Source organism: Mercurialis annua, linkage group LG4, assembly GCF_937616625.2.
Source record: "Mercurialis annua linkage group LG4, ddMerAnnu1.2, whole genome shotgun sequence".
Taxonomy (NCBI): domain Eukaryota; kingdom Viridiplantae; phylum Streptophyta; class Magnoliopsida; order Malpighiales; family Euphorbiaceae; genus Mercurialis; species Mercurialis annua.
Genome location: NC_065573.1, coordinates 19790870 through 19862958, shown reverse-complemented (window position 1 = coordinate 19862958; position 72089 = coordinate 19790870). Strand labels below are relative to the sequence as shown.

At 34.6% G+C, this 72089-nt stretch overlaps 3 protein-coding genes and 1 long non-coding RNA gene across 10 annotated transcripts in view; 3 read left to right on the top strand and 1 right to left on the bottom strand.

Annotated features, from left to right (window-relative positions):
• LOC126677831 (tyrosine-protein phosphatase RLPH2-like) overlaps window positions 1-2 on the top strand; it is a 2826-nt gene extending 2824 nt beyond the window's left edge. Inside the window, exon 4 of the mRNA XM_050372628.2 lies at window positions 1-2. This exon is cut by the window's left edge and continues 377 nt beyond it. The gene's annotated coding sequence lies outside the window, so the exon portion shown is untranslated.
• Window positions 3-16085: 16083 nt separating this feature from the next.
• LOC126676941 (1,4-alpha-glucan-branching enzyme 2-2, chloroplastic/amyloplastic-like) lies at window positions 16086-31548 on the top strand. The gene is made up of 22 exons (XM_050371315.2): window positions 16086-16524; window positions 16914-17104; window positions 19095-19300; window positions 20021-20119; window positions 20556-20598; window positions 20976-21035; window positions 21329-21409; window positions 22543-22659; window positions 23379-23462; window positions 25280-25401; window positions 25504-25623; window positions 26275-26404; window positions 26494-26604; window positions 26854-26982; window positions 27077-27180; window positions 27310-27454; window positions 28848-28995; window positions 29131-29231; window positions 29813-29890; window positions 30181-30336; window positions 30663-30737; window positions 30831-31548. The coding sequence occupies exons 1-22, from the start codon at window positions 16386-16388 to the stop codon at window positions 30951-30953; spliced, it is 2562 nt and encodes an 853-aa protein (XP_050227272.1). The 5' UTR covers window positions 16086-16385; the 3' UTR covers window positions 30954-31548.
• A 276-nt stretch (window positions 31549-31824) lies between these two features.
• Window positions 31825-34428, bottom strand: LOC126679557 (growth-regulating factor 3-like). The gene is made up of 4 exons (XM_050374608.2): window positions 33976-34428; window positions 33693-33884; window positions 33182-33524; window positions 31825-32466 (listed from the first exon to the last, which is right to left on the bottom strand). Exons 1-4 carry the CDS (start codon window positions 34232-34234, stop codon window positions 32013-32015), a joined length of 1248 nt encoding a protein of 415 aa, XP_050230565.1. The 5' UTR covers window positions 34235-34428; the 3' UTR covers window positions 31825-32012.
• A 2536-nt stretch (window positions 34429-36964) lies between these two features.
• On the top strand, window positions 36965-56550 carry LOC126677742 (uncharacterized). Of its 7 annotated transcripts, XR_008790590.1 has the most exons (10): window positions 36965-37893; window positions 38128-38206; window positions 39117-39201; window positions 40465-43710; window positions 43945-44023; window positions 44934-45018; window positions 46295-49581; window positions 49816-49894; window positions 50805-50889; window positions 52166-52433. It is a non-coding gene; the product is annotated as an uncharacterized LOC126677742 (long non-coding RNA). The 7 variants fall into 7 exon arrangements; XR_008790587.1 differs by lacking the exon at window positions 44934-45018; XR_008790592.1 differs by lacking the exon at window positions 44934-45018 and having other exon boundaries at window positions 50786-50889.
• The last annotated feature ends 15539 nt before the right edge of the window (window positions 56551-72089 follow it).

Here is a 72089-nt window from a genome sequence, read left to right as displayed (position 1 = left end):
AATGCCTAGTTTTTTTTTCCTTTTCAGAATATGCTGTTAGTAGTGCTTAAGCATCCATTGATCACTAAATAACCCCTATATTTGTGTATTAATTTTATTTTATGTCGCATCCCGTCATGGAAATAAAATCTAAATTGTCTTTAATGAATGTGTTAGGCTTCAATGTTTTTCTCATTATATAACAGGTTTGCAGCATATCAATTTAAATAACAAGTTTGCAGAATATCAAAATTAGCTATAAATAAGTGTAGGGGAGCCTGCGAATGTTGAAACAGAAAATACCGAAATTATATTTTTACGATATAGATTATATAAATTTTAAAATTTCAGAAGCATTTACGAAAATAAAAAAGAAACTCTTGACAGAATTTGGGGTTGAAAGCCGAATCTGCAAAATTTTCGCATTTTTTTTTCAGATAGTGATGAAAATTTGCAATTTTCATTACATTTTTGGAGTATGAGATGGAATATTTGCCACATTGAATTTGGGAGAATGGTATATTCCCCCCCTTTTATATAGCATCATTCTTTTCTAGTCAAGATCCCATCTTAGGATATTTTTATTGTTTCTGCCTTGTATTGCAAGTTGATTCTCAGAATTTAGTCAAACAAATTTGTTTTTCAAATAATTGTTAACCCATACATAAATATACAGAATGGAAATGATTCCCTTTAGAATTATGCGGCAAAAAAAGTATGGGACTCACTTTGCTCCTACTGAACCTAAATGATTTAAATATAGTATTTGTTTCTGTTCGCTAGATTTTCACCTTGCTCAAACCTTTGAATTTGTTAATGGGTAACTTTAGGTACTGATGCTTTAACCGGTATGATTCTAGATGAGGTAAACAGGATTTGAATAACGTAACCCTAATTCAAGTGACGTAACTCGAATTCAAGTAACGTTGTTCAAATTGTGAATGACGTCGCCGTCATTCGATTAAACTAACAGTATTAATCTGGGAATCCTGAGATCCAAGCGAGATTAATGTCAATTCTACTCCTAAACTAAAATTCAATCCGGAGATTGGGATAAAAAGCCTGAGCTTTGGTTTTTGATTAATGATTTGTTGATACCGAAAATAATACAATACTACTGACTATTTATAGGGAACAAACCCTAATAAAGAATCCTAATTCTAATGAGATTCTATCTCTTATTTAATGAAGAAAAACTAAGTAAAAGGCTAAAAATAAATATAGCTCCTGTTGGGCTAAAATCCCTTAATGAGCCCATTCAAAACACCTTTTCTGGTCATGGGCCAAAATGTCACCCAGCTTTATATTGATTCCACTGGACCGGTGCAAACAATGCCCCCAACAAGCCTAAGGTTTAAACTTTGGGCTTGTTATTGTCGGCCTCAATACCAAAGTGAGCTGCGCTGTCACTATTTCGGCCCATGTGGTAAAACTTTTCAAGTAACCGCCCTTTTTTCCCAAGGTATAAAATATCTTTCACTTTCCTTTTTCGGATTTACCTGAATCTTTGACTCCCGAAACTCTCTCAAATCCGTTGACTCCTAGCCGATTCTTTAGACCCTAATCGCCTACTCTTCAACTCAGATCGTCCCATCATCATGGCTCAACAAGAACAAGCCGCTCTTCAAGCAACTGAGAAACTCGCCGTAGTTCGCTCTACCGCTCCGTCGACTGCATTTGAGGTAATTACAGAATTAGAAGATAGCCGATACTCCGTAGGTCCGATTCTCACCACTCCTTCAGAACTCTGTGAAACCGCCGTCCCCTTTCCAGATCATGCTCCCCCTCGCTTCTCTGAACTCCACTATTCGTCTGTGTGGACCGGGGAAACCTTCAGAAACTGGCCCAGTACCAACGCCGATTACAAGAATTGGATCTTGCGACTCCATGGTTACTATGGCGATGTTTGGAAAGCAATAGGTCTATATGACCTCATTGGAATCAGCCAAAACACCTTTCCAATCGCCAAGCACTACTGCTTCGGAGCTTCCCTCTTCTGGTCCGATACCACCAACACTTTCTGCTTCCGGCGAGGGCCGATGTCCATAACTTTGTTAGACCTGGCGTTTATGTTCAATGTAAATATTACTGGCATTAGAATATCGCCTCTCAATTGCCAGACATCCCCAAATCTTCACCTAGGTCCTGAGAAATCTGCCAAAAGCTTCAAACATTTCTTGGACAAAAACATCGGTCAAAACAATCAACCTCCAACCGCCAACGAACACATCGCCTTCCTGGCATATTTCCTCGCCAAATTCATCATTTGCCCAGCTTCTTTCAGAGTCACGCAAGAATGCCTCCGTATCGCCGTTGCCCTAGCCGAAGGTCATCCCCTGAACATGGGAGAGTTCATTCTTGGATCAGTCTACAGATGTCTCCATAGCATGATCAAAAACGCCAAGGTAAAGACGCATCGCTGTCCTAGCGGGCCGATGTGGATAATCCAAGCGTGGATGTTCATGTACTTTCCTGACATCGTCAGACTCCCAGAACGAACCTCAGACGAATGCTTCGGTTATACAGTATTCCAAGGAGTTGCAATCTTACCGCACCTCAAAGAAGTAATCGGCTACTTCCTAGAGACTCGTGAGCAATCGCCAAATCCATGGTGCCCTGTTCTAAACATCAAATATCCTCCCAAGTGGATATCTTATGGCTGGGAAATAACCGAAGACTCTGATATAGACGAAGAACTCCACTCTAAGTGGTGGGACAACTGGAGCAATTCACTGATCAGCCGCAACCTCATGATCGGCAATAGCTTCAAACACAGTGGGTCAGAGGCTTACTGCCCCAATTATCTATCAAGACAGTTCGGCTACACACAGGCGATTCCCTGCCCTTTTCTGATAGACCGCAACGAGTATGGTTCTGATCGCCCCGCACTGCCCACATTGCGTCACATAGCATTCCTTGGACAACTCCACGAGGGTTATTTGCCATCGCCCGACGAGCTACCTATACCAGATGGAAACCCATCCTCTACATATGAGTTCGAAGAGTGGTGGGAAATCGTGATCGGCATCAATTTCGGACTATCGGCAGAGGATATCCTTAAATTGAATCTTTTTCAGTTGCCTGAAACAAAGCGAAAACGTACTCACGCCGATGTTTTTCTTTTACAGGTTCCGCAGCCGAAGAAAAGGAAAGGTCACTACGAGCATCGCCTTGAACTTATTAAATTTGAACGCTTTTACAAATTCAAATACGAACCCAACAATCGCCCCCTTCTTAGTTTAAAAATGGAAAACCATAGAAGAGAAGCTTGGCGAAAATACATACTCAAATGGAGGAAAGTATGGGAGAAAAAATATCGGCATCGTCCTTACCCCATCTTCCAACAGTATATTCGCCCTTCCTTCTCATATAAAGCACCCTTAGTCCCAGACTCTGAATATATGTTAGCCAATAAAAAGCCAAAGTCTCGCCCTAAAAAGGTAACATTTACTGGTTATTTTGTGCCAGGTAACTGTAAGGACGTCGCCTCTCTTGTTGAGGAACTGAAGATTCCCGCAGGTAAGCACTAGAAAAATTTACAACTGCCACTTCAATATAATTTTATCTTAAAATCGCCTTTCTATATCGCAGAAGTAGAGGCGGAGATAGACGGGGCGATCTTCATGGATGAGGAGGAAGAAGAAGATGAGCAGCCTCCGAAGAGGAAGAGAGCTGGAAAGAAACCTGTTACAACAAAATCGGCCGCCAATCAAGAAACGAAATCGGTCAGCACCAAACTGCCGAAAAAGACAGAGGTCTCTGCTCCGAAACCAATCAAGGCCGATACTTCCAAGAAAGCCAATACCACCAAGATTTCCATCAAAATGAGTGGGAGTTCGGCTGACCGCTCTGCTCCTCTGGTATCGCCTGCTTCCACTTCGGCGACGGCGACCGTCTCAGTTTCTCGCCCTTCCAGCTCCAAGCCAGATATGACTCGTACCGAAGCTTTGAAGGTATTTTTCCTTTTTATCACATTCGTTTAAGTGTAATAATGACATGTACTAATTCTCTCTTCGGCAGACGAAACTCCTGGCTTTTGATTCTGACTCGGAGAGTGATGCTGAAGGCTCTACCGAGAGTTCTTCTAGTTCAGAGGAGTCCGAGACTGGTGGTTCTGAAGCCGATGTGGATGTGCACCTCAACAATCTGGCTGCGATGAAGGCAAAAGGAGTGCAATTGTTGGGCGATGAAGATGAGGCGAAGTCCCTGAAGGCGTCCCTGGAAGCGCTTCTCTTGGTGAAGGATGAGAGTAAGGTTACCGAGAGAACGAAGGAAACCATCGCCAATGTCGTCAAGGATCTTCCAAACTTGACCAAGACCGATGCCGAGGCTGCTCCCGCCAGATCTTCTTATGAGCAATCGCTGGAGACCAAGCGTAAGCTTGATGATGAATTTGGTTCCCTCAGGTCAAAGGCGAAGAAGACCTCAGACCAACTCGCTCCTCACACTTCCAAGATGGATGAGCTGAAGTCTAAGATTGAGGCGCTTCAAGGGGAGCTCAAAGCTGAAGAGGACATCGCTGCCCCTTTAGAGCAACAACTTGATGACCTCATTTCTCAAGGTGCTGACCTGAAGGATCGCCGTAATCAGCTGAAGAAGAAATTGGCGAGTGCCGAAAAAAGATATTCGGAAGCTGTCAAAAAGCTTTCTGAGATTCGCAGCACCATGGGCGATTTGTTCAGCCATTTTGGCTAATTTTGTAACTCCTGAACAATTTTCCATATTTTTGGCATCGTGTGTATATTTCGTTGAGACATTTTTCTTTAATGGGCATTTTTAAATCGGTTTTATTTCCGAATCGCACATATTACCAGCACATTTTATTCTCGTAAGTATAATAATCGGCTATCGTTCCGATTGGTCATACTATTTTTAAGTGTAACGATAATCGGTTTGAGGAAAATCGGCTGTAATTTCCGAAATTTTATTCAATGCAAGTATAAATTACACGGTCCCAACACTAATGATTGGCAACTTTATATATTCTGATCGGCTATATTTCCGATTGTTATACACAAAGGTGCCAGTGCTAATTGACAAAATAGAATCGGCTGGTGTTCCGAAGTTCATATATGTCTAATGCAAGTACGAATTACAAGGTAAGCCTAAATAATGTGAATCGGCTCTGCTTCCGATTATCAATTCCGTACCGTCAACCCATCGGTCAAGAGTCCGATTTCGTAAAAATTACCTTTCCTATTTCTCGAAGATGCGTCTGTCAACTCCTTCCCAGCAGCTCGGGACGTACTTCTTCAAATACTGTGCGTTAATGGATCGGTCATGGACTCGACCATCTATGTCAGCAAGTATATATGCACCGTTACCCAATATTCGGACAACTTTATATGGTCCTTCCCAGTTCGGAGACCATTTTCCTAGTCCTTCCTTTTTTGCTCCAATGGGTAAAATGACTTTCCAAACGAGCTGGTCTATTTGAAAACTCTTACTTTTGACACGCTTGTTGTAAACTCGTTCTACTCTTCTCTTCTGAGCTTCTAAGTGGTCGAGTGCCAATAATCGCTCCTCATCTAAGTCCAAAGCTTCAAGAACCATTTTATCATGATAGTCGGCCTTCGTCAAGACGTGCTGCATCTTTCGCCTCGTAGACGCTACCGTCAACTCCATAGGTAGCATCGCATCGTGCCCATACACAAGTTTGAAAGGTGTAGTGCCCGTGGCCGATTTTTGGCTTGTGCGGTTTGCCCAAACAGCTTCAATTAATAACTGATGCCATTGTTTTGGGTTGTCTTCTATCATCTTCTGAATGATGCCCTTAATCGCCTTGTTAGTCGCCTCGGCTTGGCCATTTGCTTGTGCGTAGTACGGGGTGGAACGTATCAACTTGAAGCCCATCTCCTTTGCATAATCGGTTATCTCACTTCCAGTGAACATAGTTCCCTGGTCCGTAGTAATAGTTTCTGGTAACCCATGCCTCAGGATAATGTATTCTCTGAAAAACTTTATGACCGATTCTTGACTCGGTGATTTCAAAGGTATGGCTTCAACCCATTTAGAGTAGTAATCGGTCGCGACAATCACAAACGTGTGTCCTTTTGACGATGACGGGTATATTTTGCCAATTAAATCAACAGCCCATCCTCGGAATGGCCAAGGCTTAACTATCGAGTGCAGCATCTCGGCAGGAACGTGCTGAACAGGACCGCACTTTTGGCATGCCTCACATCCTTGGGAGTATCGGATACAATCTTGCTCCATTTTAGGCCAATAAAACCCGTATTTATGGATCAGCCATCGCATTCTCGGACCAGCCTGATGTGCACCGGCGATTCCCTCGTGTACTTCGGCCATGACCAACATTGCCTCTTTCGGGCCGATGCATCTAAATAGCAAACCGTCGCTCCCTTTTTTGTACAATTCATCGGCTAGAACTATATAGTTGAAAGCCAGAGTTCGTAACCTTCTGTTGGACATATCTGGCGATTCAAACCATTTAGTTATCTCTTTCCTCCAATCTGTCGAAAAATCCAAATGGTACACGGAATGGATTGCTTTGTACACCGCATCGTCTCCTGTTACCAAGTTTGGCGTATCTCGCCGGATCGCTTCATACTCGTAACAAGGTTTGTAACCACTACCGTGTTGGGCGAGATCATTTGCCTCCATATTGTCGCTTCTCTCCGTGTATTCTAACCATGTATCCGAGAAACCGCCAATAAGATGCTTAGCCTTGTTGCAATATCGGATCAAAAGTTCCGACTCGCACTTGTATTCTCCGGAGACTTGTTTTATCACTAGCAGCGAATCACCCCAGACTTGGATCGATTTTGCCCCCAGCTCCATCAAGATTTCTAAGCCTAAAATGAGAGCTTCGTACTCGGCTTGGTTGTTGGTACACTTGAATGCCAAAGAACAAGACATTGTAAACCGTGCCCCCGAGGGCGAGATAATGACGATTCCTGCTCCGGCACCCTTTTCTGTTCTTGACCCGTCAAACCACAATTTCCAAGGATGTAGTTCCATGCAGCCGATTCCCTCTTTTATGTTGACTCCTGGGTGATCCGACAGAAAATCGGCAAGGACTTGTCCCTTAACTGCTTTCTGAGGCACATACACGAGCGTGAATTCTGACATCGCCACCGCCCACTTTCCCATCCGATTCCTAAGATACGGTCGGGATAGAATGTATTTTATGACGTCGGTTTGTGCTAGGACATAAACCACCACTGGCAACATGTAATATCTCAACTTGCAGCAAGTGAAATATAAGCAAAGGCACAGTTTCTCGATGTCCGAGTATCGTGTTTCAGTATCGGTCAAGGCTCTACTGAGATAGTAGACCGATCTTTCCACGCCTTGGTCTTCCTGTGCAAGCATACATCCCAAAGATTGGGGAGCTGCCGATATATACAGTAACAAAGGCTGATTTGGCTTTGGCGGCATCATAATCGGCGGTTTTACTAAGTATGCTTTCAGCTCGTCAAACACTTGTTGTTGTTCAGGGGTCCATACAAACTTCTCATTATCATTCCCCTTCAACAATACGCTCCAACTGCGTAATCGGCCTGCTGTGTTTGAAATGAAGCGCCTTAGGAAGTTTATCTGTCCGACCAACCGCTGTAGCTGTTTCTTGGTTTTTGGTGGTTCAGCATAGATTATCGCTTTTGCTTTATTTTTGTCTACCTCTACCCCCCGCTGGTGAACCAAGAAACCCAAGAAATTTCCAGCCGATACACCAAAAGCGCATTTTAACGGATTCATCTTCAAACCGTTGCTTCGGATCCGCTCAAAGCCCTGTTTCAGATCGGCCAGGTGAGCCGCGTCGCTCGGCGATTTTACGACGACGTCATCGATATACACCTCCAGACATGCTAAACCTTCGAACATTTTGTTCATGGTCCGTTGGTAAGTTGCTCCGGCGTTCTTCAAACCAAAGGGCATCACAATCCATTCATAAGCACCAATCGGCCCTGGGCATCGAAAAGCGGTTTTTGAGATATCAGCTTCGTGAATCGGCACTTGATTATATCCAGAATGAGCGTCTAGAAAACTAAGGATGTTGTGTCCGGCAGCACCGTCAATCAGCATATCAGCTACCGGCATCGGATATTCGTCTTTTGGTGTCGCTAGGTTCAAATTCCGGAAGTCGACGCATACTCGCAGCTTGCCGTTCTTTTTCATGACGGGCACTATGTTGGATAACCATTCTGTGTATTTAGCCTCCCGTATGAAGTGCGCCTCTTTAAGCCGATTGATCTCTTCTCTGATCAACTCCTCGACCTCTTTTGACATTCGTCTAGGAGGCTGCCTGAACGGTCGGAAGCCATCTTTCAGAGGCAACTTATGTTCGGCGATTGATTTGTCGAGACCCGGCATGTCTGCATACGACCAAGCGAAACAATCCTTATATTCCCGAAGGAGCGCAATCAGCTCGTCTCTAAACGTGGCGCCGAGGTTTGCGCTGATGAATATCGGTTTTGGTGACGATTCCGAGCCTAAATTAACTTCCAAGAGCGTATCTTGAACCTGGGCTGGATCGTCCCCCAATTTTCCGGTGGCTATTTTGAGATCTTCTATTCTCAAGGTACCAGTTGGGTCTTGATTTTGATCCTCGTATATGCATTCCGCGGATAACACTCCGAAACTGAGTGCTAAGTCAAGAACCTTTCTTCGCAACTCTGTATGTCGTCTATCCATCAGAATGTTGCAAGATCGTAGATCGGCCGTTGCCCCCGAGGGTAACGTCTGCAGGCCGATCCGCGTTGATAAGGATCCTGGGACTTTTGATATCTCGATGACTTAGAGATTGGATGTTCCTTACTTGCTCGTCATACATCATGGCTTCTAGAACGTTGCTATCCTCGCCGAAAGGGCTCGAATCACCCTGCACTATCTCGGCCTCTCCAGCCTCTCGCCATAGTATCAGCATCTGATGCATGGTTGATGGGATGCACATATTGGAATGGATCCAGTCTCGGCCGAGTAGCACATTGTAATTACTCCTGGCATTAACAACGAAGAAACCTTCTTCGGTCTCCACTCGGCCCACCTTTATTTTAAGGGTGATGTACCCTTCGGCGGGGGTCTCGCCTCCGGCGAAGTCTGTCATATAAACGTCGGTGGTCTCCAGCTGGGTGCGTTCGATACCGAACTTCTTAAGCATCCGGGAAGGCAAGATGTTTACTCCCGCGCCGTTGTCGATTAGAACCCTTCCAATGGCGACGCCATTTACTTCGGCTTTAATGTACAACGGCCTTATGTGCCTTGTCATTCGTGCTGGTGGTTTGCTTAGAGACACAACTGCCGACGCATCCACACTATTCTCGTCCGGGATTATAACATCCCCGTCTAAAATCGACTTCTGCCCCGGCTTATTCCTAAATGAATCTGGAAGAGTAACTACTTGTACCTCTTTTCGGTTATCATTTTTAGGAATCCATGCTTTCAGCTGCCCGTCTTGGTGAACAACGACCAACTCTTTTTTCACGGGCACCCAGGCCTTCAACTGGCCGTCTGCGTGACTCAGGACTACGTCCCTGAAAGATCGCATGTCCCTGGTGGGCGATTTTTCATTCCTTGCGTGCGTATGAGAAGGTAAGCCATTATCCTGATGTCGTTTCTTTTCCACCCAAACCCTCCTTAGCTTTCGCTTCGGTGTCTCAAAGGGCTCGGTTTCGGACCGACTATGTCTATCCTGGTCTGCGTCCAAATCTTCTTCAGGTGCCCCCAGTCTTTCTTGAATCGGTCTTTTCGTCCCGGAGGGAGGTGCAGCATCGGTCAAACGATTTTTAACTGGGACTCGGCTCCCTGGTGCCGATTCTGGTCCTGCGGCGATCAGTCGCGACTCCTGTCGCATTCTCTGCATCCGTCTCTTTTGTGTCTTGGTCATACGAGGGGTCTCCTCCGTTGGCCTGAACACCCTTTTAAAGACCGACCTCCCATTCTGTCCGGATGGCATGTGTTGTTGCCACTCCTTGGTGGGGGACTTTGGTTTAAAAGTTTTTGGATTTGCTCTGACCGATTTTCGTACGTACTTGGTCTCGGGGCGTTTCTGGCAGTGCTGGCAATGCTGGCAAATCGGCTTTGATGTAACTGGTTTGGTCACTTGACGTTGCCCTACTGCATCATTCACCGCTACCCTCTGTCGAGGTCTCTTGGCACTCCATTTCTCTAAAACTTTCCCGATACCCAATACTTGGTCTAAGTTGGGCCGAATCAAATTAATCGAGACGCATTTCGCATCGGCCTCCCTTCTTGACGGGAACAACAATTTCCCTTCCGTTATTGCTTTCTGGACTACGTTTCTGAACACCACGCAATTATTGGTGTTGTGTCTCCATGAGTTATGGAATTTGCAGTAGTCCTTACCCAGCAGTTCCTCGCTTGTTGGCAACACATGACCCTCAGATAGGGAGATTTGCCCGTCTTTTAGCAAAGCGTCAAATATATCGTCGGCTTTCGTCAAGTCGAACGAATATTCCTTTTGGATGACCGCCATCTTATTTTTCTTCACATATCCTGGCTTCCTTAACGCTGCGCATTCCGTTGGTTTCTTTCCGAGGAATTCGGCCATACATATCTCATCATCGGATGAATCGCCCTCACTATCGGAGATGACGGCCACGTCTAACTGATCGCGGTAATAGGTGCCTTTCGAAGAACCTCGCCTCTGTTCCTTCTCCTGGAGCAATCGTTCGTAACCCGTGACCCTGTTGGTGAGCTCGAACAAGTCCCTAAATCGATGACCTTCGAAATGTTCCCTCATCGCGAAATTCATCCCTTTTACGACCATCGGTACGCAATCTCCCTCAGATATGTGCGTCATGCACCTCGTCCTTAAATTCCGGAAGCGGCCGATGTATTTTTCGACGGATTCGCTGGGCAGCTGCGAAATCCTTGCGAGATCGGCCAAGGTAACATCTGGTGGTGCTCTGTAAAATTCTTCGTGGAATTTTATTTCCAGGTCTTTCCACGTATCGATCGAGTTGGGCGATAAGTGAGAATACCATGTGAACGCCACCTTGGTGAGAGAGCTGGCAAATAAACGTAGTTTCCAAAAATCGTGGGCCCCTGCTTCTCCACATTGGGCAGAAAATCGCGCAATGTGTTCCACCGTGGATTGGCTCTTCTCTTCTCCTGAAAATAAACTAAATTCGGGCACTTTGTACCCCCTAGGGAATGGGTACAGTTTGTCGATCCAATCCGGGTATGGCTTCATGTACGACGGCCGAGGCATTGGCCTGACGTCGACCCCTAATTTCTCCAGTTCATCTAGCAATTGCCCCCGATTGTATAAATTTTTTTCTCCCATGGGGGCGTTGTCGCTACCGTAGGGATTATCCTGTAGCGGTTGCAAGTTTGAGTATTGTTGCCCTGGCAACTGGTCGTTGCCTTGGTATCGAGTCGCTCCGGTACCAGTACCATCGCCCCCTTGGAATCGCCCGGCTCCTGGAGATGGCTGATCGCCCATGTGAAATCGCCCAGCTCCTGACGAAGAAGGATCGGTCCTAACACCTGTGTCTCCTTCTGGGCGAGTTAACAATCGTACCGATCCATAAGCGAAACCGGTTTTACTTGGTGATTGCCCTGCATCGGCCGAACTACCGAGACCGCCATTTCTCTGCGTGGTCGAGGTATAATCGGCCCTTCGGTGATTCTGATCGGTCACTGATTGTCCCGAAAAGATCTTCCCCAGATTGTCCATTGAACTTGTCAAGTTGTTCAAATTCTTCACGATCGACTGCTGAACGACCGCCTGGTCGGCCAACATTCCTTTGAAAGCGTTGGACATCTGTTGCATCGCCCCGTCAAACATCTGCCGATTTTCCTGAGCTATTTCGTCTCTCATTATAGTAAAATCGGCCCTAGATAGCGACGGGCGAGTGGGTGGTATTTCTCGGGAAAATTCGTCGAACTCCTTCTCCACGTCATCGCCTTCCATGGATTTGTTGCTTACAGAAGTCACATCGGGTATAGTGTTCTGAACCCCTTTGCTCTGTGACTGCTTATCGCCCTTAGCCATGACGGTAATGATCTCTGGATCTGGTTGCTCTATCTCACCGAATTTCCTTTGAAGTTTCGCTCGGCTTTGAGACCGAGTTTCCCTGTAATCGTCTGGAAAAACTCCGGTTTTTGTGCTGACCATAAACTGTCCCCAGTGGAGTCGCCAAAAGATGTTCGCTAGATTTTCACCTTGCTCAAACCTTTGAATTTGTTAATGGGTAACTTTAGGTACTGATGCTTTAACCGGTATGATTCTAGATGAGGTAAACAGGATTTGAATAACGTAACCCTAATTCAAGTGACGTAACTCGAATTCAAGTAACGTTGTTCAAATTGTGAATGACGTCGCCGTCGTTCGATTAAACTAACAGTATTAATCTGGGAATCCTGAGATCCAAGCGAGATTAATGTCAATTCTACTCCTAAACTAAAATTCAATCCGGAGATTGGGATAAAAAGCCTGAGCTTTGGTTTTTGATTAATGATTTGTTGATACCGAAAATAATACAATACTACTGACTATTTATAGGGAACAAACCCTAATAAAGAATCCTAATTCTAATGAGATTCTATCTCTTATTTAATGAAGAAAAACTAATTAAAAGGCTAAAAATAAATATAGCTCCTGTTGGGCTAAAATCCCTTAATGAGCCCATTCAAAACACCTTTTCTGGTCATGGGCCAAAATGTCACCCAGCTTTATATTGATTCCACTGGGCCGGTGCAAACAGTTTCAAATTTGTGGTTGTTGATCAAATAGAATATAAATTATTTTTATTATTAAATTAATTAAAAATTTATCAATTATTATCAATTTATCTTTAAATTCCACACGCTTATTCTTGACACGTCCCTTAATTTGATATTTTGGCTAAATTAGTAGTAATAAATAATTTTTTATTGATGTAATAATTAAAAAAAGTTAATGTTAAAAAAATTCACGAACTTTACACGTTTTCTCATTTTAATCACGTAACTTAAACTTTTTCATTTTCATGCACGAACTACTATTCTTTCTCAAATTCATACATGACGCTGAGGTGGCACTCATTCATTGATGTAAAATGACTTCCACCTCAGCGAATTGTATCAATGGAGCCGTGACATCTCAGCACCGTGTATAAATTTGAAAAGAAAATGGTAGTTTGTGCATAAAAATGAAAACATTTAAACTGCATGATTAAAATGAGAAAATATGTAAACTTCGTGATTTTTTTAGACAATAACCCTAATTAAAATAATTTTACATGAATTAATCAAATAGTGAAAGAATATGAGATAAATTAACATTCAAGTGGAACTTAAATCTGAAACTCCAATAAAGAATGATCACTTTTTCATTTGGAAACCCATTTTTTCTAAAGGCTATGATAAATTTTTTGTGAACTTTTTATTTTCTAAAAATGACTGATGATTTACAAAAAAATACTTGAAATTTGGAAAAAGTTGAGATATAACAGAAATTGATTAGGTCCTATGAGCTGAAAAAATATAAGTAGGTCCCAAATAAGTTGGCTTTCTTCCCTCAACAAAAAAAAAAGTTAGCTTCTGGACTCAGAAGCCAGCCTTTCATTTCTAATCTGGTCAGCATCAACTTTTCTGAAAAAGAAAAGGTGATGATAAAATCACACGTGCCCCAGTTCATCATAGTTATCTCGGGGATAAAAAAAAACACACAGGATAAATTAAAAAAGAAGGCTTAATCACCGAAAAACTCTCATCTTTTTTAATACACCATAACGTTGTAAGTTTGTCAGCTGCACCCTAATTTACACCTTTAGTTTTCAATTTCACCCTTAAATACTAAATTGATCTTTTTTCCATTTGGAAAAAGTTAAAATAAGTTATCCATTTTTAACTTTTTATGTGAAAAAGAGTTCAAACTAGTACTTTATAAGGATTTTTATGAATTTTTTCTGAGTACAAAAGAGTCCAATTTGATTTTGAGGGTGAAATTGAAACTTAAATGAATGAATTAGGGTGTAGCTGATAAAATTGCAACGTCATAATGCAACTGAAAAGGGATAAAAAGGTGGGGGTATTTTTGGTGATTAAGCCAAAAAAAGAACATTACAATTTACAACATTTGTACATTGGTGTTTAATTTTTTTTTAACTTTTTAGAATCTATCAAAGAATAATTCTGTATTTTGAATTTAATGGTATAGTGTATTTGGTTAAATAATACACACACACACACACACACACACATATATATATATATATATATATATATATATATATATATATATATATATATATATATATATTAACGATTATAAGGAAATTAGAGAATTTTAAAATGAAAATGTTAATTTGGAAAATAAAAATTAAATAGACTCGGTCTATTTTTACTACGCCATCCATAAAATAAACTAATCACAATACAATATATTATTTTATAATATTATAATTAGTGTCTAATAAATGGTACATATTTTAATAGTGTAATTATAATATTATTATCATTTCAATGATATATTATAGGATTAGTTTACAAATAATGTACTAGTGTACTCAGCTTAACTACAAAAGTTTCTAAAAGCAAAAAATCTAGAAAAGATGAGTGATGAATGAATTGAATTTTTTTTAGATAAATTTGGTCTGCAATATCATTAATAAATTAAATTATTTATTTTAAAACATATTATTAAATAAGAAAATATTGATGTTTAATAATGTATTTTAAAGTTTTTTTGTCAAAGATGATAATTGACTTTAATTGTTAATTACAGAAGCGTGCTTCGAAACTATAATCTCTTAATGCATTTAAAAATATCTTAACTATCCAAACTAGATTCACATAGGTAATGTATTTTAGAGTGATTGATTCAAGAACAAAGGATCACTTTACCCCCTGAACTTGGCACAAAGTATCAAAAACGTCCAAATTAGCGAAACGGGATCACTTTTACCCTGAACTTGTCAAATTTGGTACAAAAACCCCCCTCCCCACTCTCACCAAAGAGAGTGAGACACACTCTCTGGTTTAAAAAGTGGTTTTTTTTTTCTAGGTGGTTTTTGATGGTAAAATATTTAAAATGATCCTATTTTTTTAACATTGTATCAATTAGTCCATAATAATTAAAAACACACTTTAATTTAAAAACCTTACATATTAAAATTATATTAACTAAAAATATAAAGGACCTTTTTATACTTTTTACATAAAAATTTTAATTTTTTTTATTTTCAGATGAGCAGCTGCCGGAAATCTTTTCCGGCAGCTGCTCAGTTCGTCTCTGTGAGACGAACCCGGGTTCGTCTCATTCGTCTCTGTGAGACGAACTGAGACGAATGAGACGAACCCGGGTTCGTCTCACAGAGACGAACTGAACCCAGATCTGGGTTCAGATCTGGGTTCGTCTCACGAACTCGGCAACTCCGACGGGTTTGGGCGGCGGCGGGTGGTGTTTTAGGCGGTGGTTGATGGATTTTAGGTGGTGGTTGGTGGAGGAAGAGAGATATTGGCGGTGGTGTAAAAAAAACGATTGATTTATCGTTTTTAAAAATTAAATTGAATATTTAATTATATTAAATTAATTAGAGTTAAATATTTAATTAGATTAAGTTTTTTTTTAGAATTCAATTAGATTAAGTTAATTAGGGTTAATTAGAGTTAATTAGGGTTAATTAGAGTAAAATTAGTATCTCACTTTCCAATTAGGATGCCACATCAGCATAAGGATGTTTTTAAAACGGTTTTGCCAAGTTCAGGGTAAAAGTGATCCGGTTTCGCTAATTTGAACGTTTTTGATACTTTGTGCCAAGTTCGGGGGTAAAGTGATCCTTTGTTCATTGATTCAATTTTTTATATGCGTGGGTGTGTCTAAATTTTCTATGGGAAAAAGCGTAAAAATGACACTATTGTTACCATTCAGATTTTTATAGTCCTTTCATATTTTTTGAAATTTAATTATAACCCTCATATTATTAAAATTTAAAATTTAAAGGTCGTGATTAATATTTTAGAGTGGGGGTAAATTTTAAATTTTAATAATATAAAGGTCGCGATTAATTTGAGCCTTCTTCCTTTTTTAAATAATGATTATTTTTGCGTTAAAAATGTGAGCAATACAAAATACTAATATCCAGATGCGATTGACGGTGGAGAATGAGTGGTGAGTGGGACCAGCACTGGCATCTCCATGCAATTGGACTGTACACGTATTATGCAGCCTGAGCTAAGCTCCAACTCCACTCCACAGTCCTTGCTTGCTTAGGAGTGATGAAGAAACCAACACCATTTCCAATAAAATCACCTCATTAAAATCTTTCCCTATTCCTTAGCCTCACGCTTCTCCCGTTGCTTTTTTTTTTAATTCGCTTTTCAGAAATCAAATCAAATCTGATCTGATCCTTTTTTTTTTCTGTTCATTTTTTCAAAAGTTAAATTTCATTTCATTTCCAATTAAAATCCAGAAGAATCAGAAAGTATAGGAAGTGATGATGGCGGCGTATTACACAATTTCAGGAACTCGTTTCTCGTGTCCACCGTCGCCGCCGTCTCTTCTTCATAAATCTCAGTTAACCGCTTTCCGTGGCAGCGCCGGCACTACTTCTAGCCTTTCTTTTCCGTTTTCTCGTAATTTTCTTGTTTTTTTTTTATTTCTGTTTACTTTCGATTTTTGTTTTGTTTTCTTTTTCAATGGTGCGTTTTCCATTTTGTGTAATGCGTTCAGTTTTTCAGTGTGTTTATGCCTGCCAGCTGTCTAATTTCTTACGCTATTTTATTTTTAATTTTATTGTTGTTTTGGATTACTGAACTATCAATATCAAGTTCTGGTTGGTTATTTGGAATCTTGGATCTTAATTTTATAGAATATTGTTATATGATTGTTTTCAGATCCTAGTTAATCAAATGTACTGGCAGATATTCTAGTTGTCTGTAATTTTAATTTTCTCTTCTTGAATTTTTGTTGATTATATTATTTATATTTTTGTGATTGTTAATCTGTTGCTTGTTTGTTGTAGGCAAGATCTTTGCTGGAAAGTCCTCGTCGTTTGATTCGGACTCTTCTTCTAATATAACAGTTACTACTGCATCTAAGAAAGTATTGGTACCAGGTGATGGTGAGATTGATAGTTCTTCTCCTACTTCAATAGATCAATCAGAACTCACTGATACTGACTCAGTAACAGAACCAGAAGAAGGAGAATCTCAGGTTTTTAAATATCTGTTTATGTGTAATTAAACATCATATGTTTTCTGTTGATTTCCAAGGAATGTTACATTTTTAATGACATGTAGAGCTTGGGATGTGGGAATGAAATTGAAGGGACAACAATAAGTCTTATATAAGGAAACCGCATTATGGTATAAGTCACATATTAATTTCTTTACACGATTTGACTAGGCTTGTTAAAATCCTAAAGTTAAGGTTCTGGAAGATAGGTTTGCTTGTAATTTTGGTGTAGTATGTGGTTCAAACTGAGAAACTACCTATGAAGCACCGTATCGGGTATGGACACCCGTACAAACAGGTAGGGGGAACGGAACTTTTAGAAAATTAGGACGGTATGGCAAGGACACGACAATTTAAAAAATATATATATTTACTCATATAGAAGTGAGCAAAGCTTCTAATTTTGAATTCTAATAGAAAAATAGAAGAACTAGAAGAAGAAGTGAGTAAATAGATGATGATTTGAAGAGCTTGTAGGTTGCTGGTGTTGAGGCAGAAGACCGTTGTTGTAGCATGTTTGGTTGCTGCCACTGCTTCGTATAGTAGGCTGCAGCACACGTTTTTTTATTCTAATTAGTTTGTGTTTCAAACTGAGAAACTACCTATGAAGCACCGATATGGTACGGGTACGGACTCCCGTACAGGTGTGGATATGGAACACAGAATTTTCCGTGTCGGGTACATATCCCCGGTGTGTCCCCCTAGATACGGCACTCCGGACGAGTGTCGGTGCTTCATAGGAAACTATAGATCTTGAAGTCTTATTCTCTCTGGAAATTGTTAGTGCTATGGTGTAATTTAGTGCCTGCTACTGCTTCGGCAGTACCCGCAAGCTTATAAACCAGGAAAACCTCTTATTATGTCGTAACTTCTCTTATTTTTGTTCCGAGTCACCTAAACATGGCCAAGACATCTTGAACAATTGAAATTTGAAACACATTGCCCACCATTTCATTTCATTTCATTTCAAGAAGTAATCTTTATCTATCTACCAAGGATAATCGCTGATTAAAATAAAAGATATGGTCTGTGGAATGCTAGCATTCTCCTATTGGGATGAAGAGTAAAAAGAGATTTCTAAGTATTATCTACTGCTACAGCTGTTTCTTAACAGTTTAAATAGTCGGGTATCATACAAAATACTCGTGCAACATTTTGATAGTCAGAGCTAAGCTTTGAAGATTGTCTATGCTGGATTGTTTCTTTACTGGTGTGTTCTAAAAAAGATTTGTTCTTTTGGAATCTTCATATTGCCTAATATAATAATGGGCTACTGCATTTGCACATATGTTAAAATATTGAGGCAGAAATAAAAGTTTGGGTTGAGGATGACAATTCCATTGAAACCTCATGCAAGAACTTTCCAGCTAAGACTATAAGTGTGGAAGAAACTACTCGCAGTTGAAATACAAAGACCATTTGACAGCTTTTGTCCTTTACATTCAACAAGGTAGGAGAACTTGATTAAAAAGTGAGGAATATTTCCTTCATCATTGTTTGAAGGATGGGCAAAAATGAGAAAAGGAAATAAGAGTAGAAATGAGTGTGTGGAGCACGGAAAATCACTCTCCCAGAGTTTGAAGAGAGTATTGTGGAAATGGACATTTTTCCTATATAAGGATACTTGTCCTTAACTTGTTACTTTATCTTATAGTTTGTGGTTGCACATGTCATCATTCGCAAGCCCATTTAGATGCTAAAGGTGTCATTAAGATCATTGTAATCGTAGTACTTCTTCTTTTCTCTTTTAAATGATCGAACACATTGTCTGTATAAAATCACGTGCAAGTGCATTCACATTTCACAATTAGCATGTTTTTGTGCATTTAATATTAGTTGTTTTATTTGACTAAATTTTAAACACTTTTCGGTTTGATATCTTGCATTTCTATTAACTTAATCTTTCTGGGAAATTGAAACACCTCTTTTTTTCATTGCATTGCTTACGCATTTTTGTTGCTTGTGTCAGGTGCTTAATGATGTAAATATGCTCACTATGGAAAATGATGAGAATACTGAGGATGAAATAGGACAGGTAAAATCTTCTCTGCCTGAAACAGTTAGCATTGGGGAAAGTGAACCTAAACCAAGGCGCATTCCTCCACCTGGTCGTGGACAAAAAATATATGAAATAGATCCAAGCTTGACAGGTTTTAGTCAGCACCTGGATTACCGGTGAGATACTCTTCTTTGAAGTTATTCAGTAATCCTTATACATCTTTCCTCATTTATACTTGATGCTTTCCCATGATTTTTTTAATAGAACACCTCAAAAGATGCCTTATTGTTTAATTTATTAGTTATATTTTTTTTAGTCTTTTAAACAATAACCAAAGTTAATGCGTTTTTAGTTTATGAACTTAAGTGACATCTAATTGTATGTTTCATCACATGCTATTACCTCAAATCCTGTTCATTGCTTTTGCTAATGCTATGTTTGAAGTTCTTTTCAAAAAAAATTCACTAAAACAGATAATGGTATACCTGCTTATCTTTGAAACTGAATTTTTTCAAACTCCATCTTGTGTTTGAAAACATTTTATCCAGAATTTATGGTCAAAAAGAATTTTCTTAAAGACCATCATATTGACCCACTTGTAAACCTTGGGGACTAAAAAAAAAAATTCCATTAAAAAGGAGGCATAAACTATGACAGTGTATTTCACATCTTCATTTATATTAAATATGCAACTGAATCTAATTATAAGGTTGAGATTAACAATTTTATTTTGTGGAATGTTAAGGTTTATTCTGAATTAGATCTCTCTAGTAAATCAGTTTACATTTGTGTCTTTAACTTGATATTTCACTTAATTTCTGCTTTGCTTTTGAATCATTTTAGAGCGAAGATTTTGATTTTATTTTGATTTTGCTTTAATCTTATTGATATTACAGGTATTCACAGTACAAAAGGTTGCGTGAAGAAATTGACAAATATGAAGGTGGTCTTGAAGCTTTTTCTCGTGGATATGAAAAATTTGGTTTCACACGCAGGTAATTTTTTTATGCTTCTCACAAATTGATTATCTTGGTTCTAAAGATTTTGTTACATAAAGATTCTAGATTCATTATGTTAATTTCACTAGTTGGCTTTTTGCTTTCAAAAAAATCAGATATTCCGTTATGTCTAAGCTATAGATAGGCTTAGTTACTTTCTATTTATTAATCTATGATTTGGGATTTTTTTTTTTTTTGCCAACTTCTTTGTGATTGCACTTAGGCCTTACTTACTCTTGATCGTCTTTTATATATATATATATATTTGCAGTATGCAGGTATACGCCTTTATAATATCGATAACAACAAATTAAATATAATGATTTTTCTGTTAGATCAAGATTTAATTTATTTTTTCAAGTTAAAATTGTTGAACGAATTTTTAAACATTACCAGATCTTAATATGCTGATTTATTCTCTACTGGATTTCAGTGAAACAGGAATCACTTATAGGGAATGGGCACCTGGAGCTACGGTTTGTTCTGCCTCCATTTATGTGTTACATTAATTTAAACATTCTCTGATTTGTCTGCTACCCTCAAATATGTTAAACCGTTTGGTTTGCATACTCTTAGAGGTCCAGTTTAGATTTAGACTTGAAGTGCATTTGCTCAGTTGTAATACCCTGTATTGCTAAGCAAGTGTACGTGCAAGCTTGAACTCAGAGAACGATTCATCTGTTACCTTATTGTATGATATTTATACAAGGGGTGGCATTTTCCGTTGTTTGATTTGCAGGGACATTGTTCTTGTTAGCTTATACAGTAAGAAGAAATGTAGATCGCTAATCAAAAATGTGCTTATTGTTTTTGGATCTAATTTGATTTACCTTTATGTTTATATTGTTGTCAGTCAGCTGCATTGATTGGAGATTTTAACAACTGGAATCCAAATGCAGATGTTATGACTCGGGTATGTTATCTTTTTGTTGCTCTGTTCCTTGTCTCATCTAGTCATGTACTGTTTCCCTTAAGTTAAATTTATATCAGGTGCGGTTGTTAGCATCTTATCAATTACTCATCGAAGACTAAATCCTCTTTTGCAAAAGTGTTGGCGGTGAACATGATAACGATATGAACGCAGGCTGTTAATCTTGTCTTTGTCTGAACAAATGATAGATCTATGCAAAGATTTGCTATATATATATACACATGTGTTTTTTGCATTTTAATTCTCATCCTGCTAACACTCTCTGATTTGTGCAGAATGAATTTGGTGTCTGGGAGATCTTTTTGCCAAATAATGCAGATGGTTCACCAGCTGTTCCTCATGGTTCCCGGGTGAAGGTAACATTTCTTAAGGATGACTCTGGAACCTTACCAGTCTAACTGAAAGTAATGTGCTTTAAACTTGACATTCATTTTGTTATCCTTTTTACCCCAAGCAAGTAAGATAATCTGGTGCCTCTTTCTTGTTAAATCAAAAGATGTATGCACATCTCAAAAGTAGTAATTGGTGCTTCTAATCATTTTTTGCTTTTTATTTCAATTTATTTGAGAGGAAGATAAGGACACATCTTAGAAAGATATCTTATGAAATGAAAGAGTGCCATTTTATTTTCTTTATCTACAATAGTAAGATCCCCATATCAATCCATGTAAAAATTTGTTAACTTATCATGTTCTCATTTAATTACAAAGAGACACATATCTGGCACCTGCAAAACAATAACATTCTGATCTTTAAACTAAAATTGTAGAAGGACAAAAGCTAGCTTGAAAGAGCACCTACTCTTCTTCAGTTTTTGCTATTACTGTTTTTATACCATGCCACTAAACCATACCGTCAATATGAGCATTCTTCCGGATTGGCAATTTTTTTCGGGATTTGTGGTGTCTTGCTTTTTCCGGACGTTAGGGGCTCACTTATCCTGTAGACAAACCTTAGGTCCATAAATGATCCATTTTCCAATTAGTAATAATGAATGAATATGATGAGAATGGAGTATTCTCCTCAAAGTGATACAAGAGAAACTTATATAAAGCACTCTACTCCTACTGGATCTTTACTATAGGTACCTCTTTAGTAAGTCTTCAATTCCCTCAACAACTATATTTAATTTGGTTTTAAACATTCCTCTCCTACCAAATACAATCCAATTAATTTTAAGTACTAATGAGGCCACTTTAACATAGTTTCATTTATTTGGTAGAAGTCTAGAACCCTTCATATCATTTTCAATGTTTTTCGGGGTGCATGAATGTGCGGGTGGTGAGTTTGGCTTCTGAATGTACATTCTGCACATCCTAACTGTTAATTTATGTCTGACCTTGTGCTTGCATTGACCTACAGTTTTTGAAGTCTCTTGAGTTAATGCAGTTCCATTATTACTACAGCAAAAATGTGTCAACTGCCAAGCTTTGTAAACCTAATATTTCTTTTAAAATCTGCTAATTGTTTCCTGAACATATAAATGCAGATACGTATGGATACTCAATCTGGCATCAAAGATTCTATTCCGGCTTGGATTAAATTCTCAGTGCAGGCACCAGGTGAAATACCATACAATGGCATATACTATGATCCACCAGAAGAGGTACGCATGTCTCATTTTCTTATCTGTTTACTTTTTTTATGTCGGTACAGAATGTGCTATTTTTTTTGTAATTTGGCTAGAAAAGGCAACAGAAAATAATAATCTAGGGTGATTAATTTACTAATTTTTTTCAAGAGGCTTTTAGAATTATTCAAAAGAATATTTTCAATTATTGATCCTGTCATTCATACGGCGCGCAACCAGAATTTCATTTCAGCCCGGGCTTAACCACTAGTCTACCTCTAATATCTCGGCGCATTATAGGCTTAACCTCCCTGTTGTCCTGAATCTACTAATATCATTTGTTGAAATTTTTTGACGGCAGCCCGGGCTAGAGCCTACCCTAGGTCCTTGGTGGTTCCGCCACGGCATTCATATATTGTACCATGCTTCAGCATATTTACATGAAATGTTTATTCAAATGGTCAAAAAAGAAAAATGCATTCGAAGAAACTCATGGTTTGAAACTGGAGCTTTTTAAGATTGTACAAGAAAACATCTTTTATTTTAATTCAGTAGAGGCATTCTCTTTTGAACATGCGCTGTCAATGTTTTATTACTTGCTTTAATGGACCATTTGCTTTCGTAGAGTGATGTACTGGCAAGCATAGGTTGCATCTGCAAATCTCTTCCGATTGCAAACCAATGCTCTAAAATCTGGAAAAGTTATTTTTTGTGACTTGATTTGTTGGGTTGATGCTATGTTCATTTTTCTACAGGAAAAGTACGTGTTTAAACATCATCAGCCAAAAAAACCAAAATCACTTAGGATTTATGAATCGCATGTTGGAATGAGTAGTACGGTATGGTTTTTTCCCTTGTCTATTTTTTAACATTTCAGTTATATTGTATTAGTATTAGACTAATTCCATTGTCTTCTATTCTCAATTTAAATTACTGCACAATCTTATACTAGTTGCAATCTAGATATTTGTTTGGTAGAGCTGAATATTATAGATCTGCCCACTGCAGAATCTTATTCTAGTTTTAATCTAGATATCCTGTGTGGGGTAGAGCTGAATATTATCGATCTACATCCTTAATGATTTGACATAATAATCCCAATTATATTATCTTAAGTTGTGATGAGAATTCTTCGAACAGAATTTCATTTAGTTATCCAATTATTTTCATAGTCTGAAGACCATGGAAGTGATCTAGAAAGACTCAAGGCTTCAATGATGTGAAGTGTTATATAAGCATGAACTTACAAGCCTATATGAATTATCAATCCTGCTACATGTGTATGTGAACCGATATGTGTTTGTATATCGGTTGGGCATTTCCATTTAGTGCCAATTAGTTTTAAGATGGAATTAACATGGCATCAGAGTCTTGTCTATTCACACAATTTGAATTTGGCTCGGCCCATGCAATGCATGAGGGGGGATTGGTTGCTCGGCCCCCTAACGCTACGTGAGGGGGAGTGTTAGAAGTGGGATTATCCCATATTGGTTGTGTGGATAGATATATGTTTATATATCGGTTGGGCATCTCCATTTAGTACCAATTGGATTTAAGATGGAATCTAACACTAAACTCCTGTTCTGTGTACCGATTTTCTATCAGGCCTGTAAAAAGTGATGACTTGGAATCATGTGTTATGAACTTATGGTCTGCCTAAGTGAAAGATCGTCCATTAAATCCTTGCATTCAAAGCTGATACAAACAATCATGATCCAAAATAGATAAAAGTACATCCTCTGATACTTGTAAGAGCCCACAAAATAAAAATGTAATAAATTACTTTTGTTTAACCTTATTCTCATTCTCCAGGGGAGTTCTATTGACATTTTACTCCTTTTTTCAATAATTCTAATCTCACCTGTGCTGCTCATGGAGGTTCTGCAAAGAGTAAGAGTCTTAAGTAATGTCCTTTCTTTATAGCAACTATCCCAATGCAAAATGAACAGTATGACTCGATCAAGTCTTACTTGAACTCATTCGGTAAGATAAATTTGAAGCTTATTCAAAAAAGAAGCCAAATTTGAATTAGTTGAGACCAAAATTGTCTGGATAAAGTCATGATCCCTGTCATTCAGATGCTTAACAAAACGTTAATTGAAGAAAGAAAAAGTAAAAAAAAATCTTTAGAAGTTTTATTTTTCTTTGCAAAATTCTAACATGCGTTTAGAATTGGTCTCCACATTTTGCACTCCGTATGACATGATATAAGGTTTTCTGGAAAGTATGGTATTGTGCATGGATTCTTATTAAAAGATATGTTAGCTTTTGACTAGAAGTGTTAATGGTTTCATTGATAACTTAATTTTCTGGTTAAACTCTAAGCTTAATTTTGTCCATTTACATATGGGAAAACTTAGAGTACTCCAAAGTTCACTTATCCTTTCATCCCTATTCGAATTGGTTGTGGTAGACTACTACATTGACTCTACTTTGGCTCGGTTTTTTTCTTTGTGCAAATTTTTGTTATTCATGTAGTTGATGGCTTGTGTTGACTTCTTGCAACAACTACTACTTTGTTTTTGTGTCTAATGGGGATTGAGTAATTGATCCGATTAAATTGTACCATGGCCTTTTGTTTAAAATCTTCAAATCAATTCTCTCTGTCCCCTTGTCTTTGTTTCTTGCTCATAATATTGCCAACTGGGACGTGCAGGAACCAAAAATTAACACATATGCTAACTTCAGAGATGATGTGCTTCCTCGAATCAAAAGACTCGGTTACAATGCTGTTCAAATCATGGCTATTCAAGAGCATTCATATTATGCTAGTTTTGGGTATGAATCTTTTGTCATCATAAACCAAACTTTTATCTTTTCTATCTGATATTGCCATTAACAAATGCTTGGTTCCTTATCACCATTGTTGTTGCAATGCAGGTATCATGTAACAAATTTTTTTGCACCCAGCAGCCGGTTTGGAACTCCTGATGACCTGAAATCTCTGATAGATAAAGCGCATGAGTTAGGCCTGCTTGTCCTCATGGATATCGTTCATAGGTAACACCAAGATCCTTGTATTATTTTGAATTGATTGCTCACCGAGCAAACCTTTTCTTTTTTCCTTCTCTTGGACTGTTTAGGGCGGTGGGAATACCAAATGCAGGGTTTTAATGGTTCTCTGTCATTGTCTTTTTCTTTTTAGTTTTTCTTTGCAAATAGTCGACTTCACTTTTAAATGGGTAATTGTCAAAATGTTCAATTTTCCATTGATTAATATATTTATGCCAATTTAGATTTTATCAAAGTAAGTAGTGATGGATAAGATGGAGAATTTGGACGTCAATCTTTAGCCAGCTTTTACTGAAATTTGACATCGAATGTTGTCATATGTTTTATATATTTTTGTTGAAGACGATTTCATTGTCGCGTGCTGTAATGGCTAGAGCCTCGTCTCTCTGAGACACAATAAATAGCTCGGTTGTGGAACAAGTATATTGAAATGAAGTGTGGGTGTAATTACACGCTACCAAATTTCTTCATTGTGTAATTTTTTTTTTTGCTGAACCCGTTATCGCATCTTTGGGATCTTTTATATGTTGGAAAATCTTTCATCCTATTTACTATTACTCCAGATAAGGTCAGGTTCTTAATCAAATTGCAACTCCTCTTTGTTTTGGTCACTCATCATTTTGTATCCATCAAATGCAGCCATTCATCAAATAATACGCTGGATGGGCTGAACATGTTTGATGGTACTGATGGTCACTACTTCCACTCTGGATCTCGGGGTCATCATTGGATGTGGGATTCTCGCCTATTCAACTATGGAAGCTGGGAAGTATGTGTTTGCCGCTTGAAAACCTAAATTGTGTGTTTTCTTTCTCTATCATATTATCTGTGTGAACTGATTCTTGCTTATGAATTCAGGTACTAAGGTATCTTCTTTCAAATGCAAGATGGTGGCTCGAAGAGTATAAGTTTGATGGGTTCAGATTTGATGGTGTTACTTCAATGATGTACACTCACCATGGATTGGAGGTGTACTCTTGGTTACTCGAAATTTTCTTTTTATTATTCAACAGTTGATGCTTTGATACTTATGAGTAGACATGGCTGAAACTTTAATTCTAATTTACCCTTTTGACATGATTAACATACCATGGATGGACAACCTTAGGGCTATAAAAAATGCAGCCAAATTCAGTTTAAGTATTTGTTTTCTCAACTTGTGTTCCATATCATCCCCTTCATGTTTATGCATCAAATAAATTTTTTTGTTTACTGTAGGTGGGTTTTACTGGCAACTATAATGAGTACTTTGGGTTCGCAACTGATGTGGATGCTGTGGTTTATTTGATGCTTGTAAATGATATGATTCATGGTCTCTTCCCTGAGGCTGTCACCATTGGTGAAGATGTACGTCGACCTCGTGTTTGGAGAAATCACTGAACAGAATTCTCAGGCTCCTTATAACTCTTATCTTTGATGATTATCATTTAATTCTGTGCAGGTTAGTGGGATGCCAACATTTTGCATTGGTGTTGAAGATGGTGGTGTTGGATTTGATTACCGTCTCCATATGGCCATTGCAGATAAATGGATTGAGATGCTTCAGTATGTTGTCATTAAACACCCATAACTTTCCTTTCAACTATCTTAATTTTCTATTCTTGAAGTAGTTTTAAGCTGTAGGGCTAGACTAGAATGGAACCAAATATATGCTTGAACATGATCTGTCTGTAGGTTGAAGGACGAAGAGTGGAAAATGGGTGATATTGTGCACACGCTTACCAATAGAAGGTGGTCGGAAAAATGTATTTCTTATGCTGAAAGTCACGACCAAGCTCTTGTTGGCGACAAAACTATTGCATTCTGGCTAATGGACAAGGTAAAATTGATTCATGCTAATAGGAATTTTGCACATTACTCCATATTGAATTGTAACAGAACAGAAAATGTGTCTTTTCAAAAGGTTAAATGGCCATTATGCATCGCACCTTCATTTTTCTTTATGCTTTTTGGTTGCTAAACTTGTTAGTTGTACACTTACATTATAACATTGAAATTGCAGCTTGTTAAGCATAATCATGAAAAAGAATTCTGTATTGGCTGCGCTCAGTCATTTTGTGTCACAAGTTCTGTTATCACCTTTAGTAATAATTTATTTGATGTTAAATGGGCCCGTGTTTCATAAGGAAGCTTTAAGATGTCTTGCGCTGTAGAATATAAACAATTACATGTGCTTTTTATCTTCAAAAATATATATGCTTGGAAGTTCTGAAATAAAAAAAAAAACGAGTAAAGATCAATGCTTGAAAAATGTCAAAGGTATGGGATGGCAACAGTCGGTTTGGTTACTGAACCGCTCTCTTGCCCTTAACCGATCGGTTAAAGAGAAATCTCAAAGATTATATTGATTTTTGTTTGGTTCGGTTCAAATATAACCGATCGGTTGCCATATTTCCATATCCTGTATACATCATTGAGTCCCTTCCAGCTGAATTGTAACCCCATTATGCAGTGGCTTTCATTCTGGGTTCAATTCCCATGACATTCTTTTTGGTATTTAATATTAAAGGTAAAAGAAAAGAAATATATGGAAATGTAAATATTTGAACTCGGGCCCTCAAATAGAAAAGAAAGCACCACTGCCACTAGAACACATAAGGGAATTGATACAAACTCTGTTAAGCCAAAATTTACAACCTTCAAAACCGTAATCAAACCAAATATTATTTGAAATATTCAGTTTGATTAATTCGCTTCGGTCGCTCAATTTGGTTTGACTGAATATTGCGCACCTCTAGTGAAAGGAGCTCATAAAAATGCATGCACATATTTCATGGTTTTAAGTTAGAGATCCATTGTTCATATAAGAGAGATGCTTTTACCTGCCAAAACCGATTGAAAATGAGAGAGAAGTACATATGACGTAACGCTGTTATTTACGGTAAATGTTGGTTTACTTTCTTTTTATTTGTTTGCCTTTTTCTTCCTTGTAAAATGTATAAAAGAATTCAAACGGATCTAAAGTTATTTCCTGTTTATACAATGGATGCAAGGTTAATCGCAATTGTACAATGTTGCGAAATTTGTTGTTGAGTATCTTGTGGTTCTGAGTTTAATTGTTAAGTTTAATGTCCAACTCCGTGCAGCTTTTCTTGTCATCAATGTGATTTGGCGTCTATCAAAAAGCATCAACTTATCTTAAAAATGTGTATACAACCACATGCTTTATGGTCATTTATGTTCTTCATCTTATACTTAATTTGTTTTTGCAGGACATGTATGACTTTATGGCCCTCGACAGACCCTCTACTCCTCTCATTGATCGTGGAATAGCATTGCATAAAATGATTAGGCTTATTACCATGGGATTAGGTGGTGAAGGATATTTGAATTTTATGGGAAATGAATTTGGACACCCTGGTAAGGTTAATTTACTGATTGTGCATATAGTAGTTGATATCATCCTTCAAATTATCATTATTTTAGGATGAGAGTCCATGTTCAATTGATGGATTTGGTGAGGGTAAATTATTTTTCTATTTTTTCTTAATTCAGAGTGGGTCGATTTTCCAAGAGGCGATCAACATCTTCCCACTGGTGAAGTAATTCCAGGGAATGGTAACAGTTACGATAAGTGTCGGCGTAGATTTGATCTAGTATGTTTCTGCCCAACTTTGTAACTTCATTTAATCATTGCTAATTTTATTAGCCCTTTATCTATGATGTCACCACTGGTTCAAAACTGAAATAGATAACTCAATAGAGCAATTTGCTCTACTCCAAGACTATAAATTCTCTGATAATTTGTGTAGAGTATTAATGTACAGATAATTGCTGAGACTCGTTACATATTGCTGAAGTCTACTTCTGTAGCTAGTCTTTACTTGCTAATAAGACATAGAAACAATGAAGTTGCTGTAGATAAGACAATAAAGATCTGAATTCATATCTACTAATTTTTCCTACCGATATGCAACTGTTCTTTTGCCTGCAAGATAATTCAAACTTGACGGGAAAAAAAGGTTCATGCAACAGTCATATTTAGAAACAAGTCCTGCTAATAGTTAATAAGCATATCTTGGTGTTGCTGATGCAAGCAATCTGTCTATTTTTTTAATTTCCCCAATTAATTTCAATGTCATCTCTTACAATTTATTTGCTGTAAAAAGTAGCTAGTCTAGCTTAGGTTTAAGATAAATTTGGATGTATCTGAACTGTTTTGGTTGTGTGGGCCCAGGGTGATGCAGATTTTCTAAGATATAGGGGAATGCAAGAATTCGATCAGGCAATGCAGCATCTTGAAGAAGCCTATGGTGTAAGTTTTACTGAATCTATATTAATTGCATCATTTGGTTGTCTTCTTGTTAAGATAATAAAACTATTGTTGGAGCCTCGCCCAACAACTTGTGCTTTTGGTTGGATTGGTTATTTGACATGGTATCACCGACTCTATGATCGAAAGGTTGATTGGTTACCTGGCACTTCCATTTATCCATTAGACATTTTTTAGTCATCTACTGCTTATAAATCTTGTTTTGCGTGGGCGTTCTTTTCAGAAATGAAAATGAAATGAATGTAATGTGTTAAAGGTCACTTTTGATGCAGTTCATGACTACCGAGCAGCAATATATATCACGGAAGGATGAAGGTGATCGGATCATTGTTTTCGAGAGGGGAAACCTTGTTTTTGTCTTCAATTTTCATTGGAATAGCAGCTATTCGGATTACCGAATTGGGTGCTTAAAACCTGGAAAGTACAAGGTAACATCTTCTGTTCTTTTCTGCTTTGCAATGCAAACAATGGACATAAGAGGCTACACACCAAATATATGACTATAATCTCTCATGTTTATTTTTTACATGACATTTTAATTTCATGCAACTGCAACTCCCATTCTTTAATTCTTAAATGTCAAGGCGAAACAGTAATTTTTAAGAAAAATGGAAACAACCGTAATTTTGACCTAAACTCAGGGGGGGTTATAGTAATTATCTCTTTCATTTCATTTTCAAACTGTACATTGTTGAGCTTCATGCCAAATTATTCTTTTCTAGTTACATGCTCAATGTTTGTTGCTCCTTTCCAGATTGTCTTAGATTCAGATGATACCTTGTTTGGAGGCTTCAACAGGCTTGACCATAATGCCGAATACTTTAGCATTGTAAGACATTTCACAAAATGTTGTTTTAAAATTCGATTTTCCAACTTATACTTTCTTGCTGTGGATTTGAACTTTGCATCTCGACACTTGCAGGAAGGGTGGTATGATAACCGGCCTCGATCCTTCATGGTGTATGCACCAAGTAGAACAGCAGTGGTGTATGCTTTAGTGGAGGATGATAAGGAAGGGACTGAAGCGGAATCTGTCGAAAGCTGAGATAGATCTTAACATTCTTTACAGATTTTACGTTGGATTCTCAGCACTTTTCCGTGTAAAAAACAGCGAAGGGGAAATGAAGAAAGATTTGTGCCTGATTGCAAAGCTGTGCGGATCATCGGGAGAATTTGAGCTTTTATAGCACTTTTTTCCTGCGGCGTTCTGTAAATGCTTTTTTTGTAGTATTTGGCAAAGCTGAATTAGGGCGAGTTTGGATGCTACCTGGAAAATTTTGTGTATAGACACCAGGACAAGGGGGATTGTATTAGTACAACTGCAATGTAAAATAATGGCTCACCTAATAAGCAGCAAACTTGTCTAATCTTCTTCAAAATGAAGGTTAGCTGATGGGATCGCAGCCATGTCGTTCTGCTGAAATCTTAGTAATTGCAGTCGGGGACTCCATATAATATTGCTTTGAAGCTCAAGCGGCCACGGGTTAACGGGTAATTTGAATCGACAGTCTCTCCATTTCCTTCTCATGGATAATTTTCCCACAACAGTCCTTTAATTTTCTTCTTGGGTAATTTGCGCCCGCACTCTTTTAACTTTTTTGTCAGTCTTCATTTGTCATAATAAAATCCTTCAAGTTCAATATTCTTGCACCAACAATTTATTTCCATCAACTGAATGCCCAGGTTATATGAATTTAAAGAAACTAATTACACCAATATTATAGTGTTAAAATATCCTGCTTGTCGCCATATGTTTAAAATTGCGGAAGAGAGGAAGAACTGAAAAGTCTGTTAGTGCAAATACTGATGGAAGAAAATAACCCTAAGTTAACACACTAAGGTTACCATTCCCGGGCAATGTGTCTAGGCTCTTAATTGCAGAAAGTATTTTGTTGAGAAAGATTTAAGAGAGCAAAGACAGAAATCATACACATAGTTTGCAATAAACAAATGATAGAGTCAATTAAAACAATCAAATAACTTGACCGTACAAATCTCACAAAGCAGCAAAATGAGTGGGATGTTTTGTCAATAGCATGCCACAAAGAAACACTGAAACAAATGAAAACCCATTATTACTGTATATACCAAAAAGGAAGTCAAATCAAGTGCTAACATAGCTAATTTCAGATGCCGAGCCGCGAGGGAGCTGATATAGAACACTGGTTGGCGATGAAGTGGATGTGGACGATCTCAGCGCCTCAGCAAGTGGTCCTCCCATGGAAGAGGACACCTGGTTCGTGCCCCATCCACCCGTCCAATTCACTTGAGACTGCTCCCTTTCGTTGCCTCTTGATCCAGCAGCCTCACTGCCACCGTTTCCAGTGGCTAACTTCAATGATACATCTGAAGAAGAGTTTCCGGGCGTTGAAATTGACAGGCGGGTGGCTGAATTCATTCCACTAGCATTGCGCCGTGCACTATCAGATTCCTGAAGTGACCGCGGCCAGTCATCAAAAAAATGCCTCAGAATGTGTCCATCATCACTTCTGTTGGCCACCTCGATTCGGGGTCCCCCAAGAGGTAGACTTCTGATTTCAGATTTGGAATCTGATGAACTTTAGAGAACAAAACAAAACAACACGGGCAAGAGCAAACGTAGGTTATTAACGTAAAGAATACCAAACTCCATGTCCTCAATTTGATACCGAAATTTTTAATTCATATCAAACTGTCGTCGTAAATATACTTTACAAGTGATGGTAATGTTACAATTCAGGTAAATATACCGATGTGGCACTCGGACATAAGGATATTTATTCTATTACCATTTACCATATCAGCATACATCTGTCTAAATTTGTCTAAGGATCTTCCTCTAAAATATAAATCAAATTTATGGTACTATTTTGTTAGGAATTAAAGTTTTGGTACTTTCAGCAGTAAACTGAAACTAAAGGTAAAAATTTGGTAGCAGGCTAATAATCAGCAAAAGAATGAAGCAAGGAGCAAAATTAAAGAAAATCTGAAATAAAAGCAGAAGCAAAGCTGATAAAAACAATAATGTGTTAAAAAGTAGTGGTTAGGGTTTATTATGAACAGAATCTAAAAGCTTTTCCCCAGATAAGAGACATAAAATGCCCTGACCCCTCCACTAAATAAGGTCCTAAAAAAACAAGATAATACTAATATTTCTCACTAAATTCTAATTCTTCAACAGTACCAAATCCAAATCATGACATCAACTTAAACCAAACTTAATTTAAAGTACATCAAATGCAAGAAAATTAAGTAAAATTAAGTCAAGATTACAGAAAAGTTTAAAATCTCTACCTATTCTTGAGGTGGAGCAAGTCAGCAGAAGGCGATTGCCCAGAAAAAGAAAAGCTAGTCCCAAGAGATGGTGCAACCATAGATGAGACGCTGCTACCGGTTGCGCCACCACCTGCACCACCTCCTCCGCCGGTGGAAATACTGGTATTGGTGGCGGAGGAAATGGGTGTAGGGATTTCCACAGGCTTTCTTGAACGGTTGCGGCCACGATGAACGTGGCGTTCGCAATACTTTTGGCCGGCCACTACGTCCTTTGAACACCTCCATTTTTTTCCGTCTGTTCTCCGGCACCGGCCCGGCTCCGGATCCATCGCTGATCTTCCCCAGTACCCTGATTGCAACACTGAAACAACAAATATTTATTGGTTTTGAACTTGTTTAAAAGATCAAGAAATGCCATTACCAAGAAAAAAACAGTGTCTTTTTTTGAATCTTGAAACCAAGAAAAACAAAATTTAACAGTGTTGGGAAAATCAAGAAACTTCATTAAAGAATATGTATGAAAACTTACAAGAAGGCTGATAATAAGAAGAATAATGTTGAAGCAAATAAGGAGAAGCAGAGTGAAGCAAACTTTTCTTGATGGATTGAAGTAATTCAGGAGGAATAACTGCACCAGCTAACATATATCTGTAGATCAAAGCTTGAAGTTCTAATTCTTGCCACTGAGCTGAGCTAAAGAACCCACTGCCTGATCCCATCCCTATCAAAAACAACAAAAAGTTAACTAAACCAAGCTTTAAATTTTGATTAAAAATAGTGGGAAAGAAACAAGAAAAGAAAGTAAAATTTACTGGGAAATGCAGTGGTGGCAGGTGGAGCTGTGGTTGAATCTGGCAATGCTGACAAATTGCTGATTTTAGTGTTGGGTTCGGGTAAAAATAAAGATAGAGGAGCAGAATTAGCAGAGGCGTTTGAGAAAATTTGGGGGTGTGATTGATGAGTAGAATGAAGATCAAGAACAAGTCTTGGCATTTTGGCAGAGGGCTGTTCTTGTTGGTGTTTTTCTGACTCATCCTGCTGGTTTCTCCATTGCTTCAGATGGAAGTCCATCAAGAAAGAGAACAGATCAGATTCTTTAAAAAAAAAAAATTAGTTTGGGGTTGGATTTAATTTTGAATTAGTAGGCCTTTTTATTTATTTTGTTTTCATTTTTTTTGGTTTTGGGAAGTGCAGTGTTGAGTAAGTAAAAGAAGAGAAAGTTTAAAGCTTTTGGGGAGAGTTTGTTTGTTTAATATATTTTGGGGAGAGTTAAGCACTATAATCTGACAAATAAAAGCTGCATAATTTGTTTTATGGCCAGTGGAGAAGCCTTGGGGACATTTCAGATAAAGGCACTCAGCTCAGACAAGACAGTTTGATAGCTAATATAATACTGGTAAATGATGAATTTTTACTATGAAAGATTAAAATTATTAATCTGTCCCAATATGGTTAATTAGTACTACTCCTTTCCTTATATAATATTTATCGTATTCGAGAAATATTTTTAGTACACTTTTTTTTTACGTTAAAATATTAATAGAATATTAATTGTTGTTTTTCTATGTTTATTTCCATCAATTTTTTAAAAAAATGCAATAAATAAATTAAATAATAGTTATAAATATAAATAATTTTTTTAATAAAAGTATTTATAAATTAAAACAGATAAATTGTTTTCTTAATTATTGTATAAAAGTCAAATACGATAAATATTATGGACCTACCGAAAAGAGTAGTAGCAAAAAATATCACAATCTATTTATTTCTCTAAACTCTTTGTATGGTGTTTAGAAAGGGAGAACATTAAACCTTAACATAATATTGTTGAGTGTTTATATCATTTAAATTAGGTCAAATTATTTTTAAAATTCAAATATTAATATTTTTTTATCAATTATAACCAAACTTTTTAAATGTTGTAATTATGTCTAATTTGAAAGTTTTATTTACAATTGTGACAAAAAAAATTAAATTTAAATTTTTGCGTCTTTTATCAATTTCAACCTATTTTAATTTTTTTGTTGAACTTTTAAAAAGAGTTAGAATAAACATTTGGTCACAATTGATGAAAAAAACACATAAATTTAATTTAATAATGAAATCTAAAATTTTAGTCATAATTTTAAAAAAAATACTTTCAAATTGAATATGATAGCAATAATTGAAGATTTAACTGTAATTGATAAAATTGCAAAAAATTGAATTTATGAAATAGTTAGACTTTTAGATTATAATTTATTGGTCACGTGTGTTTGATTTTATAATTAGATATTTCTAACTAAATTGATAATAATAGATGGAAATGATAGAAATTGAATTCCAGCACAATTATAATGGAACCGAGTTGTATAGGATATACTCCCCATGGGAGAGTTCTAGCACTCACCCAAAAGGCAAAAGCCTGATAATATCATCACTCGAGCCATGAGAATTGCCGAGTATGAAGATCAAAGAAAGATTTGTCCGAATCCCCAGAAAGATCGACATCCCTGAGGATTCGGAGAAAGCGCGTCGCCAAAACGATTCGCGAGAAGTCTAAACTCTAAATATTATGAAGAATCCCATTTTAAAGACCGAATATATAAAATACTCCCTCCGTCCCGTAAAGATAGAAAAAGCACCCATTTTACAAGAATTAAGAAAGTAGTTATTTATAGGTAACTTGTGATAATTTGTCTAAATTACCCTTTGTAATCAATTAGTTATGTATATTTCCCAAAGCCACTTTACTAAATATAGCACTTACAACTCCTTTTTTTTTTATCTTTTCAAAATATGCATTTAATGTTTTATGATAAGTATGTAGGGGTATTTTGATAATTTTTGACTTAACTAACTCCATTTTTTCTATTTTTATGGGACAAAAAAATGTGGTACTTTTTCTATTTTTACGGGACGGAGGGAGTATCTTTTTTATTCGGATGCAAACTCCAATTTAGGAAGATAAGTTTATTTAGAAAGATATTCTTGAATCTTGAATAAGAAATCTCTTTCCTATTCAAACAGAATCCTACTAAATAAAAATCACTTTTCTATTTGGAGTTTACTAGGTATTCTCTCAACTAATATATAAAAAAATTGAGATATGTTTGAATGCACAATTTTACATACATAAACACAAAATGTTGTTTTAATCTAAACTGAATTTAGCATCGGAGAATTAATCGGACAACCACCGTCCGGTTAACTTCTACGATGTTTTGCAGATTTATTCATCGGATCAAAAGAAAGACTACAGCTTTAATAGATAAATTTCTTTATCAATTTGACAATAAATTTAATATATATGAATTAATTAATCAAAGTGTGCAAGCATATGGTGCATATAATGTCCTTTAATTTTTTAATAAAAAAATATTTATACTCTTAAATTCTAATTTGGTTTATTTCAGTTTTTAAATTTGTAAAATCAGTGCAAATAAATTCTTTCTTTAACGAAAAAAATTATACTCCCTCCGTCTCAAAACAATAGTCCACTTTTTCCTTTTCACACAGTTTAAAAAATATAATTAGTACTCTAACTTTTCATAAATTTATATTCATTTTTCCTATCATACTCTTATTAAATGTTATGACTATAGGCTAATAGCAATAAATGATATACTTTAAATAAGGATAATGTGGAAGATAAACACTCTAAATTATGATTTACAAGGAAAGTGAACTATTGTTTTGGGACAAAAATTTAAGGAAATGGAGTATTGTTGTGGGACGGAGGGAATATAAAGAAACGATTAGCAACGAGTATTATGGGTCAAGTTGAACCGAATTAAAATTTAAATATCATACTGTGTAATAACCTAAATTTTTGAGGTATTACGTGTAGCGCCACGAGGCATAATCGTAAGGATTAAGAATGAGACTATCAGATTAAGACTGGATAATAAGGACTTAGACCGAAGCGGGTCTATTGGAATTATCGTAAAATAATAAATTTAATTGAAAATTATTATGCGATCAATTGGATTTAATCGGGACTAAAGGGAATAAAATAAAATAAGTTGGAAAGCCCGAGCTAATAATTTTCATGCCAAGATCCGTGAATAATTTTTAGAAATTATGGAAAAAGTTTCATAACTTTCAGACATTGTTTAGTTAAGCATGTCAGTTAATAGAGAAGTTGAGGTAAAATGTAAATTAGCCACTTTAAGGACTAAAGTGGACTTTTAACCACAAACTTCCGGAGGAAGTTGTGTTTTACTCTATTTTCTCAAGATAAGAAAATAATATCGATAAAGTTGTTATCAATGGTCAATAAAATGAAAATTGGACGAAAAAGTGAGAAAAAGTGCAAGTTAGCTCAAAATGGAAATTTGAGCGTTTTTGGCCAAAATTGCCAAAATATATTATTGGAAAGTGATATTAAAAGATATGAGACTAATGTTATTTATTTGGAAAATAAATAATACGGAACTTATCGAGAATCGAATGATTAAAAGATTAGTGCACTAAATTGTACGAAAGATAAGCTAGAAAGTGAAGAGAAAGGAGGTGACAACTTCAAGGACCTAAGTGGACTTTTTACCCACTTATTATCATCTTTTATGAATGAATAATCATTCATTTAAACACAAAATTGCAGCAAACCAAAGGTGAAATCCGTAGCTCTTCATTTCCAAATTCTCCAAAAATCTTCATATCTTTTTCGTTTCTCAACGAAATTGAGCGATTCTTGCGGCCACGGAACGAGGAAGTGATTATCTACAACTCTATGGCATCAATTTAAGGTAAGGAGCTCGAATTTTGGTCAGGGTTTCAGAGTTATATTTCGGGTTTTGCAAGTTTGATGGTGATGATGCTTGATTAACTAAGACTTGATGTTTATGCTATATAATTGATTAGTTGTAGTGATTATGGCTGAGAATTGAATTGATTATAATGAGTGTGAGAGTTGTTCTTGATTAGGGTTCATGAGCTAATTTAGAGATTTAATTGGGGTTTTGGTTGTTTGATTGTTGTAGTGTAATTGTAAGCTTGTAATGAAGGTTATGGATGATGAAATTGGAGCTTTAAACCTACGGCAATAGAGACATCATCAAGGTGAGAAAATTCTGAAATTTCTTGGCTTTTGATTGATGTATTTGTGTGATGCTTAAGCATATGAATTAGGTACTAAACATGAGCTCTAGGTGTTTGATGAATTGATTGTAAGAAATTGTGTTGTTATGGATTGAATTTTTGGTATGAAATGTTGCTTAAGGTTTCGGCCATGGGCTGAAGATCATTGATATATGTGTGTTGATGGTTATAAGTATGGAATTTGGGTTGATTAGAGCTGAATTGAAATAAAGTTTGGTTGTTAAACTTTGATTGAAAGTGAAATGATGATTTAGTCTAGGTAAGCAAGTCATGTTCATATGAGATTGAACTATATTATGCTTTGATGGGTGATTGGTATAGGTATGTGTAAGGGGCTGGATTATGTTGAGGTTAGATGTTGGTATTGATAGGTTAGCTACGATGCATAAAAGTTGTGATCCGAATGCATGAACGATAATTGACGTTTTTGCAGAAAATGTCCTGCAAAACAGCCATATTGCGAGGGAAATATCTCGAGCTGTATAAGTCCAAATCACATTCCGTTTGTTGTTATGGAAAATTTGAGATGTTAGCTATAATTGTTTAGTTTTAAGTTTTTCCTAAATCTACCTCTAAACTGCTCGTTTAAGACAGGACATTACGTCGCGCAGAGCTGTCCTGCATTTTCTGGACAGCCCAAAGTATTAACTTCGAAACTTGTTTTCGACACCTCCGGGTGCGTTTTATGGTCCGAGACCTAAACGAAAGTTGTAGGCGACGTTCCAAACTTTAAGAATGTCGATTTCGTTCAGGGGTCAACCTATTTTAGATAAGCGGTTTTAATGACCGAAATAGGTTGATCGAACTAGTTTTAGATGCGTAATCGTAATTAGATTTGTTATTAATTCGTAGCGTTATCGAATTTGCGTAGACTCGACGAAGCGACTATCGACAAGGCTCGAAGGGAACGGATCGAGATGTCTTCGTGTTTATTTGAAGAATTTTGATAGCAAGTGGTGAGTACACTTTAAATTACTCGCTAATATTCATAAAGCTACGTATTTTAATATGAAAAGCTATATGAATATTTATATATTTGAAAAGTTTGTTTTTAAATTGTATATATATGTATGTTTTGAAAATGATGTTTTATCGTATTGTGCTATTTTGATAATAATACAAGTAAATGAAAAGAGTATATATATTTAAACACCGGGGATGGGTAAAGTAATAAAATGTTAATTGAACCAAATATAAATAAGAAAAGTACAGTACATTCCTATATGTACTAATAAATCGAATATCGAATAATATACAAGTATCAGATCAGATATGAAAAAGGAAATATAGTACATTCCGATATGTACTATCAAACATAATAAATACCCATACGTGCGTGTGTTATAGATGTATGCTTGTAGATTGTAATGTGCATGCCATGGTCCATAAAGGATCAATACAACAGAACGAAAAATACAAAAATTGTACTATGGTGCACAAAATAATAAGAACTGAGATACAAGGTTGAACTCGGTAGAATTATCCCGGGACCTGTATCTCATCCATTCTCGATGATAATCCTCGGAACTCATACGAAATAAAAAGTAAGTGTGATACATCGAGAATCAATACGAAACAAGATCGAGACACAATGTGAACAATTACTCCTATTAAATGTCAATAGGAATCATATGAATCGACAGTTAAGTTCAAAAGACCTGCAGGGTGCAGAGTCCGAATGCAGACACGAAGGTAACTCGGTTGAACTATCTCGGGACCCGTGTTTAAGGAGTAACTCGGTTGAATTATCTCGGGACTCCTATCGATCGTTTGGGATTGAGAAATGGTACAAGTAACTCGGTTGAATTATCTCGGGACTGTACCATATGGTTATGGGTAACTCGGTTGAACTATCTCGGGACCCAACCATAAGGATCAAGTCACAAGAGACTTGCCAATGATTTAGTTTGACTTAGAATCATGATGATATAAACTAAGATTTAAGATTCGGTCGAAAACTAATGAAACAAAACGAGAGAAGAAAAATATCAAAACCATAATAAGAAATCGAAGATGTCAAATACGTATAAACTATAAGTTTATGAAATAAACAAAGAGATATGAAGGAAAGGAAACAAGGTATGCAATATGATTTCAAAAGAGTATTTTCTATATACAAAGGGGGTTTTCAACGGTTTTAACCCTTTATGTGATATTGCGTGTGATTTGGTGAACTCACTCAGTTTTATACTGACCCCGTTGCTCCTCCCATTTTTCAGGGATGGTATGATATGATTTGAAGAGTTAAGCTTCCGAAGTTTTAATTCTCGGAAGTCATTTGCACAAGAAGTAAAAGAAGGATTTCATTCTAGCGGTCCGCAGTAGTCTAGATGTTTTTGTCTATGTATTTGTATAACGCATTTTGAACTCTGATGTTTTTATGTAAAATGGGGTCACATGTATTTTGATATATGAAATATGATTTGATTTGCGAAAAATTTACACAGGATTTTAGGCTTGCTACGGGTTTCGGAGCTACCACTCCCATTCCCTAGCGCCGGTCGCGACTCATAAATTTGGGTCGTGACAAAGGTGGTATCAGAGCAATGGTTTAGATTCATAGGCCATTGCCTGTATACGATTGATGTCTGTAGTTCCTAGGTATGATGTCACTAGGTTAAGCTAAGAACTACTGCGGATTATAGGAATTTCCAGTCATGTCTTTTGAACGTTATCATCTTTTTCATCGATTTTTCAATCATTTTACAAAGACGTCCCCTCCTATATGTGCTATTAGGAGTCGAGTTAGGAATGTGCATGAGCACAATTTATGTTTTGTGTTTACTCGAGTAAGCAATACGCTATAGTCTGCGAAGAGTTATATACTCTCGAGACTCATATGATAGAAGAATATTGTTATGGACTATGATTGAATTGATTGATTGGATATTATATGATTGATGAATAAGATAGGTATTGTTTTGCGCTGCGATCACTCAGGAGAGTGATATGATCACAGGTATGTAAGCCTATGATAATTTATGCGATAAAGTGAAATACGTGTTTGTGATTGATAATATGAGTAGGATTTGTGTCTTACGATTAGACGCTAATTAGTTCTGTTAAGTCTATATTGAGTGGAAAGCTCACATGACTTAATATACGATACGTAGCTAAAGAAAATCTAGGGGACACAAGATTTTCTTTGAAATTGATTAACATAGACGCTCATAACTACGATAGTGATACGCACGGAACATATACTATGCAAGTATATGTTCTGACGATTTGCTAAGTCTACAATGAGTAAGAATACTCAGAAGACTTGCAATACGAGACAAGGACATAGAAAGACCAGAGAAAGGAGAACAAAGTCAATACGCGAGGGATGCAACATTCCATCTGATAAGATACCACGGGTGACACGAACCAACCATCTCCTTAAAGACGGAGTTTGTCGCGGCAATTTCTAGTTAGACACAAAACGCTAGAAGCTCAATAGCGATTAAACCTTTTGAGCTAGTCTAGTGTAAACATGAACGCTTAGAACGTACTTTTCGAACGACGTCAAAAGCGGACGAGTAGAATTACATCTTTTTGTATGCAAAAGATGTACATAGATTGCGAACAATAGTACGATAAATGATAAGAACGAGTATTATACAGAGTCTAATGTCAAAGAAACTTACGTAAACCCCGTTTTATGAAAAGAAAAGTATTTGATCGAAATAAAATGTTTTGAAAAGACATAATTGTGCCCGGACACGAATCATAAAAACATCGCATTGACACGAATAGAATTGCATCACTACATCCATATTGCATTCACTAGTAGGACATGCACCATATACATTGTGTGTCTGAAAAGAAAAGAGGAGTGTCATTGCAACTCTTGTGATGAGAGATGTCATCACACCGGTGCACAATTATGACATGATTTCAGAAATGAAAAGTATCGTGGTTTTAAACGGATGAGTTTCCAAACGTAAGTAAGCTCAGACAAAGACTCTGTATATAGAGGCGTAGGACAAGACTGATCATCTTGTTAGGCCTATATGAAAACATACGTATGTAATATGACAAGTATATAGAATGACGAATAGTGTAATGCGAATCGCAACGTATCGAGAATTGAATTGCAGATCTCTAAGGCAGTCTTGTATATTAAATACAAGAACAACGACGCTACTTTACAAACATGTAAAGTGATAGCGGTCACGTTTAAACTCGAAGCACGTTTACCTCTAGGACGAGGAAATCGAACATAGAAGTTAGTTACAAAAGAGACGTGAATCCACGTGCAAGAAGATATTATTGTAGTCGATCGAAGAAGAAGGGATTGATTCATAGTGATTATGAATCAAGCAATAATAAGATGGTTAGGATTGTTAGCATAATAATTTACTCGATAAGTATATCGAGATGACCGTATAAACCTAATTGTAAAGTCAACAGTTAGTGAATAATTAATCAGAGTATCGCAGCGGAAGTGTGGAAGGAAGTGAATGATAAGGTTTGAACAAGGATTGGTTAAGTGATATTAGAAGATTATGAAAATTCGAGGACGAATTTTTATAAGGGGGGAAGATTGTAATAACCTAAATTTTTGAGGTATTACGTGTAGCGCCACGAGGCATAATCGTAAGGATTAAGAATGAGACTATCAGATTAAGACTGGATAATAAGGACTTAGACCGAAGCGGGTCTATTGGAATTATCGTAAAATAATAAATTTAATTGAAAATTATTATGCGATCAATTGGATTTAATCGGGACTAAAGGGAATAAAATAAAATAAGTTGGAAAGCCCGAGCTAATAATTTTCATGCCAAGATCCGTGAATAATTTTTAGAAATTATGGAAAAAGTTTCATAACTTTCAGACATTGTTTAGTTAAGCATGTCAGTTAATAGAGAAGTTGAGGTAAAATGTAAATTAGCCACTTTAAGGACTAAAGTGGACTTTTAACCACAAACTTCCGGAGGAAGTTGTGTTTTACTCTATTTTCTCAAGATAAGAAAATAATATCGATAAAGTTGTTATCAATGGTCAATAAAATGAAAATTGGACGAAAAAGTGAGAAAAAGTGCAAGTTAGCTCAAAATGGAAATTTGAGCGTTTTTGGCCAAAATTGCCAAAATATATTATTGGAAAGTGATATTAAAAGATATGAGACTAATGTTATTTATTTGGAAAATAAATAATACGGAACTTATCGAGAATCGAATGATTAAAAGATTAGTGCACTAAATTGTACGAAAGATAAGCTAGAAAGTGAAGAGAAAGGAGGTGACAACTTCAAGGACCTAAGTGGACTTTTTACCCACTTATTATCATCTTTTATGAATGAATAATCATTCATTTAAACACAAAATTGCAGCAAACCAAAGGTGAAATCCGTAGCTCTTCATTTCCAAATTCTCCAAAAATCTTCATATCTTTTTCGTTTCTCAACGAAATTGAGCGATTCTTGCGGCCACGGAACGAGGAAGTGATTATCTACAACTCTATGGCATCAATTTAAGGTAAGGAGCTCGAATTTTGGTCAGGGTTTCAGAGTTATATTTCGGGTTTTGCAAGTTTGATGGTGATGATGCTTGATTAACTAAGACTTGATGTTTATGCTATATAATTGATTAGTTGTAGTGATTATGGCTGAGAATTGAATTGATTATAATGAGTGTGAGAGTTGTTCTTGATTAGGGTTCATGAGCTAATTTAGAGATTTAATTGGGATTTTGGTTGTTTGATTGTTGTAGTGTAATTGTAAGCTTGTAATGAAGGTTATGGATGATGAAATTGGAGCTTTAAACCTACGGCAATAGAGACATCATCAAGGTGAGAAAATTCTGAAATTTCTTGGCTTTTGATTGATGTATTTGTGTGATGCTTAAGCATATGAATTAGGTACTAAACATGAGCTCTAGGTGTTTGATGAATTGATTGTAAGAAATTGTGTTGTTATGGATTGAATTTTTGGTATGAAATGTTGCTTAAGGTTTCGGCCATGGGCTGAAGATCATTGATATATGTGTGTTGATGGTTATAAGCATGGAATTTGGGTTGATTAGAGCTGAATTGAAATAAAGTTTGGTTGTTAAACTTTGATTGAAAGTGAAATGATGATTTGGTCTAGGTAAGCAAGTCATGTTCATATGAGATTGAACTATATTATGCTTTGATGGGTGATTGGTATAGGTATGTGTAAGGGGCTGGATTATGTTGAGGTTAGATGTTGGTATTGATAGGTTAGCTACGATGCATAAAAGTTGTGATCCGAATGCATGAACGATAATTGACGTTTTTGCAGAAAATGTCCTGCAAAACAGCCATATTGCGAGGGCAATATCTCGAGCTGTATAAGTCCAAATCACATTCCGTTTGTTGTTATGGAAAATTTGAGATGTTAGCTATAATTGTTTAGTTTTAAGTTTTTCCTAAATCTACCTCTAAACTGCTCGTTTAAGACAGGACATTACGTCGCGCAGAGCTGTCCTGCATTTTCTGGACAGCCCAAAGTATTAACTTCGAAGCTTGTTTTCGACACCTCCGGGTGCGTTTTATGGTCCGAGACCTAAACGAAAGTTGTAGGCGACGTTCCAAACTTTAAGAATGTCGATTTCGTTCAGGGGTCAACCTATTTTAGATAAGCGGTTTTAATGACCGAAATAGGTTGATCGAACTAGTTTTAGATGCGTAATCGTAATTAGATTTGTTATTAATTCGTAGCGTTATCGAATTTGCGTAGACTCGAAGAAGCGACTATCGACAAGGCTCGAAGGGAACGGATCGAGATGTCTTCGTGTTTATTTGAAGAATTTTGATAGCAAGTGGTGAGTACACTTTAAATTACTCGCTAATATTCATAAAGCTACGTATTTTAATACGAAAAGCTATATGAATATTTATATATTTGAAAAGTTTGTTTTTAAATTGTATATATATGTATGTTTTGAAAATGATGTTTTATCGTATTGTGCTATTTTGATAATAATACAAGTAAATGAAAAGAGTATATATATTTAAACACCGGGGATGGGTAAAGTAATAAAATGTTAATTGAACCAAATATAAATAAGAAAAGTACAGTACATTCCTATATGTACTAATAAATCGAATATCGAATAATATACAAGTATCAGATCAGATATGAAAAAGGAAATATAGTACATTCCGATATGTACTATCAAACATAATAAATACCCAAACGTGCGTGTGTTATAGATGTATGCTTGTAGATTGTAATGTGCATGCCATGGTCCATAAAGGATCAATACAACAGAACGAAAAATACAAAAACGTAAAATAAGAATTGTACTATGGTGCACAAAATAATAAGAACTGAGATACAAGGTTGAACTCGGTAGAATTATCCCGGGACCTGTATCTCATCCATTCTCGATGATAATCCTCGGAACTCATACGAAATAAAAAGTAAGTGTGATACATCGAGAATCAATACGAAACAAGATCGAGACACAATGTGAACAATTACTCCTATTAAATGTCAATAGGAATCATATGAATCGACAGTTAAGTTCAAAAGACCTGCAGGGTGCAGAGTCCGAATGCAGACACGAAGGTAACTCGGTTGAACTATCTCGGGACCCGTGTTTAAGGAGTAACTCGGTTGAATTATCTCGGGACTCCTATCGATCGTTTGGGATTGAGAAATGGTACAAGTAACTCGGTTGAATTATCTCGGGACTGTACCATATGGTTATGGGTAACTCGGTTGAACTATCTCGGGACCCAACCATAAGGATCAAGTCACAAGAGACTTGCCAATGATTTAGTTTGACTTAGAATCATGATGATATAAACTAAGATTTAAGATTCGGTCGAAAACTAATGAAACAAAACGAGAGAAGAAAAATATCAAAACCATAATAAGAAATTGAAGATGTCAAATACGTATAAACTATAAGTTTATGAAATAAACAAAGAGATATGAAGGAAAGGAAACAAGGTATGCAATATGATTTCAAAAGAGTATTTTCTATATACAAAGGGGGTTTTCAACGGTTTTAACCCTTTATGTGATATTGCGTGTGATTTGGTGAACTCACTCAGTTTTATACTGACCCCGTTGCTCCTCCCATTTTTCAGGGATGGTATGATATGATTTGAAGAGTTAAGCTTCCGAAGTTTTAATTCTCGGAAGTCATTTGCACAAGAAGTAAAAGAAGGATTTCATTCTAGCGGTCCGCAGTAGTCTAGATGTTTTTGTCTATGTATTTGTATAACGCATTTTGAACTCTGATGTTTTTATGTAAAATGGGGTCACATGTATTTTGATATATGAAATATGATTTGATTTGCGAAAAATTTACACAGGATTTTAGGCTTGCTACGGGTTTCGGAGCTACCACTCCCATTCCCTAGCGCCGGTCGCGACTCATAAATTTGGATCGTGACAAAGGTGGTATCAGAGCAATGGTTTAGATTCATAGGCCATTGCCTGTATACGATTGATGTCTGTAGTTCCTAGGTATGATGTCACTAGGTTAAGCTAAGAACTACTGCGGATTATAGGAATTTCCAGTCATGTCTTTTGAACGTTATCATCTTTTTCATCGATTTTTCAATCATTTTACAAAGACGTCCCCTCCTATATGTGCTATTAGGAGTCGAGTTAGGAATGTGCATGAGCACAATTTATGTTTTGTGTTTACTCGAGTAAGCAATACGCTATAGTCTGCGAAGAGTTATATACTCTCGAGACTCATATGATAGAAGAATATTGTTATGGACTATGATTGAATTGATTGATTGGATATTATATGATTGATGAATAAGATAGGTATTGTTTTGCTCTGCGATCACTCAGGAGAGTGATATGATCACAGGTATGTAAGCCTATGATAATTTATGCGATAAAGTGAAATACGTGTTTGTGATTGATAATATGAGTAGGATTTGTGTCTTACGATTAGACGCTGATTAGTTCTGTTAAGTCTATATTGAGTGGAAAGCTCACATGACTTAATATACGATACGTAGCTAAAGAAAATCTAGGGGACACAAGATTTTCTTTGAAATTGATTAACATAGACGCTCATTACTACGATAGTGATACGCACGGAACATATACTATGCAAGTATATGTTCTGACGATTTGCTAAGTCTACAATGAGTAAGAATACTCAGAAGACTTGCAATACGAGACAAGGACATAGAAAGACCAGAGAAAGGAGAACAAAGTCAATACGCGAGGGATGCAACATTCCATCTGATAAGATACCACGGGTGACACGAACCAACCATCTCCTTAAAGACGGAGTTTGTCGCGGCAATTTCTAGTTAGACACAACCAATAGACCGTATAGTAGAAGCAAACGTCGTGAAGTCCAAACGCTAGAAGCTCAATAGCGATTAAACCTTTTGAGCTAGTCTAGTGTAAACATGAACGCTTAGAACGTACTTTTCGAACGACGTCAAAAGCGGACGAGTAGAATTACATCTTTTTGTATGCAAAAGATGTACATAGATTGCGAACAATAGTACGATAAATGATAAGAACGAGTATTTTACAGAGTCTAATGTCAAAGAAACTTACGTAAACCCCGTTTTATGAAAAGAAAAGTATTTGATCGAAATAAAATGTTTTGAAAAGACATAATTGTGCCCGGACACGAATCATAAAAACATCGCATTGACACGAATAGAATTGCATCACTACATCCATATTGCATTCACTAGTAGGACATGCACCATATACATTGTGTGTCTGAAAAGAAAAGAGGAGTGTCATTGCAACTCTTGTGATGAGAGATGTCATCACACCGGTGCACAATTATGACATGATTTCAGAAATGAAAAGTATCGTGGTTTTAAACGGATGAGTTTCCAAACGTAAGTAAGCTCAGACAAAGACTCTGTATATAGAGGCGTAGGACAAGACTGATCATCTTGTTAGGCCTATATGAAAACATACGTATGTAATATGACAAGTATATAGAATGACGAATAGTGTAATGCGAATCGCAACGTATCGAGAATTGAATTGCAGATCTCTAAGGCAGTCTTGTATATTAAATACAAGAACAACGACGCTACTTTACAAACATGTAAAGTGATAGCGGCCACGTTTAAACTCGAAGCACGTTTACCTCTAGGACGAGGAAATCGAACATAGAAGTTAGTTACAAAAGAGACGTGAATCCACGTGCAAGAAGATATTATTGTAGTCGATCGAAGAAGAAGGGATTGATTCATAGTGATTATGAATCAAGCAATAATAAGATGGTTAGGATTGTTAGCATAATAATTTACTCGATAAGTATATCGAGATGACCGTATAAACCTAATTGTAAAGTCAACAGTTAGTGAATGATTAATCAGAGTATCGCAGCGGAAGTGTGGAAGGAAGTGAATGATAAGGTTTGAACAAGGATTGGTTAAGTGATATTAGAAGATTATGAAAATTCGAGGACGAATTTTTATAAGGGGGGAAGATTGTAATAACCTAAATTTTTGAGGTATTACGTGTAGCGCCACGAGGCATAATCGTAAGGATTAAGAATGAGACTATCAGATTAAGACTGGATAATAAGGACTTAGACCGAAGCGGGTCTATTGGAATTATCGTAAAATAATAAATTTAATTGAAAATTATTATGCGATCAATTGGATTTAATCGAGACTAAAGGGAATAAAATAAGTTGGAAAGCCCGAGCTAATAATTTTCATGCCAAGATCCGTGAATAATTTTTAGAAATTATGGAAAAAGTTTCATAACTTTCAGACATTGTTTAGTTAAGCATGTCAGTTAATAGAGAAGTTGAGGTAAAATGTAAATTAGCCACTTTAAGGACTAAAGTGGACTTTTAACCACAAACTTCCGGAGGAAGTTGTGTTTTACTCTATTTTCTCAAGATAAGAAAATAATATCGATAAAGTTGTTATCAATGGTCAATAAAATGAAAATTGGACGAAAAAGTGAGAAAAAGTGCAAGTTAGCTCAAAATGGAAATTTGAGCGTTTTTGGCCAAAATTGCCAAAATATATTATTGGAAAGTGATATTAAAAGATATGAGACTAATGTTATTTATTTGGAAAATAAATAATACGGAACTTATCGAGAATCGAATGATTAAAAGATTAGTGCACTAAATTGTACGAAAGATAAGCTAGAAAGTGAAGAGAAAGGAGGTGACAACTTCAAGGACCTAAGTGGACTTTTTACCCACTTATTATCATCTTTTATGAATGAATAATCATTCATTTAAACACAAAATTGCAGCAAACCAAAGGTGAAATCCGTAGCTCTTCATTTCCAAATTCTCCAAAATTTCAAATCTTCATATCTTTTTCGTTTCTCAACGAAATTGAGCGATTCTTGCGGCCACGGAACGAGGAAGTGATTATCTACAACTCTATGGCATCAATTTAAGGTAAGGAGCTCGAATTTTGGTCAGGGTTTCAGAGTTATATTTCGGGTTTTGCAAGTTTGATGGTGATGATGCTTGATTAACTAAGACTTGATGTTTATGCTATATAATTGATTAGTTGTAGTGATTATGGCTGAGAATTGAATTGATTATAATGAGTGTGAGAGTTGTTCTTGATTAGGGTTCATGAGCTAATTTAGAGATTTAATTGGGGTTTTGGTTGTTTGATTGTTGTAGTGTAATTGTAAGCTTGTAATGAAGGTTATGGATGATGAAATTGGAGCTTTAAACCTACGGCAATAGAGACATCATCAAGGTGAGAAAATTCTGAAATTTCTTGGCTTTTGATTGATGTATTTGTGTGATGCTTAAGCATATGAATTAGGTACTAAACATGAGCTCTAGGTGTTTGATGAATTGATTGTAAGAAATTGTGTTGTTATGGATTGAATTTTTGGTATGAAATGTTGCTTAAGGTTTCGGCCATGGGCTGAAGATCATTGATATATGTGTGTTGATGGTTATAAGCATGGAATTTGGGTTGATTAGAGCTGAATTGAAATAAAGTTTGGTTGTTAAACTTTGATTGAAAGTGAAATGATGATTTGGTCTAGGTAAGCAAGTCATGTTCATATGAGATTGAACTATATTATGCTTTGATGGGTGATTGGTATAGGTATGTGTAAGGGGCTGGATTATGTTGAGGTTAGATGTTGGTATTGATAGGTTAGCTACGATGCATAAAAGTTGTGATCCGAATGCATGAACGATAATTGACGTTTTTGCAGAAAATGTCCTGCAAAACAGCCATATTGCGAGGGCAATATCTCGAGCTGTATAAGTCCAAATCACATTCCGTTTGTTGTTATGGAAAATTTGAGATGTTAGCTATAATTGTTTAGTTTTAAGTTTTTCCTAAATCTACCTCTAAACTGCTCGTTTAAGACAGGACATTACGTCGCGCAGAGCTGTCCTGCATTTTCTGGACAGCCCAAAGTATTAACTTCGAAGCTTGTTTTCGACACCTCCGGGTGCGTTTTATGGTCCGAGACCTCAACGAAAGTTGTAGGCGACGTTCCAAACTTTAAGAATGTCGATTTCGTTCAGGGGTCAACCTATTTTAGATAAGCGGTTTTAATGACCGAAATAGGTTGATCGAACTAGTTTTAGATGCGTAATCGTAATTAGATTTGTTATTAATTCGTAGCGTTATCGAATTTGCGTAGACTCGACGAAGCGACTATCGACAAGGCTCGAAGGGAACGGATCGAGATGTCTTCGTGTTTATTTGAAGAATTTTGATAGCAAGTGGTGAGTACACTTTAAATTACTCGCTAATATTCATAAAGCTACGTATTTTAATACGAAAAGCTATATGAATATTTATATATTTGAAAAGTTTGTTTTTAAATTGTATATATATGTATGTTTTGAAAATGATGTTTTATCGTATTGTGCTATTTTGATAATAATACAAGTAAATGAAAAGAGTATATATATTTAAACACCGGGGATGGGTAAAGTAATAAAATGTTAATTGAACCAAATATAAATAAGAAAAGTACAGTACATTCCTATATGTACTAATAAATCGAATATCGAATAATATACAAGTATCAGATCAGATATGAAAAAGGAAATATAGTACATTCCGATATGTACTATCAAACATAATAAATACCCAAACGTGCGTGTGTTATAGATGTATGCTTGTAGATTGTAATGTGCATGCCATGGTCCATAAAGGATCAATACAACAGAACGAAAAATACAAAAACGTAAAATAAGAATTGTACTATGGTGCACAAAATAATAAGAACTGAGATACAAGGTTGAACTCGGTAGAATTATCCCGGGACCTGTATCTCATCCATTCTCGATGATAATCCTCGGAACTCATACGAAATAAAAAGTAAGTGTGATACATCGAGAATCAATACGAAACAAGATCGAGACACAATGTGAACAATTACTCCTATTAAATGTCAATAGGAATCATATGAATCGACAGTTAAGTTCAAAAGACCTGCAGGGTGCAGAGTCCGAATGCAGACACGAAGGTAACTCGGTTGAACTATCTCGGGACCCGTGTTTAAGGAGTAACTCGGTTGAATTATCTCGGGACTCCTATCGATCGTTTGGGATTGAGAAATGGTACAAGTAACTCGGTTGAATTATCTCGGGACTGTACCATATGGTTATGGGTAACTCGGTTGAACTATCTCGGGACCCAACCATAAGGATCAAGTCACAAGAGACTTGCCAATGATTTAGTTTGACTTAGAATCATGATGATATAAACTAAGATTTAAGATTCGGTCGAAAACTAATGAAACAAAACGAGAGAAGAAAAATATCAAAACCATAATAAGAAATCGAAGATGTCAAATACGTATAAACTATAAGTTTATGAAATAAATAAAGAGATATGAAGGAAAGGAAATAAGGTATGCAATATGATTTCAAAAGAGTATTTTCTATATACAAAGGGGGTTTTCAACGGTTTTAACCCTTTATGTGATATTGCGTGTGATTTGGTGAACTCACTCAGTTTTATACTGACCCCGTTGCTCCTCCCATTTTTCAGGGATGGTATGATATGATTTGAAGAGTTAAGCTTCCGAAGTTTTAATTCTCGGAAGTTATTTGCACAAGAAGTAAAAGAAGGATTTCATTCTAGCGGTCCGCAGTAGTCTAGATGTTTTTGTCTATGTATTTGTATAACGCATTTTGAACTCTGATGTTTTTATGTAAAATGGGGTCACATGTATTTTGATATATGAAATATGATTTGATTTGCGAAAAATTTACACAGGATTTTAGGCTTGCTACGGGTTTCGGAGCTACCACTCCCATTCCCTAGCGCCGGTCGCGACTCATAAATTTGGGTCGTGACATACTGATATTTTTTATAAGAATTTAAAGATGTGTTTATGTTTTTTCAAATGTAATTGAAAATGCAAGGGAGGGAGTAAATGTTATGCTTTGGGAATAGGGATATGAGAGACAAACCCTAAAAAGAGTTGAATTAGGGTAATAGCAATTGAAAATACACATAAAAAAATTGAGCCGACAAGGCAGTAATTCAGCAGCCGAGCTTCCAGAGGTATTTTTGGAGTTCCAATCTCACACCTTTTGTCTTTACATTTAGAGTTTCTTGAAGGGCTAACATAACATTGATGATCTCTAATTAATATGTTCTCTTCACTAATCGATGAAATTACAAAAGTGACAGTTGACAACTTTTTCCATTATTTTCGTATCCGTAATAGTCGATAATTTATACTTAATTTTAAGAATTCACATCCTTTAGAATTTTGGGTTATTTTCTATCATCTGGAAAAAAAGCGTTTGACGGAAGAATTAAATTTATAATCTTAATAAAGTATGATTAAATATCTATTTTCTATGTTTAAAAATAACAATCCACTTTTTAATCAAAATAATAATAATCCACTTTCTTTCTTTTTTCCTAAAAAATTATCCACATTATTTATAAATCACAATTTAAAGTGTTAATTTTTCATTTATCCTTATTTAAAGTTTATCATTATTGTCATTAACTTAAAAAATAAATCAGTCACAATATTTAATAAGAGTATGATTGAAAAAATAAAAATACAAAATTGTGAAAATTAAAACATTAATTGTGTTTTTTAAACTGTGTGAAAAGGAGAAAGTACACTATAGTTTTAGGACGGAGAAATTACATCATTTGAACTACTCCGTCCATGCCATTCTAATTGAAAAAATTCCAGTTACACATTATTTACGAAATTTTAGTAACTTCACTTTTATATCCTCACATTACATTAAATGCATTTATAACTTTTTAAAAATATGCTTTCTAAATGTATTAATTGAAAAGCGTAAAAAACAATTGTGAAAAATATTCTATAAATAAAAATTGTCAATTAAAATGGAGCGCCTAAAATAAAAAATACGTTCAATTAGAATGGGCAGAGAGAGTATAATTTATAGGTGAAATTATATACGTATTCTAATTTCATAAGTAACAAAAGATATTCTTATTTTAAATTTGATAAAAACATCAAAATTTACAGATGAAAATTAAAAGGTGAAATATACTTTATTATAATGAAAGAAAATATTTTTAAATATTTTTATATTAAATTTAAATATAGTTGGACTTGTCTTACTATACTCTTTTAAAAAATTCATAAATTTAGAAAACATTTTAGAAATAAAAATTTATAAATTCTAGAGAAATAAAATTTTAAAGAGAAATAATTCAAAAAAATTCAGAAGAGAAAGTTCATAAATATTTTAGATATAAAAAACTCTTTTTGGAGAATTTTTTTAAAATAAAATTCATAATTTTAAAGAGAATTATAAAAAGTCTAGAGAGAGAATTTATGAATTGAAAATATAGTGAGAAAAATTTAAATGAATTTTTTTCTACAATGCTTTATTTTTAAACTTAATTACGGCGCTACACATTTTTTTAATTATTGACTTGTCCTATATTTTTTATTTTCTAACGTTACATGTGGCTTTTTTTTTATTTTCAAAAAGAATCTTTCTTCTCACGTCGTTAACTTTTCATGTGGCGTCTGTTAAAATCTCATTTTTGATTCTTACATAATACAATTGATGCCGACGATGGAGGAGGAGATGGAAAGACTGATGGATCAGGTGAAGCAGCTACAAGAATCAGTAGGATCCGATTAGAAACTAGATCATGTAGCTCAGCAAAATAATTAGAAAAGAGAAAGAGAAAGAAACTCACTAAGAGAGAGAAAGGAGAATATTTATCATTCAATAATGATTTCTTCTAAGGTTACATTCTCTTTTTAACAAACTGACTTGGCACCATAAGCCAACTTAGCACAAAGCAAAACAAAAAACTAACGTAGCTCCCACAACAAGTGGACTACGCTGGGTCATAACAACAATTTAAATGGGCTAAATAAAACACATAACAATACTTTCTCCTTAAAAAACGTTCTCCGCAAGGTTAATCTATGGAAATCTCTGTTGTATGTCAAACAAAAATTCCCAAGTTGCTTCTTTAGGAAGCTTGCCGGACCATTGTATCAAGACCTTTTTAGCTGCACGATTCCCTCGTTTTACCATTTTTCTATTCAGAATTGCCATGGGCACTTTGAGGACCTGAGGAAATGTTGGTAACTCGTTAATATAGGCTGCAAATGTAGCCATAAACCTCTTAAGCTGAGACACATGAAACACTGGGTGAATTTCAGACCGAGAAGGTAATGTGAGAGTGTAAGCTACTGGACCAATCATGTATGCGAGACGATAAGATCCATAAAATAGAGGAGACAACTTAGCATTCTACCTTCGAATCACATTGTGTTGCCAGTAGGGCTGTAACTTCATATATACCCATTCTCTAATGCTAAAAGTCTTGTCACTTATATGCTTGTCTGACTGTTGTTTCATACGGTGTGAACCCGGTAGAGGGGATGTTTCATTACCTTTGAAGCAAGGTCTCTATCTTGCTAAAACTGATCAACCATTGCAATCTTAAAATCCCCAGAGCAGTATGAAACATGCAATGGTGGAGGCATTCCATAGACTATTTCAAAAGAAATAGCCTGAGCAGCTAAATGGAAATTTAATTTAGTCATTTGATTAATTTTTTTTAGTTATTTGGCTAAGTTGACTAACACTAAAAATAGACGAAAAAATTAAACCGCTAACAGAAACAAAAATAAAGACCACATCATTTAATTTTTAGACATAAAAAAATAAAAAAAGTGGATTATACATATGCGGAGGGGCCTCTGAGGATTTTGTTCTTTTTATTATTGGTATATGGCATCATCAATATAAAATTAAAATTCACATTCGAACTGAGTTTTAAATTTATATATTGAGAGATAAGTTTTAGATTCATATATTGAAAGATAAGTTCAAAATTGCTACAATCGAAGATCAAGAAAATTTGATTAAACTGCATTAATTGAGCTATTTTTACTAATTTGGTTAAAGATTTTTTTTTTATCAATTCGGCAGTTTGATCGGTTCAGTGATCAAAAAATTTAAATCCATTATATTTAAAAAAAATTAAAACTTTAATTAACCACGTTAATCGAGTATTTTATTTGATTTTTTTTTTATTATTTATCAATTTAACATAATTAACCTACTAACTCAAATCAGTTCAATTTATATTTTTAAGATTTCATTTAATATAATCCAACTCACCCTTAGCTAGAAAACCATATGGAACAACGAAGAAGGCCCATGAGCAAGGCCCTCGTTATAGTACGTCCGAGGGCCTTTCTATTCAGCACGGCCCATAAATGTTAAGATAATCTTTCTTGAGGAAATTAGGCTCAGCACTGTACATGTCTATTTTATTCCCAAATATACCGTCCGGCCCATCCTTTCCTATTATTACTGTAAAAACTGAGTTTATTTGATAATTAACTTATTTTTCTTTTAATATCACTGTTAACTAACTTCATTAACACGGTGCTTCTCCTAGCCACGAAGACGACGTCAACTAAGATGAGACCGACGAAGATGAGACCGCTGCTGAGGAAGACAACACGTTTGTTTTTGCTGCTCCTCGAATCTTCCGTTCATCGTCATCAATGCTGCTCCTCCTTTTTATTTCTTCGAAGAAAAAAAAAAGAAACGAACGGTTCGAAAACGGCGATGGTTTAAAAGACGAGACATGGAATTTCTGCAGCGGTGATGAAATTTCTTCTTCTGATGATGAGGTGCCGTGATCGTGATGTGATTATTTGGATTGCTTTGATTAATGGGTATGTGAAATCTGGTCACATTTTGATTGCACAGTGACTGTTCGATAAAATGCCTAAGAGAAACTCTATTTCTTGGAATGCCATGATTTTTGAAATTTTTGGGTATGTTCAAGTTGGCTTGATTTCTGGAATTTCTGAGATTCGAGCATATGCGGAGTTTGTTGGATTGTACTGTAAATTGAAGAGAAGAAGCAGTAGATCTGGTGTTTCTTCTTTTTATTAACTAAAAATAAATTAACTAAATCGTCAGTAAATTGTTAGTGAACCGTTAGTAAACTAATAGTAAAAGATTATTGATAAACTAATAGTAAATTAATCAATAATTTATTTTTATTTTATAATTCAAAAAATAAATTAAAAGTAAATTTATAAAACTTTTAGTAAACTACTACTAGTAATCTGTTAATGAACTGATAGTAAATTCTTCTTGTTCTTGCTAAGTGTTGCTAAAACATCTAGGATTGTAATTGAGATTAATTAAGCTCTGAAAGTAAGATTATTTATATTATTTTCTATCTATGAATTTCAGGAGTCTGATTTATTATTCAGTAAAACAATAGTAAACTGTTATTAAACGGTTAAAATATAACTATACATTATATTTAATAAATTAGCTATAATTTTTAGTAAAGCTAATAAACTGTTAGTAAACGTATGGTAAATTAACTTATCTTTTAGTAAATTGATAGTAAACAATTAATGAATTAACTATACGGTTAGAAAATAAATTAATAGTAAATTTGATTTTTAAGTAAACAGTTAGTCAATTGATAGTAAATTTTTTGTTAGTAAACTGATAGGATATTTACCGTATTTTAATAAATAAAGACCGTTAGTGAACTGTTAGTAAATTGTCAGTAAACTTTTTGTTTGTAAACCGTTGATAAACTGTTAGTAACCCGATAGTAAACTTACTAGTTTTTTAAAAATAAAAAACCGTATTTTTCAACTCAAAAAGTGTAATTTCGCAACTTTTAAAAGTCAAACCGTAAAAATCAATACAAGCTGGTCAAACCGTATTTTTCAAAATATTTATGCACAGTATGGGTATTTTTAAAAAACTCTCATCTTTCTTTCTTCTCCGATGTTTCTTTCTTAAGATAAGGGAACCAATGAGAAAGCCCAATAAAGATTAATTGGGCCTTTTAAACCACATCAGAGCCCCTGATCGTCATTTTAGCCACATCATGCTTCATTTTGGGCCATCAAACTAAACCACTCCCACTCTGAATTAGCAGAAATGGAAGGACTTTTTATCCAAATAATCAATTTTTTTAATTTTTTTTACTTTCATACTGCTCCTATTTTTATATCTCTAAAATACAGTACACGGAGCAAAAAAAAAAAATTATACGGTACTATATATACTCTCATTTCAAACAAGTCCTCTTAATTTCAATTACCTTTTCTCTCTTCATATTTCTCTCTCCTCTCTTTCAACTCACTTTTCTCACAACTTTCTCTTTTTTTTCAATGTCAGCCCTTCACCTGCAATCCAATAGATCAACGTCTTCAGATTTATTTTTCGCACTTTGTCTTCGCGGTTCCACCTTTGTCTCGCCGTCGAAATCATTTTCTCTGCTCGTTGTCACTATCGCCGTTTTCTATTTTGATTTCATCAGATCTGAAGTTCATCATTTCTCCTTTTTTTCTTCGTTTCAGATATGTATTTTTTTAAATTTTTTTTTATATAATAGTAATTTTTCATCATTAAATATGTATAAAGATTATCTTTTCATGTTATATAAAATATTTTTTTGATTTTATGGAATAAAAATTTATTATTTCTGCATTTGTATTGTGTTTGGTTGTGTTTTTGTATTTTTTTTTATTCTGCAGCACGATTTTTTGATGATGGTTGATTGATGAATTATTTTAAAGTTACAGTGCTGTTGGTTTTATATTGATATTGTGTTGATAATCAGTTGATATTTTCTTGATTTTAACATTAACAAATAAGATAATATTGTTCGTGAAATAAACTAAAAAATTAAAAATTAAACAGAGACTAGATAATGATATGTTGATGAAGAAGATAAATAATCATGTTGAATTATTGTAATGCTATAGTGTTGAAATTTTGTTAATTTTCGGTTGATTTTAACATTTGTAAAAAAGACAATAATAATGTTAAACTATTGTAATATTATAATGTTGATCTTGTGTCGATATTGTGTTGATATTATTTTGACATTTAGTTGATTTTATCATTAACAAAAAAAATCACATTGTACGTGAAATAAAATAAAAAAATAAAAAATAAATTGAAATAATGATAAAAAAAATAAAAATTACTGTAAAGAAAGATTTAAAGATTTAAAGATTTGAATTAGTTAGTTTAATAAACGTTGTTAATATTGTGTTGATTTTGTGTTGCTATTAAAACTGATGAAAAACGTCAACAGTTAAAAAAGTCAAACTAAAAGAAGTTAAAAAAAATAAAAATTTAAATATGTCATAAATATTAAGTACAGAAATATAATGGTGAAAAAAAATTAAAAATAATAAAAAAATTGTGAATAAATAAGAGTTAATATGGAAAGTAAAAAATTTCAAAAAATAGTATAAAAAAGAAAAAAAGATCTAAAGAACGATATTAAAAAATAAATATTAAAAAAACAGTATTTCATATAGAAAAATCTAAATTGAAATCTAGCAACAAAGTATATGTAAACCTAGCATGTACTTATAATTAGTTTCAATAGATTTAAGGCTTAAGTGCAAAACACGTATAATTTGAATTCTAAAATTTAAAACTTTATATATGAACTATCAATTTTTTTTTTTTGTCCATCCGATTTCTAGGGTTTTACCCTGACTAATTCGGATCCGACTCGCGTCGCGCATCTGACATGGTGGGTGAGTCTGTCAGCGGAAATTTTTTGCATTCACAAGACCCAAACCTGAAACCTTACTTAAAGGAGATCAAGTCGCTTACCACTGTAGCAACCCCTGTTGGTTATGAACTATCAATTTTTTTAATAATTCATAACTTCAAGCATTTTTTTAATAAAAAAAATCTTGATCTGAATGCTAAAATAGTGTAAAATTCTGAAATTCACGTTATTGTTTTTAATGAAAAAAATTATACGGTATTTCAAACTACAAAAAACGATAATTGGTGTTTGATATTTTCAAAATTTAAAATTTTTACTTTAACTAAAAGACACACTAAAATTTATAACTTAATTTATATTTTATCCTAAATTTAATTATTTATTTAGTTTGTAAATTATTTAAACCAAATCTAAAACTAAAACTAAATTCGTAAGAGTATATGGAATCCAACTATATATTTAATAGTTGAATTATTTATGTAACTTCAATTTATTTTAATTTTTCGGTTCAATTTTTGTGCACCCTAAATGTTAGGGCAAATTGTCATAATTATGTAATTGTTTTAGTACAATATGAATTATGAATTTAGAGTTGTATTCTTTTCCTTTATTTTTTTTTAAAGAGTGATTGGAATTAGAAAATTAGATAAGAAGACCATAATTATACTTGGCCTAATCACTCAAAAACCCCTCACCTTTAAACTTTTTTTCAATTCCACCCCGACGTTGAAAATTTGTCAATTTTACCCACTTTTGAATTTTCCGTTTTCAATTGTACCCCAATATTTTAATTTTTGTTAATTTTTTTACTTAAATGATGAAATCATTCAATTAATTAAGTCTAAACATGAAATTAAATTCTTTTTTATTCAAAAAAGTACAAATAAGTCCTTTATTTTTAAAAACTAACTAAAAACCATAATCAAATAAACACTAGTTTAAATTCTTAATTAATTTAACTAAATTTAAATAAATTTTAAAAATATACAATCAATATATGCGAGACATGGAGAATGTTTTAAACAAATTTCCAAACGCAAAAGACGTTAATTTAATTTTTCAGGGTACAATTGAAACACAAAAATGCAAAATAGGGTAAAATTGACAAATTTTCAACGTCAGGGTATGATTGAAAAGGGGCTAAAAGGTCGGGGGGTTTTTAAGACATTAGGCCATTATACTAAGATATGTGTGGATTACATGATGTAAGGATGTACTTTGTGATGAAATAATAAGTTTTTGACTAGTCAACTAAATTAATTAACTTAAATCCAAACACTTGAGAATATATCTGGTCTTCTGTTGTACCATACTCTAGGGGGATCATCCAACACTGAAATTTGATGCTACAATATTCAACCAACAAATCCATTGACTTCATACAAACCAAAATATTTTGACTAAAAATAGAAGATAATTTTAAGAGAGCAAATTAAAATATTTTGACTAAAAATAGAATATAATTTTAAGAGAGCAGATTATTTGCAAAGTAAACATCAATGTCTTTAACAATGGGACATAACAAATTGGTTTTATTCGGCCGCGAATGGAAAGCCAATGCGGTTTAATTCCTCCTAAAAACAAAAAAATAATTCAGCCGTTATGAATTAAAAAAAAATTAATATGAACTGAAAAACTATTGGACCAGTAAAATCATAAAAAGATTTTACACAAATAACTAAAAATCTGATTTGGTTTATTAAAATACTTGCTATAATATTTCACATTGTAAAACTATGGTACACAAATCAAAAAATTGCATTTCTACAGATCTATAAATACATACATACAATTAAAACTTTTATAATTCATTTGATTTTTTTCTCTTTTCATCTCTCTAAAATCGCGATATGTCCTTGTCCTGTCTTTCCGCCTCTGCCGTTTGCCTTTATGTTGCTGTAAGAGCTTTTATCTTCATTTATTATTCCTATCATTGTCACCATTATTCTATTTTGAATTCGGATCTGAAGTTCATTTCTTTCTTTTTCGTTTTCAGATATACAATTTGTTTTTTTTAATGGTTTTTTTGTAGAAGTATTTTTTTCACCATTAAACATGTATAAAAATTATTTTTAAATAATATAACACTACTTTTTATGTTATATAAAATAATTTTGTGATTTTATGAAATTATATTCTGTAATTTCTGTATTTTTATCGTGTTTGATTATATTTTTGCCTTTGTTTTTTAATTCTGCAACATGATTTGTTGATGATGGTTGATTGTTGAATTAATGTAATGTTAAAGTGTTGATTTTCCGTTGATCTTTCAGTTGATATTTGGTTGATTTTAACATTGGCGAAAAAAGTGATATTGTACATGAAATAAATTAAAAAAATTAACTTAAATTGAGATAGGAAAATGATATATTAATATTTGGTTGATTACTGGATTATTATAATGTTAAAGTGTTGATCTTGTGTTGATCTTCAATTGATATTTGTTTAATTTTAACATAGGCGAAGAAAACAATATTTTATATAAAATAAACTAAAATAATTTAAATTAAATTGAGATAAAAAAAATGATACATTAATCTTTGTTTGATATTTATTTGATTTTAGGTGGATATTTGGTAGATCTCTAATTGATTTAAGTATAATTTTTTGTTGATCTTTAAATTTATGAAAAAGACAACAATTTACACAAAGAAATTAAAATTAAATATATGGTAAATAACAGATTTATTATGAGAAAATAAATAAATAAAAATATAAAATGTAAAACAAATAAAAATTAGTATGTGATGAAAATCTAATACCATAAAGAAAAATTATGAAGAGGAGGAAGGGGAGTTTTCTGAGTCTCCACCAAGAAGTAAAACTACTTACATAGGTGAAGAAGACCTAAAGGAGAAAATTACAAAAACACTGAAAAAGATGAAGGCGGAAGAACTAGACCTAGACGACTTGAAGCTGAAGGGTTCTCGCCTATTAACTGAAATAATGAAGGAGATGATTCTAGTAAACATGAAGTTGCCAGCTCTGCCAACATTTAATAGCGAGGGGGATCCTAGGGATCACGCTTCAAGCTTTTTATGCAACGATGAGATTACTCAACATGACCAATGTTATCATGTGTCGAGTTTTCTCAATAACGCTTACAGGCACAGCACAAAGATGGTTCAATAGGTTAAAATCTCATTCTATCAAAAATCATATTGCATTCTCTAATGAGTTTTTGAGCAAATATTTGACTAACATACCCGCCAAGACTACAAAGAGTATACTTAGGGATGGCAATGGGGAGGAGATTCCCCGTTCCCCGTGGGGATCCGCCCCTAATGGGGCGGGGAATCTCCACCAATTACCCCCATGGGTACGGGGATGGGGGAAAATCATTCCCTAACCACGGGAATGGGGAGGGGACGGGGGGTATAGTCCCCACCCCATGGGGATCCCCATCCCCGTCCCCATGGAGACCCGATTCATATTTATGCATATTTATATTATATTATAAAATTTAGTATGTTATTTATAATTTTAAATAATTTAATTTAATTTTTTTTATTAGTTTCAATTTAATTATAAATATATAATATTATAAAAGATAATAGTATTTTTTATAATTAATTTTTTTTAAATATCTTATGAAAATAATGAAATTATTTATAAATTATATTTAATTGTACGGGGAACGGGGATCCCCATGGGGATGGGGAATCCATGGGTATGGGGACGGGGATGATTTTAACCCCATTAATTAAACGGGGACGGAGATGGGGATTCCCCATAGACACGGGGATGGGGATGGGGATGACTTCCCCGTCCCCACCCCGCCCCATTGCCATCCCTAAGTATACTGAGGACATGCAGACAAGAGGAGGGCAAAACTCTCTGAAACTATATGTAGAAATTTAACCAAGAGGCCATGAAAATGGACAATCTCAACGTTGACATGGACATGGAGGTTTTTTAGAGAAGGCACCAAATTTGGCAACCTGGTGGATAAGTTGCTGATAAATAAACTAACTTCTTTCTTGAATCTAATAGTGATTGCACAAAAGTACTTCAACTTAGATGAAGGGCGAAGATTCTTTCGGGGCAAGGAGGTGAAGGCCAAAGAACTTAAACATGAAAAGTTTAAAGAAGAAAAAATCAAAACATGAGGAAAAGATCCGCGAGCAAGAGGATAACCGAAGATTCGCCCATACAGCAAATATGATAGTAGAGGAGACGAGAGGAACTACACGCCCCTCAACACAAATAGGACCGAGGTCCTAACATGGATAAAAGAAAATGCGCGGAACATAAGATGGCCGCCAAAGATGAAAGCACCCTAAAAGGGACACAAAGAGATTCTGTAAATTCCAAGACGAGCATGGACATGATATAGAAGAATGCCGAGACCTCAAAGTGAAGATTGAAAGAATGACTGAGTCAAGCAAACTCAAAAAGTTTGTCTCAAGAAAGAATAAAAATAATGATCACCGAGGAGAGAAACGACATAGGGATGAAAAACCCAAAGATAAAACAGATGAAGGGAGGCCCAAACAAAATTACGGAAACAATACACATGATCAATGGCGGGGGATCAAACGGCTCCTCCATCAGGAAGAAATAGAGAAAAGAAGTATCGCCTATGTCAGAAGTAACCTTAGCTCAAAAGATTTTGAGCATGTTAAAGCACCATACAATGATGCCTTAGTGGTGATAATGGTAGTAAAAAATTGGAATGTTGAAAGAATTCTGGCAAACGAAGGGATCGCGGTGAATTTTATGACTAATGTGGCATACAAAGGCCTAGGAGGGACTGCATCAAAGCTAGGAAGGGTCCTCATCCCATTAGCGGGACTCGGGAGACCACCCATCAACCTGTTGGGAGCAATAGCTTTGACCGTAATAGTGGGACCAGAGGAGGGAGTAAATCAAAAAATTATCATACTATTTAACATAATGAACATGAATCTCTCATATAATTCCATCTTAGGGAGACCCTTTCTCCATGATTTGATAGCTGTAACTAACCTAAGGGCGTTAGCCATGAAAAGCTGAATAAAGGGAGATCAGCAGATAGCCAAAAAATGCTATGATTAATCAATAGAAGAATTACATGAGACGATGTTGATAGAAGATATCCTAAATCACGACCTAGAGGAGAAGGAGTGTGAACCTAAAGGCCAAATACTGTAGTTAGAGCTGAGAAAAGAAAAAAAAAGTTAACATAGGGGCGAACCTAGCCCCAAAAATTGGAGAATATATTTTGGCGGTCCTACAAGCCAATGTAGGATCATTCTCCTCAAAAGCAGCATAAATTGTTGGGATTGACCCTCATGTAATAACCATGAATTAAATGTGGATGAAAATGAAATAGTTGTAAAGTATAAGAAGAGGAAATTCTCAGCGGAGAAGTAAAAGATAATCACCGATGAGGTCGAAAAGCTAATGAAAACATAATTCATCAGGGAGGTGCACTCTAAATGGGTCGCCAACGTTGTGATTACGAAGAAAGCCAACAGAAAGAACAGAATGTGCGTTGACTATACAAACTTGAACAAAGCCTATCCTAAAGACAGCCACCCGCAATCAAACATTAATCAATCGATGGATTCAACTACAGGGCACAACCTGTGTAGCCTAGTGGATGTTGTATAAGCCTAGCACCAGATCCCCATGAAGTAAGAGGGTTGATAAAAAAATCATTCATCACCGAAGGGGAGACATATTGCTATAACGCAATGTCGTTTGGTCTGAAGAACGTTAGAACCACCTACTAGCGTCTTAGGATCTTCATATTCAAAGATGCAATCGGTAAAATAATACAAGTGTACGTGGATGACCTGATTATAAAGAGTGAAAAGGAGGCACATCGTGCGAGAGACATTAAAAAAACATTTCAAATATTGAACAAATATGAGATGAAGCTCAATTCGGACAAGTGTGAGTTGAGGGAGAAATATTCTTGGGATTCATGATATCTCAACGAGGAATCGAGGCGAACCTAGAAAAGATTAAGGCTATAATGAATATGCAACCCCCAATGGGCGGATCACGGCCTTGGGGAGATTCATGTCTGATTAATAAACAATTGACTTAAATAAGTTGGTCAACTGACACTAAATAAACGAGACACTAGACATCATATCCAGAGTCAGGATTAAGAGATAAAGATTGTAACCAAATTGTTTATCTAATCCCAAAAGATATGGATTAGCTTGAACCGATTTAATAGAGTTCAACATGAATACAATCATATAAAGATGATTCTAAGTCAATAACTAGGATAAAATCCTATAAATAGGAGTTCATGACAAGGTATAAACCTTACTTCATTTTTTTAATCATTTCCCCTATATTTGATCTATAAAATATCTGAGTTAGGCATCAGAGTGTGATTGAACAAACAAGTCTCTCTCATTTTGACATGTGCTTGTGACCTCAAGTCGTCAAAAGAGGATTCATCACCATCAGAAAACCATCTTTTGGCGACGTTTGTGGGAAATAATTTTTCTTTCCTTTGAAACAAAATTCTAATTTTGGTTCTATGATATTTGAAAGATTTATGGAACACCACGATGAACCACCAACACCTGATGTATAAGTTAGGAACATAACGATAGTCTAAGGAAACAACATAACTTTTCTGGCTAGGAAAGACGAAGTTATTTTTCCTCTCCATAATCCATTGGGAGCAGCTGGATGCACAACCAGGGCCATGGCAAATAGCACTAGAATATTGAACTTTATACCGGCAAATACAAATTCCTTATGCAAATACAACTTTATTTCAATCTAGAAGTAACTATAATCATCTAGAAGATGTAAACCTTCTGAAAGATATACTGGATATTCCTATTCCTACTCATATAGGGATAGCTACGAAATAGGACTCCTAATTCTATTTGTATTCCACTAGATATGTCCTTAACCTACCACCATAAAGGACCTCATGCCTAACACAACACATTATTGCAATTAATCTACAAACTATTAAGCTAAACGACTAACTTAAGCATTAAAGTGTTTATTGGAGAACCACCGTATATTCAGCATTTTAACCTCTATTTTGCATGTTAATCCATCGAAAAGAACGACTCCATCAATATGAAAAAGATTTAAAAAATTAAATTACACAATTTATCAAATGTTGTCGATATTTGGTTGATCTTGTGTTGATCTTAAAACTGACGAAAAAACGTAAAAAAGTCAAAACCCAAAAAAAAGTAAACAATATTAAAAAATTAAAAATTAAATATATGATAGATATTATGTACAAGAATATAAGGATAAAAAAAAATATTAGTCGATTAAATTTAGTATAGAAAATAAAATTTTAATAAATTAGCATAAAAAAACACTTGGTATGAAATAAATTTTTTTAAAAATAAATGTTATAAAAAATAGTACTTTCTATAAAAAGACTAATCCAAAAAGCTGACCCATTTTTTATAAATTTAATTATATTTTTTACTATAAAATTTATAAGCAAGACTTGATTGTAATTTTTTTTATAAGAGAATTATATATATATATATATATATATATATATATATATATATATATAAATTATTATGTTTATATTCAAAGGGTTCAACCGGTGATTAGATTAGCTAAATTGGCCGAATAGTACATTGATGATCATACTAGTTCGATCATCACTTCAGTTTTTATAACACTAATAAAATAAAATTTAATATAAAAATTGAATAAAAATTTCAACTATGTAGTTTTTGACTTTTTTTTAAATAAAGATAATTAGAAAACAAAAACTAATCAATGAAATTTTCAATATAAATATATTTAATAATAAAACAAATTATTTTTTTGTCTGCTTATATTCTATTCTTATAAAAAAAAGGTGGCGGTTGAAGAAGTTGGAGAAAATGATTAATCATATGAAAACATGAGAATAAAAGCGGCCAGCACTTCCCACCTACTGAGATTCTATGATTACTTGGTGTTCCCTGTTGTAAGTCCAATTTTTGTAATAAAAATAAAGAAAAACATAATAAAAGGAACCCTTCTTGGAATATTAAGGCTATAGACTAATTTTTTTTTTATATAATTTTAAGTTATTATTTAAGTTAATTCATCCTTGTCGATTTAATAGCATGAAATGGACTAAAATATCCAAGCATTTTTAATGTTTTATATATCTAGCCAAAGCTTTAAAGTGTTTGTAACTATATAAAGATTGAATGTTGGTTCATTATTTTTACGGTGGAATAACTTTTGGACGGCATAAAAATCATGTGAGATTGAACACACACTATTAAATTGATTGAAATAACTTATTAAAATCTCTGCAAACATTTAAAATAGTGCCATTATAAAATTTAGTTAAAAAAATAAAATAAAAATCTGATTATTAGGTTTAATATTAATGCATAACTAGAAAAACATTAAACTTAAATTCTACTAAGAAATAAAACATACATTTAGGAACAAGAAAAAATAAATTAACATGAAATTATATTAAAAGAACAATATAATAGAACGTAGGATGTCAAACACATTAGACATTTCAAAATTGCTAATTCTACTTATGTATGTTCATGATGATTCATCTTTTTGACAAAAATATTAAAATCAAATTCTCGAATTTTATCTTTTTTATTCAAATGGAAATTTTAAACTATTCATGAACCAATTATTCATGGTCACTTAGCTGGATGAATTTGTCAAGGAATAAAGAAGACTCGTTCTAAGTTTTTTATGGATTATATATAAAAGTCAAGTTGAAAACACTTCATTTAATATGTTTTTATTAAATATTTAAACTTAAGTGGAAAATGAAAATATTAAAATTTAAAGAACAAATATAATTTTGTACGTCACAAGGCATACCTCAAATTATTATGGAAAACTTTGTAAATAAATGAAAATACTAACAATAAACTAAATTTATATTTTTTTTACCAATCTACACACAATATATATTTAGTTTAATTTAGTCTAGTGGGGGATAAAAGTAGTGCTGACACAGCCAAACAGGCCTAACAGTGTTGCCAGCGGAAACTTGCTGGATGCCAACCTGAAAAGAGCAAATATTGTAGTGGCTGCAATCTTATTATTCAAAGATGATATTTTTTTGAGAAAACTACACAAAAATTGAAAAAGCGGTACATTTTTACCGAAATGTCCACCAACTCTAATCTTTTCTCTTGTAACCAATGTCTTTTACATTAATTAGCTTATGTGGCACAAATATTACAATTTATAACCAATACACCAATAAATCCCAATTCACCGTATTCTTCAACAGATCATCTATTTTCACTGCTTTTTTTCAATTCTATTACTTTTAGATGCATCATTGGGAGAGATCTTGCGGGATCCAGGTTTAAAGACCCAGACGATTCACGCGAGTGGCGCCCACCGGACTGATGATCGGCGTCGGGTGAAACGACGATGGAGATGAGACCGGCGGGAGAGAGAAGTTTCTTCAAATCGAAACTGTCAGCGAGTTCTGGTGTTATTGGAGGTTGAGAAATTGACGAGAGGATTGTTACTGTTGATAAATATTTCAGTTGTTGTAATTGTAGGAAAGTTTTGGATGTTTTATATGTTTAAAAATTATACCAGTAAAAGAGGTAGAAGAGGAAGGGGATGGTTAGAAAAGCAATGAAGAGGATTAGGGATTTATTAGATTTATTTGAGGGTTGGGATTTTATGTGCATTCGAGGATGCAACTGTGTGTGATGTGGTGGGAAGTAAGTCGTGGAAGGTCTGGACTGAAGTGTTGAAGACAAATCCATAGCTAAAATGGAATTGTTTTGGAGAAAATGAAGATGGATTCACTTTCACTTAGTTTCTAGCATGGACTCCTGGTCATCTGGCCCGGTTCCTCTCGGGTTGATTAATGGTAGAGTTACTCATATAATAGTATTTTCCTGATTGAGATTCAACAGTTGATCCCCTTTTTTGTGGGGAGCAGAAGGTTGAATTATACTTGCAACATTCTTTTATTGGCTACAGGTGATACATCTTCTTATTAGTTCGACTATAAATCAAAATCAATGATAATGCTACATCTGAGCATCGGTTGTTTCGTTACTAAAATTTTCATATCCATCGGTTTTCTTTCGACTTGTTAATGGAGCCGAATGAAGCTGAATTTAACTAATCGGTAAATTTCAGTTTGGTGTAATTTGATTCTATTTAATCTGGTTCTGAGACGTCTAAAATGTATCAGAGATGTATCTGGAATGTATTTGAAATGTATGTGATATGTTTTCGAGATGTAATTGAACAATTTTTAAAATCTGATTTTATGCAAAATAAAAATTATAAATTTGCTTCTATATTTTTGAATTTTTAATATATTTCATGCGGCTATTGTTGTTTTGAGACGTATCTAGACTGTTTTTGAGATTAACTTAAACTAGTGATAAATTTATTGAAAGCATTATATACTTATTGGTTAAATTTATTGTGTATACATTATTATACATGTTAGATACATCCATTATATATACATCGTATATATACACCACCGACACATTGTAGATAAATCGTCGACCATCATAAAATACACCATTAATATATTGTAAATACATGTCCTTTTTTTATTATTTCAACGAAATGAATTTCGTTGATACACCATTGATTATAATTTTTAGAACCCATCTCCAACTCAGAATTATTATTTTCAGCAAAATAATTTTCAAAATGACCGATGCATGTGTGTATTAGTGATATATAGATGGTACTTTTCCGACACGTAGCAGATACGTAGATGATACATGTTTAAATTTTTAAAATTATTTTAACGAAATAAATTTTAAAATGACTTATACATTATCGATACATCGTAATACATTACCGATACATCATAACTACACCATCAATACATCATAAATATAGATGGGAAAAATTAATAATAAAATTTTAGTATATTACCTATGTATCATCTATATCTTGCAATACACTTAAATACATGGCCGATACATCATAATACAGTACCGATACATCATAAATACACCATCAATACATCATAAATATAGATGAGAAAAATTAATAATAAAATTTTAGTATATTACCGATGTATCATCTATATCTTGCAATACACTTAAATACATGGCCGATACATCGTAAATACATTATATATAAAAACAATAAATTGAGCTAAAAAGCAAAATCTCGTGCAACATGGAAGAATAAAAGAACGGAGCAAACATCAAATTTTTAATAGGAAAACACGTGTTTTAAATACATATATTGAATACATATTAGAAGCAATTTATATATATAATTTATATATATATATAATAGATACGTATATTTTTAATCCATAATATAATATATATACTTTTTTATAACATAATTTATGCATTTTTAAAGCATGTGATACATATATCTTTAAATTTAAAATATATTATACATATACACATAAATAGTACATAAAATAATATGTGAGTGTGTATATATATACACACATAAATTTATTTATTTATTTATATTTTTAAAAAATATGAGAAAATGAACCAGTGACATATTTCAGATACATAACAGATACGTAGCTGATACATAACTGATACAAGTTTAAATTATTTCGACATGCTGAGATTCGCTGACACGTGCTGACGCGTCACTGACGCGCGTGTCAGACGCGATTCTGACGCATGTCAGACGCGTTTTTGACCAGTTATGACACGTTTTTGACCTTTTTTTTGCTTTTTGTGTGTGCCATGTGTCTCCTATTTATTGGATTGGTTAGAATATGTAAACTTTTATCTTTTTTTGGTATCAATGTAAATTATTAGGTTGGTGTGTATTTTTGTTATTTTCTATTTAAATAGTAATATTTTTGTGGTTTTCTCTATTTTTTTAGAAGACATTCAAAACTAATATTTTGATAATGATTTTTTTTTATGAATGATAATGGTATTTCTTGTTCGTAATTGAGAATAGAAAATAAGAAATATCAAGTAATTTACATAAATTCCGTCAAAATTTACTCTTATCGAATCAAAAATATTTACATAAATTTTATTTATAATGTCATTTCTAAAAAGAACAAATTATATTATAATACTTAAAAATTAATTAGTTAAAAAATATTATTAATATAATTTTTATATTATATTATAATGTGACTATGGACATATAATATGCTGACTGTTAACGGATCTAGACAGGCAGTATGATAGATATATATCCATCTTTTAAATTTATGATAATACCATTAATATAGATTCAAAAATATAGTTTTATCTATTTTTAAAAAAATCATCTTAACGCTTTTACTTTGTCTATATCTTTATAAAATTAAAATAAAATTATTTTATTTTTATTTTTATTAATTTTATAAATAATTTATGAATATACCTAGGAGTGTGTACTATTCGGTTATAGCCGAATTAACCGCTCAAACTAAACTGAAATTATAGTTTGGTTTGATTTTCAGTTAATTCAGTTCGTTTACGCTCTATTTATGCCAGTTTTGCAGGGAGCAATCCCATTTTGATTTTAAAAAGTTTGGTTATTTTGGGTTGGTTCGATTTTTGGTAAGAGATTTCTGAATTAACCGAACCATAATATTACTTTTGTATTTTTTAAAAAAAAATTAAGGCATTTTTGTATTTGTTTTTAAGATTTAGATAATTAATTTTCCCTAAAATTGAATATTAATTACAAACTAATAATTGTCAAAAAAATTACAAACTAATAATAAAATTATTTTATTTTATTTATTAATTAATTAATTTTAATAAAATTCAGTTATTCTACTGAAATAACCGAACGAGCCAAAATACTATTTTAATTCAGTTATAATTTGATTTAAATATAACTATATTTCGGTTCAGTCATGAAAAGTCATACTTCTCAATTTTGGTTATTTTCAATTTCAGTAGTGGCGAAGTCACATGGAGCAACAGGAGGTCAATTAACCACCTATTGCAAAAATATATTGTGAGCGGGGTGGGGTTCGGAAACTGGCCGCCCAGACTTATGGCTGACTTCAGATTTGGTT

Excerpts from the sequence above, each read along its gene's own strand:
- LOC126676941 (XM_050371315.2), top strand. The coding sequence starts at position 16,386 with ATGATGGCGGCGTATTACACAATTTCAGGAACTCGTTTCTCGTGTCCA. Across the intron at positions 22,660-23,378 it reads ACTATGATCCACCAGAAGAG|GAAAAGTACGTGTTTAAACA; the intron begins GTACGCATGTCT and ends ATTTTTCTACAG. Across the intron at positions 29,232-29,812 it reads GTCGGCGTAGATTTGATCTA|GGTGATGCAGATTTTCTAAG; the intron begins GTATGTTTCTGC and ends GTGTGGGCCCAG.
- LOC126679557 (XM_050374608.2), bottom strand. The coding sequence starts at position 34,234 with ATGGACTTCCATCTGAAGCAATGGAGAAACCAGCAGGATGAGTCAGAA. Across the intron at positions 33,885-33,975 it reads TGCCACCACTGCATTTCCCA|GGATGGGATCAGGCAGTGGG; the intron begins GTAAATTTTACT and ends TGTTTTTGATAG. Across the intron at positions 32,467-33,181 it reads TTGCTCCACCTCAAGAATAG|TTCATCAGATTCCAAATCTG; the intron begins GTAGAGATTTTA and ends TGTTCTCTAAAG.